The sequence below is a fragment of the Uloborus diversus genome, chromosome 6 (assembly GCF_026930045.1).
Source record: "Uloborus diversus isolate 005 chromosome 6, Udiv.v.3.1, whole genome shotgun sequence".
Classification (NCBI taxonomy): Eukaryota; Metazoa; Arthropoda; class Arachnida; order Araneae; family Uloboridae; genus Uloborus; species Uloborus diversus.
In genome coordinates this window covers 7,003,951-7,066,391 of record NC_072736.1, presented here as the reverse complement: position 1 = coordinate 7,066,391, position 62,441 = coordinate 7,003,951, and the positions used below count along the sequence as shown (strand labels likewise).

Below are 62,441 nucleotides of genomic sequence, written 5' to 3'. Positions count from 1 at the left end.
AAATAACACTGGATGGCAGTATCTGTGAGAGTTATAACATATCTTGACACAAATAATTATAATAATAATAATAATCTTTTCCTTAATATCTGCACTAGTTACCTCTAAATATTCGTTTTTTTTTTTTTTCACTTTAGACCATTTTGCCTTAGGGTAATAAACTGGTCATTTTTGTCACTTTCACATATTTGCTTCCAGGTACCTAAAGTATCTCGTTTTGTCACTTACTTCCGTTTGCTTTTTTGATGCCTCCATTTGCTTCTTGATTCCTCCATTGTACTTTTGTGTTACTTACACTCTGTTTTGTCGTGTACTTCGTGCATAACACGTGTTAAGGTATCCGATTGCTTTAAAATCGACATTTTCGATGAAATATTCGTAATTGTTTTTATGACTTCATTTTGTAGTCTGGTTCATTAGCTTTCCTAAACTGTCTTAGTTTTTACTCTACGTGAATTACAACTGGAGTTATAGCTGTATTATTACAGAGTCGAACACTAAACTCCAGACCGGAAGTTGAATTTAAACGCGTTTTCTGAAGAACGATATTTTTGAAGAAAGCTGTCTACTGTAACAATGATATCTCAAAAAGTTATTCGAGTATTGATGTGAAATTTTCTGAGATAGTTCTCTGTAATATGCTTGATTTTTTTCCTCTAAAAGCTAAGCTGAATGTCATTATTAAGTAATATTTTCATGCGGAGTAGTTTAAACAAAGGCGTTTGTTTACGAAAATGTACCAATGTACGAACTTTGTACGGCTATATTTCGGAACTTTTTTTAAAAATAATAAAACTTCTAGAGCAAAACACACATTAATGTCATACAACTGTATTACTACAAGGGTTTGTGTGTGATTAGAACCAAATTTCGTCCATTGCTGTTAGCGGAAGACACGTTTTTTTCGCTATTTTTCTTCAAATTTGTCCACTTTAAAAAAAAATAATATTTTAAAAGCTTGTTTTTCAATTTTTTTTTCATAGTTTTGAAACATATGTAGTTAAAAAATAACATTTAAAAATGGTTAGGTTTTTTTTTCCAGAAAAATGTCTTCGAATGCATTCGGATACCTTAACAGAGAAGATTTTACTGATCGCGAATTCTCGCTGATCCTATCTACTACGAAATGAAATGTTCTGTTTCCACCTCCAGTAGATCTGCCATCTTTGAGAGATGATTCTTTACTGACATTAAAACATATTCAACGAGTTCCTTGATCAGGGTAGGTTTTAGTTAGCTCTTTAACTCTTTGGTCTGAAATTTACGATGAACTTAAATACATTTTAAAGTAAAATTATTTTATCCGCTTTCATTTGCGTTTTAAAATACATTGTTATTATGTAAATGTCTAAACATTTTCCAGTTAACTATGCCTTTCATCCATGCAAGTTTTTAAGGCGCTTTATAATGGCGAAGCATTATATCGCCAAGCATATAAATAATAGTGAGAAAGGACAGCATATCAGTACCAGCGAGAAGAAATTAATATTTGTAATACTATCAGAAAAAGTTTTTCTCGATAATCATTACAATTGAGACAAATACTTAAAAAATATCATGAACTATTGCTGCGACTGATGGTTGGAATAAAAAATTCATAGCACAACTACATTTGTTGTTAGTATACTTCGAATTAACTTTTACAAATTTGCAAGTGAGCACCCAAGGAAGTAGAAGAAACAAAAAACTGTTTTTATATCAATAGAATAATTTTTGTGAAATCTCATTGAAAAATAATATTAAATAACATATCATGCATATTTAAAATAACACAGTAGATATCTAACACATTAAATTGAACAATCTTAAACCAAAAACGATTTTTTATTCGAACGTGAAATACTGGTACACTGTTGAAAATTCAGGAAACTTTTAGGGTAAATATTACTGTAAAATGGAGTGTTTACAGAATAGGAAAAAATTATAGTAAATTGTACCGAGAAAAATAAACGATTGCAGCGCCAATTGATACACCACGTAACTTACAATGTGACGCACATAAAACAGTAATTTCCCTCACTCGATGTGTCCCAACTCGTATGGTGGGCAGCGAAGCCACCTACCAATCCGAAGGTTCTAAGATCGAACCTGCAGCTCGCATTTTGCGTTTTTTAACTCTCGTATACTCTACTGTAAAATGTTACGGTAAAGTAGGATTTTCTGGTAAAAGTTACTGGCAACATGGATGCCAGTAACTTTTACCGTAAAATTTCAGGATTTTTTTTACCAGTATAGTTTATCTCAGATAATACCGGTATGACGGAATTACGAAATAGCTCAAAATATCAGTATTTGGTATACCAGTATGCAAGTTTCTTCTATCACTATTTATTGGTCGTTTTGGGGTACTTAGTGCAACAACTGAAAGCCCGTTACCGCAGAATTGCTCAAAAGATCACAGAATTAATTTTTTTCGTTTTTTGCAGAAACGATTTCCAATGCCAGTGTGACATGTCAGCGACCACGCCCACCGCCTCCCTGCAAGACCTGACCACGACCCTGACCTTGGTGGACATCGTGCTCATCACGTCCCTGACGACCATCATCCTCATCACCATCCTCGGGAACACGCTGATCATCACAGCAGTGGCCACGACGCGCCGGCTCAGGACGGTGACCAACTACTTCGTGGTCAGCCTCGCGGTCTCAGACCTGCTGGTCGGGCTGCTGGTCATGCCCTTCGCAGTGGTCAAGGAAGTCACGGACGGGCTGTGGCTGTTCGGGCACATAGCCTGCGAGCTGTGGGTTTCCATGGATGTGATGTTGTGTACAGCTTCCATTCTGAACCTGTGTTGCATTAGCTTGGACAGGTAAGTCTATTTGACTGTCAGATGTTTTCTGGCTTCAAGGGAATAAAATATTTAAACGCTAGTGGTACCCGCACGGCTTTGCCCGTAATAGAAAAATTAAAAGGTCTTTTGGTTCGCCTGTGTATTTACAAATAATGTATGGTGAATTTTCTCGCCAATTGGCTTGTACCCTTGTTACGGTTCCAAGTTGTGATAATTTTGTATCTCGCCAATTGGCTTGTACCCATGTTACGGTCCCACGTTATGATAATTTCGTAATTTACTCGTCCATCTTATGATAATTTTGTTCTTAAAATTGGAATAGAAAAAGAACCGCACCGAATTTTTGAAAAATCGCTTCCAGGTGCACACCCTCATGCCACAAACTAATTCTGTGCCAAATTTCATGAAAATCGGTCGAACGGTCTAGGCGCTATGCGCGTCACAGAGATCCTGACAGACAGAGATCCGGACAGAGAGACTTTAAGCTTTATTATTAGTAAAGATTATCATTTAAACTATGCTTCTTATGGGACGTTGATGGTAGGAGTAAACTGAAGGAAAAAAATGACACAAAAAAGCGTTCTTTCAAAGCGCATGCGCAGGGCTTTGTTTATGTTAACTCGTTTAACAATTCATCTGTAGAGAAGTTTTCGTGGTATAATTGACTAGCGCGTTCGGCAGTTAACCGAAGGATTGATGCTTTAAGACCATCCAACAGAGTGATATGCTTCTTAAGACGGTAGACTCTCGTTTTACGCGGGTTTCTTTTACGCGGTTTCGATTATACGGGGTTAAAGATTTGACACTTTTTATTTTTATTTTACGCGGATTAGTATCGGTTTTACGCGGATGCGGCAATGCAAACAGATAAAATTTTCCCCTCTTTCAAAATCCATACTCCTAAAGATTGCAGATTACGCGTAATCAATTGCATTTTGGCGTGCTAATAATCGAGCTTGGGCCACTGGAGACATTTTATGCGATTGGTTGTAGAGCTCTTTTCAGAAGTAAAGTTATTAGACTCACCCAGTTCACAACTCACTGGAAAAAGAGCTTTTAGGAGTGACACAGGAGGCCAAAACCAATGAGGATACCTACGTCGGTGAGGCACAACCAAAAACGTTCACATTGAACATTTTGAGCCATTCCTAGACAATAGAAATGATCTTCTTTGTTAGTGAAGGAAGATTCTATCATGGAAATGACGCAAGTGATCATGGATGGGTTAATGCCTTTTGAGCCAATGTGCGATAAAGGAGTTATACGTGCGAAAATGAGTTAGCTTGTTTTCTTTTGTTGTACTGTACTGTTTACACTTTGACATGTTGCTTGACTACGCATTTGCTTTTAAGCTGTTAAATTGTCAATTCAACTGGCTGTACCTTCATTCAAAGGCTGACTTAAGTTAAGATGCGTTCCCCTTCATTCTTTCGTTCGATCATTTCCTGATGAGTTCCTGAGAGACAGAAAGTGAGTTTTCTTTACTATTAAAGATATCTAAGCAAGTACTCTGTCAATGATATTAAAAGAAAAAGAGTAACTTCTAAAGCGGTAGGGTCATTCCATAGAAATGTCAACCTCTACCTCAGAATTTTTTTTTCCACAAAGTCTTAATTGTGACCTATTATTTCATTCAGCATACTTTCTAGTACATAAATCCAGTAACAGTTTTCAAAAATTTCATTTGGTGTTTTTCTTCTGGCTCTAAACGTGCGAGGTTGTGGAAAAGGCTTAGCATGTGCAAAAAACATGCGTCTACGTTTTCTTGTGTAATGAAAAAATTTTTGCAAATTTTTAAAAGAACTATGTTTATTCTAAATGATTAGATGTTGCCCCAATAAAATTGACTGTTCTTTCTGCATACATCATAAGATAAGTATTTTAATTAGTTTGGTTATTTCACTGCAAATATTTACGTTACGTTAGTCACGAAAATGTACTATTTTCTGCTTAAAAACTAAACCAGATGATTGAACCAAACAGCACTTTTTATTTTCTTACATTTGTGTCATATCTACTTTAAAAGTGCAAAATATTTATTTCAGTATTAGTAGATATAAAATAATTAGTGTGACTAACGTAACAATTGAGCTGTGACTAACGTAACATTTTCCATGTGACTAACGTAACATTTTAAAAATGACTGCTAATAGTTAAAACTTATTTAATTTAATGTACATTTTCATGAACAATTTTGAATATGTAGGCATTCTACATTGATTAAAAATATAAAGGGTGAAAAATACCATTAATATTACATTGTAGACCTTCTGTTTACTTAGAAAATACTTTTTTAAAGGTCTTCATAAAGATACTTCCAATTAAAAAAATTATTAAAATGGAAAAAAGGTGAATAAAGCAAAATGAGTACTCTGCTGAATGTGCATTCAACACAAGAATCCAAGCTTAAGAATTAAGATAATAGAAATACAGTCTTAACAAAGGATAATGTCTCCATTTTTTAGAAAATACATCTCCACCTATTATTAAAATGAACTAATGGCTGCTCGTTGGAAAACATTTGAAGATGTTACATGATACGGTGACAATAAGCGCTGCTGCCATATATTTCAGAAAATGCAAGAATGATCATTTAGAAATTCAAGTATTTGCGGTGATATCTGGAATTAAAATGCATTCTGCAAAATCGTTCGATTTTTTTTTTCAATATTACATTTTAATTCAAAAACATGAACAACACTATTCGTTCTATGAATCAGTAAACCTTAAAAAAGAATATGCCTTTGAAAAGTACTACGGAGTTTCTTATGACGATAACTAGTATTTCGGCAGAATACTAGAATTCGGTGAAACTATGAACTTGCATAAAGTTAATTTTTTAAAAGAGAGATATTTAGGATTTAATTAGCCCAAGAATGATGTGTTTCAGTTTGCAAAAGCGATTTTTTTTCTCTTTTTTTTATTTTCGCACATTCAATTTGAGTTAATTGAACTGAATCCTTCCATTCAATTTCTTACACTAATATAGAAAAAAAGTAAAGAAAGAACCATAAATGCAGCACAAAGAAGGTTCCTAAAAAGTGTAAAAGTAATATAAGAGCAAGAAATTAATTTATAAAAAGTTTTTTATATGCATTCATTGCTTGTTATTCGATGGTTACGTTAGTCACGTTACGTTAGTCACACACAGTTTTTCGTAAAAGTATCATTAAGGGCCAAAAAAGATTCATCTGTAACAAATATGTAATACATTTTTAAAAATAGATTGTTTACCTCTTACAAATATATCAGCTAATTTTAAATGCCTGCGTAAGTTTCAGAAAAATTTGCCTCGTAACATAAGCATTGTTTCTCAGGGTTGCAAAAATGTTACGTTAGTCACGATGTCTTTTTTGTTGAAAAAACACCTGCCAGCGCTTATTTTGCTTCAAATTCTTGGTAGAAATGAAAAATAGTCACCTTGTACATTTTAAATCTGCATATTAAACCAAAACACATTAATTGTTTCTCCCAGTGTAAGTGAAAAGAGTTTGAAAATCAGCTGCGAATGTTACGTTAGTCACTATGGAATGACCCTCGTATACTCTTTATAGAAGATATCTCTTATAAAAGTTCTTACATTTAGAATTTTTAACTTCAAGTAGATATTACATTATTCGAAAAATTGATTTGCTTTGGTTTTTGATTTTATTTTAACCTTACTTGGAGAAAATCTTTTTAGAAATAGAGCTGAACTTCATTTTCCTCGAACATAGTCATACATTTGTTTTCAAATATCAAAATGTAGGAAAACTATTTTTTGCTTGTACTTTAAAAAATAAGAAGATTTCATCATTGGGAGTACATTCTTTACAAGACAGAAAAGTTTATAATGAAAAATGATGAGAATTTATCTCCCTGACTTGAATAAAAGTTCTTATTTACGCCTGGAACTTTTTTTTTCCGGTTACTTTTGAGTTTCTTATTAAATTTATTGCATCTCGAGTGATATAAATAACATTTTTATTGCCTCCCCTGGCATTTTGAGGTTTTATGACCTTCCTCAAAACACATCTAGCAATATCAAATTTGCTGATGTGTGAAAGCTATAAAGATCTTTACGAGTTGAATTTTTAAAACGGCAAACACTAACACTTCAAAAAACTCTGCTTCTTAATTTTAGTATTCTGATTACATAACTTTTTTTTGGGAGGTATTTGCAACATTTTTTAAAAAATTTCATTAAGTTATGTATGATTTCTTTGCACAGGGGTAACATTTATTCAACATTTAGTATACTAAGAAAAGGTTACATTAAAACCATCAAGAGCAGACTCTTAGACCTCCGGAGGGATGAGGAGGATGACCAGGTCACAAACGACGTCGATTTTGCAAGATTTTTTTTTTTTTAAATTCCGTTAAGTTATGAATGTTTTATACATTAACATGAAAATAAAATTTAGTTTATTAACAAAATGTTACGTCAAAATCATCAAGAGTAGACTCTCAAAAATTCGGAGGAATGTGGAGGATAACCGCATCATAAACAACAGATTTTGTCGAAACAAGGAGTGCCCAAAGGTACAAAATACAGTCAATTCGCGATAATTCGAAGTCCGGTAACTCGAATATTACTATAACTCGAAGTTTTAGTCAAGTCCCGACCTTTTTGTCTTTAATTCCATGCTAATCATTCTCAATATCTCGAAGTTAACTTCCTTTAACTCGAAGTTTTTTTTTTAAAGATGACTCGAAATTTATTTTGAATGAACAAAAAGCAAAGAAAGAAAGAAACAAGTGACTATAAGAGAAAAATTAATTCACATTCACTTACAATTCCTAAAGCAAGAAGAGCACCTGTTGAGCCAATGTGCGATAAAGGAGTTATACGTGCGAAAATGAGTTAGCTTGTTTTCTTTTGTTGTACTGTACTGTTTACACTTTGACATGTTGCTTGACTACGCATTTGCTTTTAAGCTGTTAAATTGTCAATTCAACTGACTGTACCTTCATTCAAAGGCTGACTTAAGTTAAGATGCGTTCCCCTTTATTCTTTCGTTCGATCATTTCCTGATGAGTTCCTGAGAGACAGAAAGTGAGTTTTCTTTACTATTAAAGATATCTAAGCAAGTACTCTGTCAATGATATTAAAAGAAAAAGAGAAACTTCTAAAGCGGTAGAATCCATGAATCCGAATTTGAAACAAATGAAGATGTGTACTTTCCTGAAGTAGAATCAGCTCTATTCAAGTGGTTCCAGCAGTATCGAAATCAAAACCATGCTTTTGATTTTTTCCCTCAATATTTTTTATTAAACTGTGCATATTGTACTTAAAAACTTTTCAGTTCTGTAATTTTATTTATTATATGAACATAATAATTAAAATATTCGATGGTTTTTAATATCAAAATGTCGAAAACCGAAACTAGCAGCGGTAAGTCGAACTCCCGATAAGTCTATTTTTCCGTCGGTTCCTTTAGATTCGAGTTATTGCAAATTGACCGTATTACTTATCACTGGAGTTAGATATTATTACGGGTGTACCAGTGTTAGTTAAAAGTGAATTACGCGTAATCAATTGCATTTTGGCGTGCTAATAATCGAGCTTGGGCCACTGGGGACATTTTATGCGATTGGTTGTAGAGCTCTTTTCAGAAGTAAAGTTATTAGACTCACCCAGTTCACAACTCACTGGAAGAAGAGCTTTTAGGAGTGACACAGGAGGCCAAAACCAATGAGGATACCTACGTCGGTTGAGGCACAACCAAAAACGTTCACATTGAACATTTTGAGCCATTCCTAGTCAATAGAAATGATCTTTTTTGTTAGTGAAGGAAGATTCTATCATGGAAATGACGCAAGTGATCATGGATGCGTTAATGCTTTGCAAAGAACTACAGAGAAAAATTCTTAATGACTGCCAAAAGACTATCATAGCCAGCTCCTTTTTATAAACTCTCCTTTATAAGTACACATTAAACTTATTATACAATTAGTCATCACTAGAACGAAGTATTTTGTTATCTATGGAACCAAACCCCTATTTTAAGACTAGTATTAGGTCTCAATTTACGCGGTTTCGATTTATGCGGCATTTCCGTGGAACGTATTCCCCGCGTAAAACCAGGGTCTACTGTATTGTAAAAAAAGGCAGTTACGGGACTTGCCTACAGAAGCTATGCTTTTATTGAAGAACATAAGCTTATAATGTTGAAGGTATATTGAAACAACAAGAGTCGAATTCAGTTTCAGTTAATACAGTTAAGTTTAGCAATTCAATATTTTCACTTTCAGCATTATAAGCTTATGTTATTTAATAAAAGCATAGCTTCTATTGGCCAGTACCGCAACTATCTTTCTTTTTCGACAGAAGCTATCTTTTTATTGAATAACATAAGCTTATAATGCTGAAATTGATAATATTGAATTGATAAATGTATTAACTGAAACTTAATTGGACTTGTTTCAAATATACCGTCAACATTATACCCTTAAGTTATTCACTGGAAATATAGCTTACGTTGGCCAGTCCTGCGAATGCATTATTTTTTCTTTCTAATGGGGCTGCGTTAGAGACTTTACCTTTATCAAACCCAGTGAAACCCCTCAATATAGATTTAATTATTTAATGTGACCACTATCGGAGGATGCCATTTCCAAGAGAATTTTGATGTGTTGTTTGAAAGTGATTTTGCAATGAATGTTAAAAATTATCACGCCATCAAGCTTCTATAATCAACGAAAGTCTATGTGGTATACCCTGCGTTGACAACCGATGCTCAGTCTTTAATCAACACATCTTCGGTTGAAATTTTTGATTATATGCTATTACATTACGAATTGCATTAATTTAACACTGTTTCTACATTTTTTTTCTTTATTTTCAAATAACAGCTGAAAAAGTTACAGATCTCTTAACCGTATTGCACGTTGCCCAAGGCAGACCACATGGAAGTAGATCTATGTCGTGCTCCTATTTCTACAACTTATGTCCACCGTATAGCATATGTTTCCCGTTAGTACCTGTCTTGTGTTGTTTCAGATTTGCAACCTCAATTACTATTTTACTTGGATGATTTTGGTTATAGTTTCCTAAGCAAATCTCTAAATTTTTGGCGTAAAAAAACCTCTCCCAGAAGATTTTCGCTGCATTTTTGTCCCTCCTCAGCATATACTGTATGTAGTATACAGCACATGCTTATATTACATTGTAAAGCATTAATATATGAATTATTTATGCAACGTATAACCGCAATCCGCAGTAAAACATATTAGTTTCCAAAAGCGCTCGTATACTCTTTATAGAAGATGTCTCTTATAGAAGTTCTTACATTTAAAATTTTTAACTTCAAGTAGATATCACTTTATTCGAAAAATTGATTTGCTTTGGTTTTTGATTTTATTTTAACCTTACTTGGAGAAAATCTTCTTAGAAATAGAGCTGAACTTCATTTTCCTCGAACATAGTCATACACTTGTTTTCAAATATCAAAATGTAGGAAAACTATTTTTTGCTTGCACTTTAAAAAATAAGAAGATTTCATCATTGGGAGTACATTCTTTACAAGACAGAACAGTTTATAATGAAAAATGATGAGAATTTATCTCCCTGACTTGAATAAAAGTTCTTATTTACGCCTGGAACTTTTTTTTTCCGGTTACTTTTGAGTTTCTTATTAAATTTATTGCATCTCGAGTGATATAAATAACATTTTTATTGCCTCCCCTGGCATTTTGAGGTTTTATGACCTTCCTCAAAACACATCTAGCAATATCAAATTTGCTGATGTGTGAAAGCTATAAAGATCTTTACGAGTTGAATTTTTAAAACGGCAAACACTAACACTTCAAAAAACTCTGCTTCTTAATTTTAGTATTCTGATTACATAAAGATTTTTTTTTTGGGGGGGGGGGTATTTGCAACATTTTTAAAATTTCATCAAGTTATATATGATTTCTTTGCACAGGTAACATTTATACAAAATTTAGTATACTACGAAAAGGTTACATTAAATCCATCAAGAGCAGACTCTTAGACCTCCGGAGGGATGAGGAGGATGACAAGGTCATAAACGACGTCGATTTTGCAAGATTTTGTTTTTTTAATTCCGTTAAGTTATGAATGTTTTACACATTAACATGAAAATAAAATTTAGTTTATTAAGAAAATGTTACATCAAAATCATCAAGAGTAGACTCTCAAAAATTCGGAGGAATGGGGAGGATAACCGCATCATAAACTACAGATTTTGTCGAAACAAGGAGTGCCCAAAGGTACAAAATACAGTCAATTCGCGATAACTCGAAGTCTGGTAACTTAAATATTACTATAACTCAAATCTTGAATCAAGTCCCGACCCCTTTGTCTTTAATTTCATGCAAATCATTCTCAATATCTCGAAGTTAACTTCCTTTAACTCGAAGTTTTATTTTTTAAAGATGACTCGAAATTTATTTTGAAAGAACAAAAAACAAAGAAAGAAAGAAACAAGTGACTATAAGAGAAAAATTAATTCACATTCACTTACAATTCCTAATGCAAGAAGAGCCCTTGTTGAGCCAATGTGCGATAAAGGAGTTATACGTGCGAAAATGAGTTAGCTTGTTTTCTTTTGTTGTACTGTACTGTTTACACTTTGACATGTTGCTTGACTACGCTTTTGCTTTTAAGCTGTTAAATTGTCAATTCAACTGACTGTACCTTCATTCAAAGGCTGACTTAAGTTAAAATGCGTTCTCCTTCATTCTTTCGTTCGATCATTTCCTGATGAGTTCCTGAGAGACAGAGTGAGTTTTCTTTACTATAAAAGATATCTAAGCAAGTACTCTGTCAATGATATTAAAAGAAAAAGATAAACTTCTAAAGCGGTAGAATACATGAATCCGAATTTGAAACAAATGAAGATGTATACCTTTCCTGAAGTAGAATCCACTCAATTTAATTGGTTCTAGCAGTATCAAAATCAAAACCATGCTTTTGATTTTTTCCCTCAATGTTTTTTATTAAACTGTGCATGTCGATGGTTTTTAATATCAAAATGTCGAAAAGAGAAAATAGCGGTTTGTCGAACTCCTGATAAATCGAATTTATCCGTCGGTCCCTTTAGATTCGAGTTATCGCGAATTGACTGTATCACTTATCAGTGGAGTTTAAAATTAGTACGGGTGTACCCGTTATAGTTTAATGTGAATACCTCCCCCCCTCCACCAAAAAAATGCAGTGTAATGAAGGTTTAAGTTAAAAGAAAAGTATAAAGTACAAATGAATTTTATGTAAAATTTTCCTTAAACGTGAATTAAATGCTTCCGCTTAATATTTGTGCTCTATTTTGGCTAAAAATTGGTAGGTTAACTATGATTTAATATAGATCGAGGAAATGTTTAAGACTTAAAGTTTTTTTAATTTTTTTATAAACTCTTATATACATCAGCTGTGGGCGTCAATCCCGAGATGGGCTTCACCTGGAATGAGCGCTACCCCCTCCCCCCCTCCGATAATGACGCTACTGCATCTATAAAATGCAAAATAATCGCGTGAGTTTTATTGATTTTTGTTGAAAAAGTCTACTCTTCTTTAGTTCTCGTTTTTTTTTCCTCGGAGTTCGAGTTTTAACAATTAGGATTTGTCAGATTCTACTGTATTTAAAATACTGTTATGTACAAAATATAACATCGACATTTTAGAAAATACGTCAAAATATTTTTTAGCAAAAAACCCCTTTTTTTTTTGCAAAAAAAGTTTTTTTTTTTTTTTTTTTTTGAAACTTTCCGTGTCCAAATCTTCTCTAGATATCAGAAAACTATAAAAACCTCCAAACTGAAAAAAAAAATTAACTAAAACATGTTTTATAGCTAAATGTATGGAATTCTCCTCAAAAAACGAGGCCCTCGGTACCTAACTGCTTCATATAAAGGGAGTTTTTTTCTGCAATTACTTATTTAATAAAAATATTGATCCCTAAATACATATTTTAAAGAAATATCAGTACGTGAGAATTAGGCTTTTCTGGAACAAAGACATTTTTAAAAGGTCTCCGTAAAACGTTGAGAAACGTTAGATTTAATCGACGGCTAAAATATCTTACAGTATCCTCAAAAATGTGTGGGGGAAAAACTGCCCCTTGAAGTGGTAATACTCATATTCCTGAAAATGATAATTATCTCATGGATCGCATGGTGGTCATTCCATTAAGTCTCTTTTTAATACCTATTTATGATCATTATGACCGTAATGATTATTTGCTTCTACAAAGGCAATCATCAACAAAAATAACTTCATTAAACTCCAGTGTCTCTGCTCCAAACTAAAAAAAAAAAACAACCCAGATAGTTTATTTAGAGAAAAAATATTTTTATCACAGCTACTTTCTGCCGTGCTGTTTTTAGTGCTGCCAAATAAAGGCATTTTTCCAGGTCCTAATATCTTCATTTTATCGCCGTCCGTAAACCTAAGTCATCGAATTCCGGAGATGAAACTGGAGTTGGGCTTCATTTTCAAAAAGCCATTTCACCCCTCAATTCCACTTTCACCACTGTTTGAGTTAATCTCCAAAACTCCGAAATTATCCTCTAAAAATGGAAGCAATCGTTTCAGACAAAGGCAAGATTTTTCCCCTCATTTTATATTTATTTACTTATTTGTTATAAAAAGTTTATTTTTATGATATTGTTCGTGGTTGGAAGTTGTATAAAACAAAAGATTTTTTTTAGGTTCGTTTGAAGAAGAAACGTTGTGATAATAGATAACATTTCGAAGCAAAGAGCACATCAAAAATGTTGACTGCTTTTAAAAATTGTTATCACACAAGGAATGAACCTTAAAAAAAAGGGGGGAGGAAGTAGAAATTTTTTGACAAGGACGAAGTACATCTCTACATAGTATAAAATGAAGTCCCCGAAAAGCGTCTGTGTGTTTGAACTCGCAAAACTCGAGAACTACCCGGCCTATTGCGCTGAAATTTCTATAGTTTGTTCCTTAAAGTCCTGAAAAGTTTTGCAGACCAGTTCGAATAAAATTCGATGAATAGTTCTTTTTTTATTCCAATTTACGTCCAATTTTCACATTAGTTTTCAAACATGGGGGTGAAAAATTACTTGCACATATTAATATTACATATCGTTAGAAAGGGGCGAATTTTTCGCGTTCTGCGCAATTTGTTTCCATGCTCTAACTTTATTACGGCGGGAGTTATTTGCGTTTTTAGCTCGATTTTTTTTTAGGCTTAGCTGAAATTTAGGCACAACTTTCTTCATAAATAAATGAATAAATAGTGAAGGAATCGTCCCACATCTTTATTTTTGACGCCATTGGAAAAAGCGACTTTTTTTACTCCAGATCTGACTCGACCTATGGTCGAAAAAATAAGCTTTTATCTCGAAAGGAAAAAAAAGTACAAGCCTTTTTAAATTAAGGTTAAGAAATTTTGATTACATTCCAATTGTGAACGATTTTCTTTTGCATTTTAATTCCTTAAACTTATTTTATTTTGTGTTTTCATGGTTACGCATTTTAAATCCGTCTTTCTGGATTTAATTTATTAAAATTTTTAATATCTGACGTCATTGTTTGGAAGGGAAATCATAATGTTTTTTTATTTATTTTTTAAGCCTGATTGTTGAATATACGTCACTTGACACAATTTTTATTTTCAAGGTGGACCGGGCAAAGCCGGGCAACGCAGCTAGTTAAAGATAAACCGATGCAAAAATGTGACCGGCTGCAAATTGTAACTTTTCAAAATTAGTTAAGAAAGTAGTTTAATTTTGTAGCTAATTTTAATGCATATTGCATAAATAATAATGATACTTAGCCATTTAAAATAATGCATCTATTTGTGATGTGTTGCTAGTTTCCGCTCTGTTATTCTGAGGTCATCAGTAATTAGATTTTAGAGTAACAATTTGATATTACATGCGTTACAAGAAAATTCTCTGAGTTTAAACTGTGTTAAGGAATCCAAGTGCTGCTTTTTTAAACGAATTAAATGACAAGAAGTTGCAAAAAGTGCCAAATAAGAGGTTTTAAGTCAAGTAGTTTTTTTTTTTTTTTCAAAATCCTTATTTATATAGAATAGAGAAGGCTAGTTTCCATACGTCAGCAGTATTACTTTTGTTCATTCCCTGAAATTAGTTTCGAATATTTGGTCCGAAGATCTTTGGCTCCTTTTCTTGTGCTATTGAGCATATATTGTAAAAAAGTTCCGAAACGTTACTGAGTACTTCCGTGTTACGTTTCAGAATTTTAATGGTTTTTATCCACTTCCTGGAATAATCAAGCATCACTTTCAAAAAAATTCCTTAATTGCTACAAGTTTCACGAATGCAGACTTTTCACGGTTGTGAAAAATATTTTTAGCTCCCAGTTTAAAGATTAACAGAGCGTATTTATAAAGTGTATCGACTTCAGCTCACTTACGGCCCATCCATGGTAATTAAGCTACCAAAAGGAGCGAATAAGTATGTATAACAGTATCTTTGCAAGAATTGCAGGGAAGTAAAATTTTCGTTACTTACTTGCAATTCTGGCTTAGCTTTAGTCATGTTTCCGATAATGCTCTTGGAACTTCCTTGATAAATTAGGAAGATGGCAAGATATTATATTATACCTTCCTAAAAGAACTCTAAATTTCCAGAAACGACTGGCTTTTAACGGGAAGATGTGTGAATTTGTCAGAAGGCTTTCCGGTTAATGTCAGGAAGGTAACTGAATTTTAGCGGAAAACATTCTGTTACATCTCAACTCTAGAAGTAATGCGCATGTGGCGCCATCGCAGTTGTTAAAGGACTCGCACATTGTGCTTCGGCAGTCGTTACCTGAAAACTCAGGTCAGGTGCACCGAGATTGTTTACACATTATGTTTAGTTACTTAATAAAAGTGTTCTACCTACGTTTTATTGCATTTTCGGATGCATCTCAACGAGAAATTAAATGACACACAAAAGTCTGGTTGTGAAATTTCCAACGCAAGTAAATTACTGCCCCACATTCCTGCAAGATTCCTGCAGGCAGAAATTGGGCACATCAGCAGCCCATTATTTTCCAGGAAAGTTTCTGAATCGTTTTTACAGTGTATACTTATGTCCAAAATTAGTGTCACAAACATAAAATCTGCGAAAACTGAAGAACTATTTGCTGTGTTAATACGAAATTTAGCACAGTGGTGTATTACAATAGGGGAAAGAACTCATAAACATAACAACATGGAAGAGATTATAATTGGGGATTGAGAAACAGGGTGTATCAAAAAGTGATAAATACACTGTAAAAACGATTCAGAAACGTTCCTGGAATATAATGGGCAGTTCATGTGCCCAATTTCTGCCAGTTACATATCTCGCAAAAACCAGGAATGTTTTCCTCTAAAACTCAGTAACCTCCTTGAAACTATCCGAGAAATTCAGAAATCTTCCCGTTTAAAGCCAGTCGCGTCTCTAGAACTTTAAAGTAATCTTAGGCAGGGATAACATAGCAGCTTTATAAGCAGTATTGCAATCATGGCCAAAGCTAAGCCAGAATTGCAAGTAATGATTGCAATTCTTGCAAAGCTAAGTAGTCTACAGACTTTTTCGTTCCCTTTAGGAGCTTAAACAGTCCGGACAACCCGTAAATGAAACCCTAAGTCGATACACCTTATAAATACTCTCAGTTAATCTTTAAACTGGGAGCTATAAATATTTTTTACAGCAGAGAGAAGTCTGCATTCCTGCAACTTGTAGCCATTCAGGAAACGTTTTGACAATGATACTTGATATTTCCAGGAAGTGGATAAAAACCGTTGAAATCCTGAAACGTTACACGGAAATACTCAGTAACGTTTCTGAAATTTTTTACAGTGTAATAAATAAGAGATGAAGTATTTACATCGGGAAAAGTCTGTTTAATATAGAGTGTGACCACCGTGCACTGCTATACAAACTTCACAACGAACTTTCATACTATTTATGAGGGTGTTAATAAATGCTCGGGGGCAACAAAGCCCATTTTACCAAAAACGCAGATGCGCAGGCCAAACGAGCCTCCTAATACTCTATTGGAGGGCATTGGGAGGGGCTACGCTGTGCAATTGCTGTTTCTAGACCATCCCAAACGTGTTCAATAATTAGGATTGGGAACCGGACACCTCTAGCGCCAGTCCATACTTCGGATATTCTCTTCTTCAACATGTTTGTGACCTTAATTTTTGGCATGAGTGTATGGGGCAAGTTTTAAGCTTCACTTAAGGACGTTAGCGTTGGTTATGATCTTGTATAGTTAACATTAGAGTTAAAATTTATATTTAAAAAGAAAAGATTACAGAAAAAGATTCCAAAGTACTCGGAAACATATTTGATTTTTGCGGCGAGGATTCCGAAATACTCGGACACGTTTTTGAAAATGTCATGAACGGCATCTGAGCAATATATTCAGAAACGTTTTTGAAAGTTATATAAAGAAGATTTCAAAATACTCAAAAACGTTTTTGGAAATTGCAGAAAGTAGATACCGAAGTGCTCAAAAACGTTTTTGAAAATTACAGAAAGAGGAAATCCGAAATACTCGGAAATATTTTTTTAATTTTATGAACCGCTGCTGCCCCATATATTCAGAAACATTTCCGGATTTGTTTTACATTGTAGCTATTTCACCTGTATAGCTTCATTTCCTTGCATTGAAGAACTTCGTTTAACTACTAAACAAGTGTATACATTTTTATGGTAAATTTATGTCTGAAAACTTTGGATTTTAATGAAATAGATTAAATTTTCAGAATATTTCAAGCTATATTTCTTACACATTTACATATAACTCCTTCGATAAGAAGACATGACGCGTTTCTTAGCCCAAGCAGCAATCTTAGTAAAGCCTACTATAAGTGGTATTTACATACCCATGTTTATTACGTTTTTTTTTTTTTTACATTTTAAAGTAATTCTTTGTAACCGGAAAACACGAGTAAGAGACAAAATTCACAGTTCCGAGCGCCACAAAATTAATCTTTTGCATTTAATTTAAACATAAATATAAATACTTAGTTTTATAAAAACAAAAATGCCTCGTTTGTTTGCAATTTATTTATTTCAACAATCAATGCAAAAAAAAAAAAAAATCTTTAATTTTTAAACCATTTATTTTTATATTTTAAACAATAGGTCTTTCTTTATATTACTGTCTTTGTTCAATTTTATTTTCTCTTTTCTTAGGTCAAGATAATTTTCTGGACATACCCCATTTCTTTCGTTTTTAAGTTGATGTTTTGTCCTTAAGTACAGTCGCCTAGCTACATTTCTTATCACTGGAAACAAATGCTAAAAATATTTCTTTCTTGAGAAAACAAAATGTTTCTATTACCTTTTTTAATGTGCCCTAAGAGATAACGACCAGTGCCCAAGTTTTCATAACAGCAAAAGTTAATGTGAAAACAGACTCTTTTATAAGCCATTTGGGGGCGAAAGAACAACATCACACAGCATAGGCAACAAAATGAAACATGGGTATTATTGTTGCAACACCTGACGTTGTGTTGGGTGGGAAGGGACATTAAATTATTATTGTGTTCACGTCACCTTCTTTATTTTGATCACCAGCTCCTGATAGGGCGGGAAATAAAGCCAAATAAAACGTAAATCATTTTTTTAAATGAAAGACCGTTTTTCGAAGCTGTTCTCGTACGTAGTTTACAGTTTCTAAACTAGTATGAAGCTTTCTTATTATCTTAACTATTACTTTGTGAATAAAGGTAGTTAAATATCGTAATTTTTTTTTCTCCAGAAAGGTAAATTAAATTTGATTCGTTGAAATATTTCCTACTAAACCCAGGACAAATACAATAAACATTGCTCAAATTTGACTGTTTACTAATGCTTTTTATTTCGGTATTTTTCGGTTTTTTGAGCAATCACGATTGCTTATTGCTTTCATTTGACTGTTTTTGACGTTCCTTTGATTTTTCCCACCGCCACCCTCTGCACCATCACCGTGGACAGGCGGGCTCCTCACGCTGCTGCTCCTATAGCGAAAGCCGTCTCCAGGTTGCATCCATGTCCTACACACACGCGCCTACATACACAACTACACACACACACACACATACATACAGACACTTACACATATACACACACAAAACCCTACACACACACACACACAAAACTACCCACACTTTCATGCCTGCACACAGACACAAACACACATGCCTACACACACATACCCCATACACACCAACCCACATACCCCCCCCCCCCCCCACAATCGTGATTGCGAAAAACATAATTTGAATTCAAGATGTCAAAATTCAAATTAATGTTTTTTATTTAATTGTTGAGAGGGTTTATTTTTTGATTACTAATTTAGTGCTTCATTTTAGATGTAGGAATTATTCTTTTACCTTTAAAAATACGGACGGCGTATTGAGTGACGTCACTCGGCGAGAAGGCAGCTAGAAATTTCAGAATAGTCATTTGATCAATACCTGGCCATTATTTACCCTTTTCCCAAGGTCTTTTAAGTGACGTACTTGTGTTTAAAGTCGAAAGTTGTCTTTTTGACTTGTTCTTTTTTATTATTTTTCATAGAAACCACACGTGAATGTTCCAATTTTGTATGCAAACAGCATATAAAACTAACAAAATGCAATTGTGAGAGCTGCAATAACTGTTTAACAATTCCAACGAGTTGTGTTATTGACTAAATTAGCATTTATATGTATATATTAAAAAATAATAATAATATTTTGTATATTCGTGAAATTCCCAAATTAAATGTCATTATCATTTGTTACATCATTGTGATCGTATTCGTTATAATTGTGTGCGTCTGTTCTTTCAATTGCATCTTTGCTCCTTCTTCAACATTACTAGACATTGTATTAAATAGGAAAATCTTTTAAAGCACGGTTGGGGTACGGAGTACGCCACCCGTGTTCTTATGTTACTTCAAACGATCCGTGTGCTTAAAGGTTAAAATTCGGAAATCAATCTAAACTGACTAAACTGAAATTACTTTTAGATGACTAAACATGAGTGAATATAAGCAGACACACTGATTTAAAAAAAAAAATCATCTATTTCCTCGTAAAATCAAGTATATTTGCGAGAAAGTTTCCTGAATGGGGTCGTTTCCAAACTTTTAAACGTTTTTTTTTCTGAAAGAGCATCTTAAAAACATAGGATCTGACCATTTTTTAAATAATTTGTTTAAGTTTAATATTAAAAAAAAAAATTCTTAAATCGGCGCGCTTTCAATGTTTATGCTTCTGTCCGATGACATCACAAATGATGAAATGCCATTCTTTGTTGCCATTCACAAAACAAAATATTTATTTCGCATCTTTACTCACGTGTATTGGCAACGATATGGTTGATAGCAAGCGTAGAACGCAATTTTAATTCGCTTCTTGATTATGATAACGTGGAATCGCGGCAGAAAGATACGGCAAAATGCATCATTTGTGACGTCATCAAGACCGCGCCTTGTTTCAAAAATCGGACATTTGAAAAAATTAATTAAAAAATAACTGTTTGGAAAATGAAAGTATTTTCTGGGTCTATGTTATTATTATTATAATAATTATTCTTCTTATTTTTTTTTTTTTTTTTTTTTGCTTATTCTATCGATTTCAGCGACAAAAAGTACTACTTTTGACTGAAGGAAACAATCCCATTGCTACAAGTTACACTAATACAAGTTGCCTTTTTCAGTGTTGTGAAAAATATTTTTTAGCTATCAGTTTAAAGATTGGCTGAGCGTGTTAACAAGTGTATCGGCTTCAGTTCGATTACGTTCCGTCCAGACTGACTAAGCTCTCAATGAGAGCGAAAAGGTTACTGGATAGCTGCAGCTTTGCAAATCAAGAGTTGCATGCAACGGAGATGCTAGGTTCTTACTTGCAATTCTGTCTTAACTTTAGCCATGACTGCATCAGTGCTTCTGAAGCTTTCTTGGTAACTTAGGAAGGTTCTAATCAATTAAATTAGGCCGACTCAATTTCTCTTGAAGTTGCCCAAGACGTAACTGGCTTTACTCGGGGAGATTTCCGAGTTCTTCAAAGATAATTTTTGAAAGGTTACTGACATTTAGCGGGAAACGTTCTTGTTTTTCGTAAGATATGTTACTGGCAGAAATTAAGCACATCAGCAGCCCATTATTTTCCAGGAACGTTTCTGAACCGTACAAGTTTACAGTGCAAGGTAACTCAAATGCAAATAATCTAAATTGATTAAGGAGTCTAAGGATCTTTAACCTTCAAAATTTTCGATTAGAAATTTATTTTAACATCAGTTGTTTAAGCTTCTTTTTCTCGGGTGACGTTTTCTTCGGTTTTCTCGTTTTGCGCGCATGATATATCTCAGAAAGTTTCTTATATATTTCCGCAAAACTTTTCATACATATTTGTCTGGTATATATTTATGATCTGAACCTAAATTTTAACTAAAAATGAAAGTTAATATTTAAAAAAAAATATTTTTGCCCAAAATTTTGGAAATTTTTGATATTGACTTATAAAATTTCAAAACAAAAAAATAGTAAATAAATAAATAAATTAAAAATAATAAACAAATTTAGGTTCAGGTCATAAATATAAACCAGATAAACATACATTAAAAGTTTTACGGAAATATATAAGAAGCTTTCTGAGATATATGCGCGCAAAACGAGAAAACCGGCGTAACCGGTACCTGAGAAAAAGATGCTTAAACAGCTGCTGTTAACATAAATCTCTTAGGCGAGAGGTTACGCATTTTTAGGATAACTTGAAAAGTTTTTTGTGTATGGTAATAAATAAGGTATCAAATTGTTCAGAATTAAAATATGCGTAGCATATATTTTTTTCCGGAAAGTCGAAGATTTTGAAGGCTAAAAGTCCTTAGACCCTTTAAATTTAAAACGAGTTTTTACTGGACAAAACTCTTTAAAACATGAAAATACTTGAATCATGCGGGCCATCTTTGCCTCCGCAGTATTGTCCATTTTTAAAGTTTCTAAACTGTACTACTTTTCTGCCGCGGGAGGGTAAAGGGCAGTAAATGCAGATTTTTCTGTTCCTTTTGCATTTTTGTCATCTACTGTACGTTAGCTTTTTTGTACAAGCATTCTTATTTGGTTTCCGCTGAAAAAAAGGTGCGAAAAAAGTCTAATTCTAACATTTCCTTATTGTTAGCATTGAATCCAACATACATTTCTTCAAATATCTCAAAAACTGATTTCTGCAGATACTACTGCTTAATTGCCCGCAGTTTTAACACAGCATTGTTTAATGAATAAAAAAACCAAATAATATTAGCTCAAGAATTTAAAAACTATTACGATTTGTTGAAAACTCTGCTTTGATTAGGTATGTCGATTTTCTCTTTCAGTATTTCTGTACAAACGTACGTTTTTTTTTAAATTCTTAACGCATTTCCTATTCGTTTCAGGTACTTCGCCATTACTCACCCCTTGGTATACTCAGTGAAACGCAGCAGGCGATTGGCTAAAATCATGATTGCAGTTGTGTGGTCAGTAAGTGGCGCAATCACGTGTCCACCCATATTTGGATGGCACGATCGTAGCCAATCACAAAACGACACGAAATGCGTGTACATCGGCAATGTGGGATATGTCGTTTTTTCTGCATTAGGTAAGTAAAGGAACGAAGCAAAGTTTAACAAGTTACACGTTCGAAATTCTTATATTTTTAAAAAAGAATTGATACCCTAAAACCTTAAGATTTTTTTTTCAGTTTTTATATTCAAAATATTAAAATCAAGACCTTCCAAGTGACACCAAATTCATATTTCTATGTAAATGAAAAATAATTCAATTTAGATATTAATGGGGCAGAAATGCATTAAAATGTACGTAGAGTTTTACATAGTTTTACAGTCGATTTCATATTTTGTGCTCTGTTTTCCAGAAAAATACTTTTCATATTACTTTGAAATTTTCAATAAATTTTATTTCTACGTACATGATAACACTAAAGTGAATATTTTGCTTTAAGACTTTATACTAAAAAGCTGTTTTTATAATCGAAAACGGTCTTAATGTATTTTAAACGTGACTATTGATAAAAAAAAAATTATAAATTTTATGAAATAAACAAATTTGCCTTAAAATTTCACTTTGGTATGCCCTTAGATATATCGTAAAAAACAGTGTGAAAATTATGAACTTCAATCATTTAAACTTTTTGAGAGAAAGGTACACAAAGTTTGGCAATTAAACAATACACGTATTCAGGGTACCGCTTTCCCTAAATAAAAATCATTTTTGATGTTATGTTTTCTAACTGCAAAAAAAAAATCCCTTATCTTGCGTTTAATTTCCTCCTTTTATGTACAGGTTCTTTTTACATCCCTGCCATTATCATGGTGTACGTGTACTGGCGCATTTTTGCGGTGGCGCGCAAGAGACAGGCTGTTCTGATGCAACAGGGGGACGACAACAAAGAGAACCACGGCTCTGACAGCAATTCTTCCACGCTGGGGGACATGTCCATGCACAATGCTGATCACCAACGCATTCTCAAAGTGCCAGAAGACGGGGTGCAGACCGAAGAAAATGCTATGCAAATGTCACAGGTGAGCGTTTAAAGTTTTTTTTGGTTTTTAATTCCTTGGATTTCAAATGTACTACGTTTGTGGATGTTTCAAATATGTATCATTATCCTCCTTGATGGATGGTTGAAATATGTGTCATTATCCTCCTTGATGGATGGTTCAATATGTATCATTATCCACCTTGATGAATGGTTCAAATATGTATCATTATCCTCCTTGATGGATGGTTCAAATATGTATCATTATCCTCCTTGGTGGATGGTTCAAATATGTATCATTATCCTCCTTGATGGACAACTTAATGAAACACAAACCTGCCTCACTTGTAATACTAGTTGATAGTACCTTTAAAAGGTTAAAAAGGAAGCAGTGGTTTAGGTGTTGAGTATAAATGCTGTAAAACAAACTTCTAATTTCTATAATACACAGGATAAATGGTTTTTACCACCTACTTTTTAAAGCAACAAATAATATTGGCCTTTGTAAGCGGTATTGATTAAAAGCAAAATATCATGATTACGCAAAAAAAGCAATATATGTGTTTTCATCTATAAGCTAATTTTTTGGTCTAAAAGGACCTTTACCCAATCCTGAATCGGCAATTAATGGTATTGGCGTAATCTAAATGTTGGTACCTTGTCTATAATTTAAAGCAATGTATTGACTGTTATATAAATTACAGGTACTATATAAATTCTGTCAGGTCTTATGATCCCGATTATACAGTAGTACACATCACTGTTTCGGTGTTACATTGATGCATTTGTGAAAAAGTGTAATTTTAGAGGAGAACTAAATGTACAAAATTATTTTTATTTTATTCCTTTCCTCATACAAGGAAACATAATTGAGTTGCTGCCCAGGTAGCAAAAAATTGAAAAACAAATCTGTCATTGTTCCTCCAAATGAGGTAACCACGTTTGGAGCCAGTGACGACAATAACTCATTTTCAATTAATTTTTAAGTTACGTCAATGTTCCACCTGAACAGCAATATGTGTATGTATTTTAATTCCAATACATAAACCTACAGTTGAGTGTAGTACTCATAGTATTTTATCATAACATTTTTTCTAACTTCAAATTTTTATTTCTATTCAATTGATCCCTAATCTGATTTTACATAATCAAGTCGCGATCTTCTATTATTTGTTATTTCATGCAACCAAAATTGCAGTATTTTTTTACATTTCAAAAGCACAAACAATTGACCTTTCTGCAAATTTCTAAAGCTTTTGTTATGATTTCCGCCTCAAAAAGGACTCCTAGGAGACTTAAAATAGTTGTTTACGTGATTGTTTTGCGTTTTATAGGCAGTTTGCTTAATACCTGAGCGTAAGGATGTTTTTTTTTAACTGATTTTTATTTTTATAATTTTCGAACTTGAAGTTTGAATTCCGTTTTTATTTGAAGCACGGTACTTCCTTTTTAAAATGAGGTATAACGAAACTGCATTCGCTAACTTTTAAACAGAATTTGTCATGATAATTAGCGGTTGTTAAAAGGGCACACGGTAAAAATAGTTCTCATTAGACTCCCTCTTTAAGCGCAGTCGTACTTCGAGTTTCATCATTTGAGTAAAGAATACACTCCGACGATCTGGTATCACTTAAACGTTTAAGCCATTGAAACATTTTACTATATCTCACAAATCCTGGCTATGATTTTAATACATTACTTGGAAATTTAACAGTCAATCCATTCACATTTATTTACACAGTTATTGACACATTTTTAAATAATATTATACTACTAATCTCTGAAATATATCGCCAGCTCAGTCATTTCCAGCCGAGTACTGCAGTTTCGTGCTTATTAGCACTCATCAGCCCGGCATAGGAAAGTGACTGAGCTGGAGATGGAAAACCATTCTTGTATTTCTGCTTTAGCCCTGGCTAATGGGCGGTAATTTACTGAATATACTAATCTCTGTACAAACATATATAGAATCAACATTAAGTGAAAAATGTCTATTTGTTCATTACTTTTGTTGAAGTACATCAGTAAAATATCAAATACCGAAGAAAACGCCAGCTTTGCACTTATTGCATGACATTACACAGCAGAAATTTCTGCCGTAACACAATCATAAATTAGATGTTATTGGGAAAAGAACATATATTCAGATGCGTTCTATTGTTATGTTAATGCTTTTTTCCCCTCATTTTGATGCAATTTAAAATGTAATTACTTTATATATGTATTTATTTTTGTAGACACCTTTATTTGTTGTTGTTGAAGTAAATTGAATGTATTTAAAGGCGTTCAATGAGATAATTCTGCATTCTAAAACGTAAATATATTTAAACATCGATCGCTGAAACTCTAGGTGCAATGTCTAATTCTACGTAATTTGATTCTCGGGCGAGAAAAATGTTTTGTAGGTTACGTGTACCCACATATTTCAGGTTCGTTATAGCTGCAATTTTGGGCAATGTCGAGCGTTTATGAGGGTGATAAAACACAATATCCATTGTATTTGCGCTTAGCAGTTTTGTTTAAGCAATGCTACAGGTTCATTAACTTCCTTGTCGTCAATTTATTGCTAGACGATTTTGTCTGATGGGCTTTTGGTGTTAGATCTCTCTCTCTCTCTCTCAAATCCTTCACAAAAATAGTTTAAAATAGTAAATGTTGAAAATACAAGCGTAACGTATACTTCTATGTAGTTGGGGTTTTGTCTTTCTTGTGAGAAGATCTTTTGTAGGTCACCCAGTGCACATATCTTCTGTATCTATAAAGCTGCAATTATGTGCAATGTCGAACGTTCACAAGAATGGTATAAGATGACAAGGCACTGCATTTTCTCTCATTAGTTTTGTTCACGCAATACTTTATATATATATATATATATATATATAGGTACATACTATATTAACGTACTTGTACACCACTTTCTTTTTTTATGATTTTGAAAGCTGAACATGGCTTTAATTATTTTTTAAGTTACCATCCATAGGCTCGTTTACTTTAAGGACAATGTTGATTTTTTCAGGAGCATGTATAAAAATAGAGGAGGATGAAAAGTTATTTTTAAGCATTAAAAAATTATTTGATCGTTACAATAAATTTTTGGAGCCTCAAATTGAAATAATATTAAACTTAAGGGGAGTCGGTATCCCCTATACCGTCAATGTTAATTTGCACAGGTTCATGTACCTTTTTCTGAAAATCAAGATCAGAGATGACATTTATTTTGATATGTTTAAAAACTTCGTTATCTACGACAACGAAAGCCATGCGATTGTAGTTAGAAGAAAAATACAATGTATTTTTATATCGCTCAACATCGTGAAACTATATCCTTAACCAACATTTCCCTAACAGATATTATGGTCGCTGTATTCCAATCCCGCATTCTCTTCAGGTTTAATTCTTTTGTAAATTTTCATATGCAGTTACAAGGGCATAGTACAACAGGCCATACGTTGCATTTATGCTTAGTTCCATTCATGCAAGAATGTGCACAAATACTTTTTTTTTTTTTTTTTTGCTGTGACGAATATAAATTAGAAGTTGTCATTACTATATTCTTTTTCAAAAAGAACTTCTGAAAGGATTTTCAATTAAATGTGTTTTAAAGATTCTCTAACTAAACCATCAAAAGTCATGTCCTACGTTAATATTCAAAATGAAAGTTTTACGAACAGACTACAGTGGATTCTCCACTGTCTGAACTCTCTAATGTGAACACCCCGATATTCTGAACACATTTTGATGGCCGCCGGGAGTACATCTGCATTGATTCCGACTCCCTGTCTAATAAACACCCCCATATTCTGAAGACTTATGTTCAGTCCCATGAGTGTTCAGAACAGAGAGTCTACTGTAGTCATTCTGATTTTGTCTCACATTTTTTACCATAGCATAAGTAAGTAAATAACTGATGCTGCTACTGTCTTTTCACTTTAAATACGGTATGTTGTTTTGATTGCATAACTGTGTGTGTGTGAGTCTGTATGTGTGTGTGTGTGCGTGTGTGTGCGTGCGCATTAACTTCATCTTCTCTGGAAGAAAAGGAGACCAAATAATGCTTTATTTAGGGTATTTGCACAGCATACCACTTATTTTTAGTAAGAACGTATTAACAGTAAAGCAAAACTTTTATAAATTAATGCCGACTTAACTGCAACTACAGTGATGGGAAACATAATTGTAATGTAAATTCATCGCAGTGGTTACATACATTTTCTTTTATGTCATCTATGTTTTTACTAATAATAAAGCTGAAAGTCTGTACGTCTAGATCTCTGTCTGATACGTGCAGAGCGCCTAGACCGTTGGGCAGATTTTCAAGATATTTGGCCCAAAACTAGTTCGTAGCATAGTGGTGAGCACCTCAAAGCGATTTTTCGAAAATTCAATTTTGTTCTTTTTCTATTCCAATTTTAAGAATATTTTACCGAACGAATTACCATAACATTTACGAGTAAATTACCATAACATAGACGAGCGAATTACCATAACATAGACGAGCGAATTATCATAACATAGACGAGCAAATCAACATAATATCTGCGAAAAATTCATCATCCATTATTTGTAAAAATTCATGCGAACCAAATGACCTTTTAATTTTCTACTACGGGAAAAGCCGTGCGGGTACCACTAGTAGTTCTATAAAAAGGTTCTGTTAAGCATATTTTAATTTCAATGTCTGTACCTTTTTCTACATACAGTTCCTTAACGTGCTATCTTAATCCTTGCAATGCTCTACTTAAAGATTCCAATTATGATATTTCCATTTCTTTCAAAGTTAGTTCTTTCCTTCGCCTCAGTAGTCATTTTCACTGCATTTTTACTGCCATCTTATTCCTACTTCTTATATTGCCGCAGTGTTTATTCTCGTCTACAATCTTTTTTCAAACTGTTCTTTTCTTGTCCCTCGGCATTTCCTTTTTTCGAATTCTTTTCCGATATTGCGTTTTTTTCTTTTTTCTTTCTTTGCTTAATTCTCTTATTGCCTCACATGTGCTTTTTTATTATTGTTTACCAGTTCAGTTACATTTATGTTTTGTTGCCTTCTTACCGCAGTTGTTTTTTGGGTTTTGTAGTTCCCTCCCCCACCCCCTTCTTCGCCGTGTCTTTTGAGTAACATTGAGTTAATTACCTTTCTAGGTATTTCCAATGTTCACGGAGTAAATGGGCTGTGGTTTGCTATATTTTTATTCCTCTTCATGTACGTTTCCTTCTAATACAAAAGTTTTCGTTTAACTATTATTTATGTTATTTCAGTTCAGTTTTGATGCAGAAATGTTTTTTGCAATGATGTTTTTTACCTCCATTAAGATTTTCTGATTTAACTTTTAAAATCAAAATGAAAAGGAATTCTAAAAGCAATACAAATGCATAGAGCAACATGGACTTCAACTGTTTTGCACGTTCTTAAACTATCGCGTAGGGTGCCTACCTAAGGGGAGGGGGGTCATGGCGCAGACTGCGACATTGAAATTTTTAATAGGGGTTGTTTTGAGGGGTATTATTCTCTTTTTGTTTGACTATTGCTCTTTGGGGGGGGGGAGTCGAAATATTTAGGGGAGGGATGCGTCCTTGCTCTTGGGGAGGTGGGCACTCCTGACGTAGCAGTTATTACATATTCAATGTGATCTAAAAATAACCGAACATTTTAGTGATAGAATAAAATAAGAGTAGTAATATCTCCTAATATTAAAAAAAAGTCAGGTTTCAAAGAAATTCTGGAAGGAAGTCTGTGGTGGGCCTGCTTCCAGGAGACCCCATACCACCTAGAGCCATGAAATTTTGTACAAAATTACTATGACCCCGGTGGTTTGCACGGGGGGTTTATTTTTAGATTTCGAATTAGTTTTTTTTTTTTTTTGTAATTATTTTTTAAGCTAAATTTCGCGTAGATTGCCTACTAAAGGAGTGAAAAATTACTTGCACATATTAATATTATATATCGTTGGAAAGGGTAGAATTTTTCGCATTCTACGTAATTTCTTTCAATGCTCTAACGTAAGTACGGCGGGAGTTATTTGCGTTTTTAGCTCGTTTTTTTTAAGGCTTAGCTGAAATGTAGGCACTACTTTCTTCATTAAATCTATCAGTAAAAAGTGAAGGAATTGTCCTACAGTTTTCTTTTTGACACGACTGGAAAGAGAGGCTTTTTTACTCCAGATCTAATTGACCTGTGGTTGGAAAAATAAGCTTCTTTTTCCAAAGGAAAATAAAATTACAATCTTTTTTAATCAAATTCGGAAGATCTCATCTTCATTCAAATTACTGATGTTTTATTTGGCGTTGCCATAGTTACGTCTTTTAGATTCGTTTAATTCTTCTTTCTTATTCACAAATTTTAAGGGTTTCGATTTTAACGGAAAATCTTAGGCTCAACTCAATTCAAGCCCCGAGCTAAAAAGCAAAATATATTACTAGAGACCACGAATATGAAAGCGACAATCTGTTTCTTTCTAATTGACGATTTAAATCTTTGGGTATCAAATAAGATTGCAATGCAAAATAAGATTGCAATGCAATCTTCGGGGGTTGGTGAGTGGCAGCGAGCACGGGGCGGAGCCCCGTACTGTTTTAAAAACTAGTATTAATTCAAAATGGGATCTATTTAACTCAATGCAATGTTTTTAATGGTCGACCAGTTTTTCCATAGTTTTTTTTTTTTAATTCGGTTTTTGAGGATGTCGTCTTGTGACCTGTGTCACGCTGCTTGAATGGGTGGAACATCATCGTAAAAAGCTCCTTTCAATGCAATTTTCAGTTTGGTGAGAGAGAATAGATTTATTTCCTCGATCACTCTCCGTATTTGACTGAAATATCACTGTGTGACTGTTTTCTGTTCCTAAAACTGAAACAGTAATGAAAGGACATTAATACGACGATGTTCCACCCATTCGAGCATCTGATTGTTTTATTTATTTTTCACCTGTTTTTGTTCTTAGCGACATTTTTGGGATGCTCAGGATTTTTTCTTTTGTTTGACTTATAGTTAGGGCGCATAAGCGCGGCTCATTTGATAAAATTAAATGTAGATTTGTCATTAATTATGAAATATTCTACGCTGCAAATTGGGATCAATCAACACAAAGGATTTAACAACACATTTTACTCTAATAAGTTAAAATAGTTACAATTCAATGGAATTCAAATATTTAAATAAACGGCTCACCTGTAAAACAAAATGTTAACAACGAAAACTTAACAAAGATAAAAGTTAACTCATCTAGAAGGACAATCTCTATATCAGAAAGATTTAAATGTACCAGCGTGTAAAGATGTATTCTTTAAAATGTTACTCTAAACTCTAATTCAGATATTAGATAAAAATCCTTATACATATAATGGGGTCGTTTCCAAAATTTTAAAAGTATTTTTTTCTGAAAGGGCATGCTTAAAAATATAGGATATGACCATTTTTTAAATAATTTCTTTAAGTTTAATATTTTTAAAAAATTACTTAAATGGGTGCGCTTTCATTGTTTGCACTTCTGTCGTGTGACATCACAAATGATGAAATGCCATTCAATGTTGCCATTCACAGAACAAAATATTTAATTCACATCTTTACGCACGTGTATTGGGAACGATATGGTTGCGCAAGCGTAGAGCGCAATTTTAATTCGCTGCTTGATTATCATAACGTGGAAACGCGGTGCAAAGATGCGGCAAAGTGCATCATTTGTGACGTCATCAGGACCACGCCTCGTTTGAAAAATCGGACATTTTAAAAAATTAATTAAAAAAAACTGTTGGGAAAATGAAAATATTTTCTGGCTCTATGTTTTTTTTTTTTTTTTTTTTGCTCATTCTATCCATTTCAATGACTAAAAGTAGTACTTTTGACTGAAAGAAACCACTCAATTGCGAATGATCGAGTAATGCTGCCGTCATCAACAAAGAAACTTGCACCACGGCATGATAATTCGATAATATTTTTTTAATAATATTTGACACGCAAGGAAATGCTTTATTTTGACAGGGCTGAACTGGATCCGGAAAGTTCACTGTTTTTCTGGTAAGTCTTATTTTACGATAATAAAGAAACGTAAAAATTGTCAACAATGAGCGCTATCAACTGGATTTAAGGGTTAATAAAATGGAGTTAGGGTTAAAATTTCAACTATCAAACTATCACCAAACAGGCAATGGCTTTTTTAAAATATTCAACCGTCTATCCTTGACGGGCGATTTTCGAGTCAGTTGTAATAATAACTAGTCCTATTACTAAGTGACGGTAATTTTTAAAAATTGAGATGGAGTTTTAATGGAAAGCAAAAGAGAGATTTCAGTGCACAGGAAAAAAAAATCCCTTATTCGACTTTTAACTTGATGATGCCTCACTTCTGAAGTCGAGGAGAAAATAGTTTTCGCCAAATCAATTTCCTTCCTAATTCAATAATATAGCATTTAGGGTGAGTCTTTAGCCTGAAGCAACAGTACTGGCTCTCATATTTCTGATGCTTTAATAATATTTCAATTTTTCCTTGAATTTCTTCACTAATAGAACTATAATAAACAACGCATACCATGCGTAAGAACTATGATATATATATATATATATTTAATAGTACTATAAAATTTGAACAAGAAAAAACTTAAAATTGAATACAAATCCCAAAACATTTAACTTATTGCAACGTTTTTAATGGTCAACCAATTTATTCAAATTTTTAAAACTGTTTGTAACTAATATGAATAAATTTATTAATTTAAATTATTTGAATTGTCCAGGTTTAAAATGCAGTTTAAGTTTATATATATATATATATATATATATATATATATATATATATACATACTAGCTGTACCCGACGCGCGTTGCTACGCCAACAAAAAAAATACATCATTATACTGATTTTCATGACAATCGGTTGAACGGGGCAGAAGTTGCTACTCTGCAGTGCCACCTGGTGGCGAGTGGCTTCAATGAGCATATTATGCACCTTCTCCGTGGAAAAATACATATATATAGCAATTTTCATAATAATCGGTCCAGGTATCAAGTGAAGCCGTGACTATCCTCAAATTTTGTACTCGCGCAGTTTGCAAGATCAATCAATCGCTAAAAATATCAAATAGAAAAAGTTTTAAATCCCCCCGTTGCATGAAAAGCCATAAAACAATAAAGAAGGAATTTATTTGTTCAAACTCAAGAAAAATGGCAACAGCTAACTTCTTATCAATGAGATCTTTCACGCGAATTAATTTCTGCAGCCGATAATTTTATTCGTATTTATCCAATGGATTGTGACTTAAATTGGAATAAAAAAGGAACTATCGATCGGATTTTTTTCGAGCTGGTCTATAAACATTCCCAGTACTAAAAATAACAAACGGTGAAAGTTTTAGCCAAATCTGCCGGGTAGTTTTTGAGTTCATGGATGACATACAGACAAACATTCATATATATATATATATATATATATATATATATATATATATATATATATATATATATATATATATATATATATATATATATATATATATATATATATATATATATATATATTTAAAAATGGGAAGTATTATCGTTTTCTCAACAGTAAGTGAAATAAATTTATGTTAACAAGTTTCAACTTTTTTTAATCAATAATGTTAAACAAACGCTAAAAGCAATCACTTTGCTTAAATGTATGTACCCCTCAAAGTACTGTAGATTCCATTGTTTCTCATCATGGAAGCTGTGGGTAGCGTGTTCGGTGCAATAAAACATTTGTAATTAATTTTTGATTTAATTTCACTTGAATTTTAGAAGAAACTTAAGCTTATAATTTGACAAAAAGTCATGAATGCTAAATTATACTTCTCCAATCTGTTAAATACTGATCATCAAAAACGACTTACATTTCGATGTCAGCTTAAGTAAAAACATGCAAGTTGTGTCGAAAAGCTTTATATCTTTCTAATGTTAGAAAAGTCGAAATATTTTATTTGATACAAAAATCGTTGATTTTATCTTAAAAGAAGTGCATTTGTTTCACTATGCTAAGTCAAGTATGTGCTTTGTCACCTTAAAAACTACTTAATTTTGTAGCTTTCGTGCTTAAAAGTAAATAAGTTACTTACGTATTATTTAAAACCATTTTAGTCGCGATTGCAGTGCTTATAAAAAAAACAATCAATCCACTAACCTGAAAATTATATTTTTTTCTGCTTCTCTAAATCAGCGGTTCCTAACCTTTGTTGCCTTGCGAACCTCTTCCAAAATCTGTACAAGTTTAGTGAACCCCTGTAAACTAAGTACTAACTGACAAGCACGGGCCCCTTCTACCCCCCCCCCCCCCCATCCGCAGTAATTCTTTTTTATTTTATTTTATTTTATTTATTTATTTATTTGAAAAACAAAAGATAATAATCACAAAATATAGGAGTACAAACATTACTACAAGCTTAAAATGATAGCTAAAATATTGTTACGAAACAAATACAACGAAACAAACAGAGTGATAAATTCTATGAGGTTCAGCTCACTTTGAAAAAATCCTTAATGGAATGGTGTGGACGAAAGAATTTCAAAGTTTGACTCAAATGTCTCATCTGACAGTTTCAGTCTTACATTAGGTTCAGCATTAAACTTCCTTCTGCATTTATTTCTATATGCTGACAGCAGGGGTGACCCCCCAAGGGTAAAGGCACAACCCCCCTCAATACCCTGGAGATCTCCCCAAAAGCAATAGCCCAACCCAAAAAAGAGAAAAATACCACTCTAAACACCCCCCTCCCTAAAAATTTCAATGGTGCAGTCTGCGCCATGACCCCCTCCCCCAAGTGGGCACCATTGTATGCTGAGATTCATTTTTCCCACGGAAAATTTGTCAAAAGGGGTAATAAAATTTAAAATGTATTTTTCTATCACAACAGTACATTTATTCGTAACGCTTAATTAGTCAATCAAAAAAAATGATCTGAAAAATATCTTTTAGAGAAAATGTCTCAGATTAACAAAATGATCGTTTTTCTTCCAGTAAAATCTAGTTGTTTGATAAGGATACAATGTGTACATTAATTGTTTTAGTGCTGAAGAAATTTCTTTTCCTTATGCTAAAATGCGGAATAAAATGCATGGTTATTTTTTTATTTTATTTTTGAAAAATAGTAGAAACGTCTGCAATTAACTCTAATTATTATATAAACGGTAAATTTTACCAACAAAAATATTTTTATGCTCACTTATTACAAGAGAGTTTTTCTGCGCAAATTTCGTTAGTATTTTTTTTTTTTTTACATGGAGTGCAAATGTTCATATTTCAATTTCGTAAATTTTTTTACGACGCGACGTAATCACTGTAGCAACTGACAGCAGCGCCATTGCACTTTTTGTGTCAATCGCAATTCAGGCGAAGCACAAGAGAAGCGCGATAACTCTTAGTCGTACTCAAATGGTAAAGAAACTAAACATAGTAAAATTAGGAAAAATACTTCAAACGCTCGCTTATGCTCCATTTAATGTTTCCATTGAGTTCGATCTTACTCTCCACTCAAACGAAGAAAACTAAAGCATTCGTTTGCTTTCATCTAAATACATTGCGTTTAAAAGTTGAATTTTTTCGGCACGGGCTCAATAATATCATGCTCAACGAAAACAACAAAAACCTGTTCCTTGAAATGACAAACTTAGTTCTTTAAATTTACAGAATAGAATGTCAGAAAGTGTTAATATTCGTATCCAAAATGTATCGAATATGCAAGAGACAAATGAATAAATGACGAACAAAAAACGCTTGAAATTGAGACTTCATCTCGAACAAACATGTTAAATTTCCGCCGTGACAAAATAATTTTCGCGAACCCTCTTCGTACCTCTCGTGAACCCCCAGGGGTTCGCGAACCACCGGTTGGGAAACGATGCTCTAAATGAAAATTTAAGTACTCACGTGTGAAAAGCAAAATGAAATCCAAAGATATACTTATCTATTGTAACTACTTGCACATTGAATGAGACAAAAATAGATTTCATAGATTTATAAATAAAAGCATCGATTAATGTGTTGATAAGTAACTCAGGTATTAACTCAAAGCAACTTCGCTTGCTATGAATCGAAATTATTCTTACAAATTACCCGAATGCTCATTGTTTCTAACGCTCAGCATAAAATTTGCGTACACACGTGTTTCCCTGTTAGCAAGGAACCATTTTGTCATTGAGCAATGTTGGAAGTTTTGAAGCATTATAATTATTACACTTCAAACCTCACAATATATTGCATCGATTAAATGGTTCTTCAATAAATCCATAACATGTTTTTTCAATTTTACCGCTATTATCTCTGATTGCGTTGTTTCATATTTGCTATTTTGGTATAAAAATAGCATTTTGATTTAAGGTTTATTATCTTTCTCGAACTGTACATTTAAAAGGTGTGTAAAGCATTTTCATAATAATGTGATTAAAAGGAAGTCAATAAAGCACAGAACTTGAAAATTACTGCACACACATATTTTAAGATTACAAGGAATTACTTTTTTCAATGCAAAAGACGTGAGCTCATGGATGGAAGAACATAAAAGTGTGATAGACCAATAAGCGAGACGAAAATGCTGTTCTTGAATGATCGTCCATTCAAAATTTATTGTATTTTGATTTGAAAAAGGACTTCCTTGAAAATATGAAACCCGTGTGTGCTATTGTGAGCAGATTTCATGTTTTATTAACCTCATTTTAATTAATTTATTTTAAGCACAACAGTTTGTTTCATATTTATGAAGGTACACTGTTAAAAATTCAGGAAGATGTTCTGGTAACTTTTACTGTAAAATGGTGGACTTAGAGAATCGCTGATTTTTACGGTAATTTATACCGGCGAAATAAGCGTTCCCAGCTCCAATCGGTTGCTGTGGCTTACCGAGGAAACCGCAAAATGTTACTGTAACATTTGATTTTTACGGTAATAGTTACTGGCAACATGGATGCCAGTAACAATTACCGTTAATTTTCCGGAAAATTTTTAACAGTGTAAATAGGATATTGTGAACGTAAATCAGAAATGAGACAGTGAGACGCAAAGGAATGTCAGTGATAGAATCAAAAATTTGGAACTAAACAGTACAAAAGGTAGGTAAACCTCTTTTTCTGTTTTGGGGCAAAAGATAGTACTAGTTGTCCTAGTAGGTGCTGCTATACTACATGATTTTGAAAAACTTTTAAGTGAATGTGTACCTAGAACTGGAATTTAAGCGCATTTTACTCAAAACTTGAAAATGTCCACTTACATCCCTTTGCTTCTCACTGCCTCAAATATTTTCATAAATGGCTGGAAAAGTTCTGCATGCATTACATTAGTCCCGTAGAGATTAAACTGTAATCTTTCAACTAACACTTCTTTTTACTAACACCCTGCTTTTAACCCATTTACTAACAAAGGTCCGGACGAGCAGCACCAGGAGTCACAGTGGCCGAAGAAAGAGCTCCTTCTCCCTCATCCGCTCGGCGCCTTTCTTCCTCAGCCGCCAAAACACCTACAACCCGAACATCACGACGAAGCTCTACCACCAGCAGAACCACCAGCACCACCACCACAACCACCAGCAAGAGACGGGCCGCGAAGAGTGGCAACAGAGCCCGGATGACACGGTAGCTGCTACCACCTCGAGAAAACCACACACGGACTCTCCCGTTGCCGAATCTCCAACAGGTGGTGGCCAGTACTGCCAGTACTGCCAGCCCAAGAAGGAGAGTGGGGGGAGCCACAAGACGACTCGCCTGACCATCAGGAAGAAGGATGGCTACGAGAGGGCCGCGTTCCAGAGGGAGAGGCGGGTTGCCAAATCCCTCAGTGTCGTCGTAGGTGGCTTCATCGTCTGCTGGCTGCCTTTCTTCACCGTGTACTTAATCGAACCTTTCTGCGATACGTGTTTCTTCCACCCCACACTCAGCGCTTGCCTGGTGTGGCTGGGCTGGGTTAACTCAGCAATAAACCCATTCATATACGCACTCAACAACCAGGACTTCAAAAAAGCCTTCCTTAGGCTGACCATTGACAAGTGTAGGTGTTGTAGGAAAAATAGGAAAGGACATGATCCCCAGCAGTTTATCTAAACTAAGATTTATTTCAAGAAGACTACTGCAAAGACAAATGGCACACAATTGCTCTCTTGTAGGCAATTTTTAAGGGAAAACAGGAGTGCCCTGGAAGTGATACTGAGATTTGATTAACTGCCTTTAATGAATTACGAGGGTTGTACTAACTATTTTAACCAACACTAATGCTACTGAAAACCGAAACTTCGACGGTAAAATGACAGCAACGTTTTTCATTGATTCCAAACAATATCAGATGATCTGAAAATTTTTACCAAACTTTCCAGACGATAGTGGTTGATTACTAAGTTCTTGCATTGCGTTAAGAATACAAAAAAAAAAAAAAAAAAAAAAAAGATTTTGAGAAAATTAATCCAATTTAAAGAATTGGGTGAATTGCAGCGGTAATAGAAGGACAGTTTGAACAAAAAAATCGATGTATTTCTGTCTATAATCATATTAAAATATATATTTTTTTCAAAACCTGATGCATAGGCTTTTATACATCATCATAGTAAGTTGCTAAAAAAGCCAAAGCCACGAATTTATTGCCAGTAACTTTTTTTAAAATGAAATTTAAAAAGCGGTAACGGAAGAAAATTTTTGCGACATGATTTTCACGCAATCATGTTCTCCCCAAAAGTTCAGCCAAACTATAAAAGGGAAAACTATAAAAACTAGAGCACATACGGGAGTGTTCAATCATTACAATTTCATCTCTTGTTTTAAAAAACTATTATTTTAAGCATATAAATTATGTATTTTTTAAGGGTAACGGAAGGACAGTAACGGAGGGACAAGAAGTCGAAAACAATTTAACTTGGTAAATTCTACTTACAAACATTTATTCAGCTAATACAGCAGTCTGAAACAATGACGTCTAATAGCTGAGCCATCTGTTAAATTTAAGAATTCTTAAAATACTCAAAAATATTATCAGAATTCATAGAACATTTATCTTCTTTGTCAGGGAATACAAAGATCCTTCCCACGTCATTATGCATTCTCAAACAAGATATTTTTGCTCCTTCATCTTCTATATGAAGTACTTGTCCAACATTGCCCTTTGTTAATTTGTTTCCCTTGCATTCAACTAACAAAACTTGTCCAAATGTTATGAATCCTTTCACATATTCTCATTATTTGGTGCTTTTGATTCAGCTGTATCTTCTCTCTCCTTCGGTGAAGTGAAGTCTCCTTCGATTTGTTAAAATACTGACTTTATTCAATAACATAACTTGTTACAGGGTTCAAATAGTGCATATTTTGTGTGTCAGAATAAGATTGGATATTACTCCATCTTTTTGAAAAATGATCTTTGAATTCACGGATCTCTTCGCAGTATGTTTAACGGTTGAACTAATGCTCTCAACAGTCCTTTCCTGTGACTTGTGTTAACGAATCTGAAAGCAGTTCCAATATTGTATTGATCCAATATCAATATCAAGTTTGCAAGCAATTGTTTCTGCTCAAATTGGAGTGTCATCTCACAAACGTGTCATACCAAAATGATTTTCACTTGCTTAGGAACTTTTAAGTGTAGTTTTAATGATTTTTATCACGTACAATAGAATAAATAAAATCACAAAACATTCTTAAAAAATTAAATAAAAGTTTTTTTTTTTTTAAATCAAAGCACACTTTAAACAATAGTTTGTTTGCCACTAGCATTCTAAAATTTTACCATGCGTCAGCTTATAAATAAATGTCCTTCCGTTACTATATTTTTTGTCCTTCTGTTACCATTAAAAACATGTAAATTAAATCTATATTAAAATTCTAACTGAGCCTCTTTGACAAGGAACACAATTCTGCTTTGCATAAAAAAACGTTAGCTTCTATATCCAATAGGTTCTTGGTGAACTAACTGAGAAGTAGTATTTTGGTAACGGAAGGACAGCAAACTGTCACCTTAGTAATAGACCTATTTCACGGTTGAAAAAAGAGAAAATTTAAATTACTTACCGAAAAGTTGAACTAGACATTCAAAAGATAAAAGTTAACCTAAATATTACATGCTGATAAAAAATATATTGAAATTACAGTATCTAACAAAAAAGAGATTTTTTTCTGTGTAAAAACACTTGGAGAAAACTTGATTTTGCACTTGATTTTCTGAAAGTCAACAAACTATTGGGGAAAAAAACAGGCTAAGACTCAAAAAATTCATTTATTTCTGAAGAGAATGGTATATGGCAAGGGAGAGAATATTAATTTTTAAAATTCAAGTGTCATGTCTCCTTTTTCCTGGAATTAACCAATTGATAAAAATACATTTCCTCGCATTTTCAAACTGAAAATATTAATTTAGTGATTTAGCTGTTTCTTCCTTCGAAATATTAGTGCTATTTTGTTGAGTTGGCGTTCCCTTTTGTAATAAAACGGCGAAGTTAACTATATTAAATTTGTTAAAATTACCTATTTAATTTGTTTTTAAGAGAAAAGATCTGAAGAACTAGCGATATTCGGGTTTTATCAAGATTAATTATGATTCTTTTAAATTAAACATAAGGTTAATACTTAACTCTGGCACATTAAATTACATTACAAACATTGCGCAAACCTCTGAGGCTACATCTTTCGCGCTTGCGCAGTGAAAAATTAATTGCTTTAAACGTTCATATTTCAATAAATTTTCATTATTTTAACTTCAAATTTTACTGTTATGTTTCTGTAATATGCTGACAAATATTCTGAAAGTTTAGTTACTTTTGACGAAAAACTCTGCGTGATATAAGCCGAAAACCTTCAAAAAAAAATTTTGCATTTTTGAAAGAAATGCTTATATCTTCTTGGGTATAAGAGATACTGTCACGAAAATATAAAAATAAATTTGAGATAGGTTTTTAACTTAGTTTTGAAGTTTATAGCTTGTTCCCAGATATTTACAATAAAAAATGATCAAAAACCTTTTTTTGTTTCCTCAATTTGTTGCTCGTCTCCTAAATGAATAATAGACTTAATTTTTGTTGGAAAATGGCAACTGGAGTATACCTTTTATGTGAAAAAAATTACGGAGCAGTTGGTCTTTTATTTCTGAAAACAAATCCGTAAAAATGTTAATTTTTGAAAGTGTCATAATACTTTTGGTCATATAGTGCATATATATATATATATATATATATATATATATATATATATATATATATATATATATATATATATATATATATATATATATATATATATATATATATATATATATATATATATATATATATATGCATTTCTTTAACTAGCTAAGAATTAAAAATAACTTAATTGTTTTTAAGTGAAAAAAGTAGGAAAACGCATTTTTGAATTATAACCATGCAATGAGAACTTAAACTTATTTTGCAAAATTGCGTTCGTTGGTAGTGCTAATGATTTTTAGAACTACTTTTGTTTGATCATTAAAAACATGCTCTGTTTTTTTTACATAATATTATTATTTTTAAGAAGCTAGTTCTTCATTTCTGCAGTTCCTGATTACATTTCGATTAGAAACATTTTTTTTAAATTTATTTTTAAAACATTTTATTGGCTACTTTTTTCACTTCATGGTGTTTTTGTTTTCTTCTCTAAAGTTGATTTTTCTCCTTGATATTTAAGTAAGTTTTTATTTTACAAAATTGTAGTGGCTTCTAAAATCTCTTACAAACAAAAATCACTGCTCAGTTTTTCTGCTACCTTTTTCGGTCTTTTAAATCGCATCCAGAAAACGACTTAGTTATAACATATTCGACTTGGGACTCTAGAAAATTTTGCAGTTCTTTATTTGGTTATTTGTGTTTTTCTCTGGTACCATCAATAAGAATGGATTTTCTACACAACATACTCCTTTTTTTTCTTCTCCCAGATGACATTGCCAGATAAAAGCACGTTTAGAGGTGTTTTGAATATTCTGTAGCCTAAAGATTAACGTTACAAAAAAGCCTGTCACAAACAAAAGCGAAAGACATCGTCGAAAGTCTTTACCAAAATTAATGTCAAAAGATTTTTTTTTAACATTTATAACAAATTTTGAGTTATATATTACTTTTTAAATTTTAAAATGTTCGTAATTAAAAAATTAGAAAGATAAAAAAATGTATGAAGTTTGTATTGCCTTTGAAATGAATTTTCTTTCGTTTTCGTTTTATTTCTCCTTTTCTCGCAGTATTGCCTTCAGAAAGAAATAAAAAATAATTTGTTTTTTAGTCCAAACAAATTCATTGCTTTTTAACTGCAAAGGGACCCATCTAAACTACATTTTATTCATAGTAGTCTATATCATAGATAAACAAACAAAATAACGTTTTTATCGCTTGCATTAATTCAAACTCCTAATCAATTGTTTATTTAGTGATATGTTTTCATTTGGTGTGAACGCCCATTCGTGTAAGAATTGTTTTTTTTTTTTTTTTTAATTTCTCAAATGTTTTTTTTAAAATTCGTTGAACTTATTGCTTTTAAGTAAAAATGATAATTTTAAATTATTTTGTTTTTCATAGGTGCTTTTATTTAAAATGAAACATAGTATTTTTACTGCCTCCTGTTACATGAATTCCACAACAGATTCACTGCAGGATGAAACCAAGAATGTTTGCCCTTTTAAACGCTCAATTATTTTTTTCAGCTAAACCTGTTGATGTGAGGTTATTTTTGAATGTCAAAGTTCGTGGTTTTCAAAGCAAGCGAATTGTTTTGCATAGTCATATATTTGTGCATCATCTTTATAATGTCTTTTTATTTATGCATGTCTATTGCAGAGATTATATCTTGATACATTCTTTATTTATTCTGGAATTAATCTTCAAAATGAGCTTTCCTATTTAAGTACTGATGTGAATTAAATAGTTAGAGCTTAAGCATTTTCGGGTAAAAGCCAGCTAATGTTAATGGACGTAAGTTAAATCTCAATACATCTCTTAGCCTTCAAAATAATAATAATAATTTTTCCACCGCAGAGGCGTGCAGTTCTGGGGTACATTATTCGTTTATTTACGAGGCGGATTTTATACCGATTCGAAAATGGAATTTGTTTTATTCCTAGAGCTCAAATGTATTAATTCCTTTTTGACTTATTTCCAGAACCAAAAAAAAAAAAGTGAAAAATCCGCAGATAAACACAAATACTAACTTTATTAACGCTCACAATCTAACAAAATGCGCAAAAATGTAAATTTATTGTTTTCGAATATTGTAACAGAGCAGATAAAAGAGTAATGGATGATTTTGTGATATATAATTATGAAATTACAGAACTTCGTTTTTACATTTTAGCTCGTTATATACATAAACATAATACACATATTTCTTTATACTGCCCCTCATAAAAGTGAAAGAGAACTTACATAGAAAAATCTTGTATTCGTCAAAATTTAAGCGAGGAAACTACGCTTTAGAGTAAAAAAGAAAAAAAAAATCCGAGTTAGTATAAGGCAAAGAAAGCAAAGAAAACTTGAATTCTTACGATTTGTTTTTCTTTTTTGCCCGCAACAAGTCTTCTTGTGACATCAATTTGTAAAATCTACTCATTTAGACAGAAAAAAAAAATAAATAAAATCATGATTTTGGCTGAAGTCCCTCAGAATTTGCGTTACGCAAAAAAAAATCTTTGAACTGATTTCCAGATTATACTAATGTCATAACTTCTTAGTAAGTTCGATACTTTTGGTATTCTTTTTTATTTTGGAAAAGTATATGGATAATTTTTTTTTCATGATCATTTTTTTTCTACAAGTATTAACAGAAAAATTATTTCTTTTAAACAAAAATTTTATAATAAGTACCAAATGATAACATTTCTCCGCAAAAATGTGACTTGCAAAAGAGAAACTTAAATGTAATTTAAAACGTGCGTAAAAACTTATATTTTCATTTACGCGATCTACTTATGCAGTTAGCCAGACAGTTTTTGAGGAGCCCCTGACATAACTATGTATGAACATAACGCGTTAATGGCGACATCTGGAGACTAATAGCCTAGCTATTTAGGTCTCCATCATGTATACGTAAAATATTTTGAGCACTATATAGTACAAATGAAAGAATCTATAATTCAGTATAAAACAAAACTGTTTGATTGAAATGTATTTTTTTCCTTCTCTGTATGAAGCTTTTTCTTACATGAATGCTTCAAAATGGGGAGGGGGAATGATATGTATAAAAATACTTGCATGGTATACATAATTATATACGTATTCCTTTACAAATTCCTTTGAAAGGAAGACACATTTTGCGGTTATGACTTTAAAGTTCCTTATTTTCTGGTTCCTTTAATTTACACTTCAAAACGTTTAAAAATGTTTCAACTGCATTGCAGAAACATTCATTTTTTTCCAACGCTATTTTTATAAGTATTGTGCATAAAATAAATGCTTAAAATAAAGGCTGGAAATAGAAGGTCTGATTGAAACCAATCCCATAAAATTATTAATGCAGTTTTTCTGCTAAATTCAGAAGACATGAATTTCAAAAGTTTTTATGGCTTTTTAAATCAACTTCGCAATGCAAGAATGTGCCGCTATAAAAGCCACAACACCAACTGAAATTCATAAAAGATTTTCAAAGTCATACTGCAAAATATTAGTATACTTATTAGAAATCCTTTATATCAGGAACGTTATTTAATGTGCAATGCTTAGCTGCAAAATAAACTGCCATTTCTAATATAGTTATTTTAGTTTCCTCATACCTTGATAATTTTTAAAATTTATGTTACAATCGTACTAACAAAAGTTAAATTGTACATACTTTGAAAACTCTGGACAGTTTATCTGTCTTTTGATATAAAAGTCACAGAAATATAATTATTATCTTCAAAAGAAATTTTCACTTTTTTTATGTGGCCAACTGTAAATCTGTACTTGGAAATCAACCATGACTATCGCCTGGACTTTTTCATGGAGTGTAAGACTTTAATGACTATTATGGCAAAGAAAATTACTAGTCATTAATAACACGATGAGGATTATGCACGTCTAGTCATGAAATTAGTGCGTAGAGATTTTTTAAGATACAGACTGTGATATACAAACGATGTGTTGAGTGTCTTGTTAAAAATAACAAAAACTTCATACTATACTGGTTACTGCTTTTGATGTATTTATTTCATCATTTTCACCTAGTTGCGGTGAAGTTTAACTTTGCTGCTAAGGGAACGTATTATTAAAAACATTATTATAAAGTATGCATAATATTTCAACAAGAGCATCAAGTACTGATTTCTGCTTAGTTTGGTTATGCGTTTTTGAGAAAAATGTAAGCAAAAGGGGAAGAAAAAATTGCAGGATAAATCTGAAGATAGCGGACCAAACTTTCAGAAGTGATGCCACACCAGTGACATCTAGAAGACGATTCGGAATCACATAGCATTGCAGGGTTGGTAATGTTTTAGTTGGAAAGACAGCGTACTGGGGGGGGGGGGGCGGAAGTTTAAAAGAAAAAAATTCTTTTTCCTTTTTGTTAATGAATGCATAAACTCAGCTTGTCCTACTAAAGTAGAATGACAAAAGTCCGAACGCAATTCCATGTTCAAAAATCATGAATTTTATTTATGTTAATGCGATGCATTTTTCAGAAGCTCATCTAATTTTCTTTGTTTGATTACTGTATAACAGTTCATCACAGAGTACACTGTTAAAATTCAGGAAGATTTTCTGGTAATTTTTACTGTAAAATGGCAGACCTACAGCATCGCTGATTTTTACGGTATTTATACCGGAGAAATATGCGATCCCAGCTCGAATTGATTGCTGTGAAACCATAAAATTTTATAGTAACAGTTGATTTTTACGGTAATAGTTACTGGCAACATGGATGCCAGTAACAATTACCTCAAATTTTCCAGAAAATGTTTACTAGTGTACGTACCGTGCAATAAATTCATTTCATTTATCGTTTATGTTCAGTAAAATATAGGAATTAATTTTTGTTAAAAAATGTTAGTACGTATTGCAGCTTTATGTACTAATATCACTTAATTACAATGGTTATCTTTATTAGTACCTTGGACATAAAATCCATGTTCCTCTGATCTCTAATCCTAACCACTAGTCTCTCCAGTAGCGTATTTAATGCACAAATTGGTAGCAGCAAAGTTTAAACCGATCTATTTACTATTCACATTTCGTGTGCATTAGCAATTATAGTTTTGTTTTACATGCTTCTAGTACCCATATTTCTCTCAAATGTTTGTATGCTTTTTTTGTTTTGTTTAGTTTTTATTTTATGTGTATTCTATTGTTTGTAGTACAGACTAGAGCCGCTATATAGGTAGGCCGACGCATCAGCTTACGTTTAGCCATTTTGGATCGGATTTTTCATCGTGGCACTGCTAGGGTTACCACAGCAAGTTTCGGATTTCGCCAGATTTGCCGAAAATAATATTTTATTTAATAAACAATTCACGTGTGCCGGTAATAATTGCTCACAGTGAACAATCACCAAACGCGATAACTCGCCAGAAAAGACAACCACTCAAACACGCGCTCCGATCCAAAATGGCTGATCTTAAGCTGATGCGTCGGCTCGTATATATAGGGGCCTTAGTACAGACCACATAAAATGCTACTACGCGTATAAGGTATCTCAGCAGAGCATTAAATGTTTGATTGGGTTCATTTGATTGGTGGGTTAGTTTTACGCATATTCCCTCTTAGTGTCAGTTGCTGAAAGCAGTGGTCAGAACAGGAATAAACGTTTATTGCTGCGTGTTTTTTCAGCCGAAATATCCAAAGTAAAAGTTTATGAAGATATTGAACGTACAGAAAAGTTCATTTGACCTGTGTTTTAGTTTTGGCAAACCATTCTTTTTATTCTATTATGGAATATTTTTAACAAGGGACTAAACAATGCTTATTTTCGTTCTGCCACAAATAATTTCAAGTTTGTCTTACTCTAAACTGTAATACATTAAACCAAAGGAGTAAGCTTTGAAAAAAAGAATATGATCGGCCTTGACCCCGAGGTACTTTTTACTTCCTTTTACAAAAAAGGAAGTATTGTATTCGCGAAAAAATTTTCACTCAAAATGCGGCCTTAATTTCCATTTTGCTCACCCCCGAATTAATGTTGAGTTTTTTTTTCAACCCGACCACACGTGGATAAGTAAGTGCCTAAGAAAGTATAAGCACCCGAAATATCCATTTTGACATTCCCCGAGTCAATTGCAACGAATTTTCTCATGACGTTCGTATGTACGTATGTATGTGCATATGTGCGGATGTATGTCGCATAACTCAAGAACGGTATGTCCTAGAAAGTTGAAATTTGATACGTTCATACTTAGTGGGGTCTAGTTGTGCACCTCCTCTTTTGGTTGCATTTGGGTGTTTCCAAGGGGGTCTTTTGTCCCTTTTGGGGAGGGGGGAAATCATTGTTTATTTCGATGGATACTCAAGTGGTGTTATAATTTGGCGGACGCTTTTCGATATATCACCAGTCTTTTGATCGCCAAGTTTTGTCGCCAACTTGGCGACAAATTGTGTAATTTATTTTTTATTTTTTATTTTTTTTAAATCTGGTTTCAATTTGGCCACTGGTGGTGATATTTAGAGAGTAAACTTTTGAATCACATTAAAATTGCCAATAATGAGAAAATGACATTAAATTGGAGTAAAAGGAAGTCATGTGATGCACACATCAGCTCGTTTACGTTGTGTTACGATTAAAGAGACATGTTGGGAGGTAGAGTCTTGTTTCAGGTTAAATGTTGAGCCTGTACCTTTTTAATGAACAAGAGGCAAATGCAATTTTCATTGCAGCTTTTGAAAGAACATTAAAAATATAAGTCGAATCTCAACTGGACCATAAGAAGAAACTTTGTCATTTCCAGTTTTAATTTCTCCAGTTCGTTTTTCGAAAGAGTAAAGTTAAAAGAAACGCAGTAGCATTTTATGTGGTCTTTTGAAACTAGGGTCATAAAAAACGTACCTTTTGAAATGATTTCGAGAATTTGTATATACCTGCATAAAACGAAATCATACGGAGAAACTCATTCCAATGTCGTTTATTGTTCCTGTATAATCTATCACTTGCTGGTAAAGAGTTAGTACTTTAACTTTGTTGTCCCATTGTTGTTTCTTGATAATAACTGCTCTATAATATAGACCTTTAAAACAGTGTATAAACTTACAGACATTTTAAAATCTGTCTCTCTTTCAACTAGCCAACAGTTTCAAGGATTCCATTTTTTTCATGGTTGTTTCTCATCGAAGCTGAAGCCGTGATTGTGATTTCATACAATTCTTATTATTTATAGTCTGTTTGAGAGTTTTTTAAGGCTCGGATCATAGATGTAGTATATCTAGATGCATAACTCCGTAGCGAAAGCCACTGACCGCCACTGAACGCACGAAACTTCAGATAGACGGGGAAGGGCAGATGCAAACATTGTTAGCATCCATCAGACTATGGCAAAAATAATAACGTGCATGCGCTTTTCAAATATTTGCCCATCTATACTAAGACAGCTCATTGCCTATGGAACCGGTTTCTCCTTGTGCGTCTAGTGTATACTACATCTATGGCTCTGACTAATAAGTTGAGCGTGTGATTTTTAACACTTCCACAAGTTAGTTTAGTCTGGTTGAGAGTTTTGTTTAATGGTTTCTGCAATATTGTATGAAATGTAGATTAGCCGTCAAGCTGATGAATGGTTAACAATTCCATTTTGAACTCAATTCAGTAGCAATCGAAGAAATTGAAAGCATTCTACACTGTAAAAACGATTCAGAAACGTTCCTGGAAAATAATAGGCAGCTGATGTGCCCAATTTCAGTCAGTAACATATCTTACAAAAACCAGGAACGTTTTCTGATAAAAGTCAGTAACCTTTCTGAAATATTAAGAAATCTCCCCTATTAAAGCCAGTCGTGAACCTTCTTGAAAAACTAAATAGATTTAAATTATTTGATTAGAACCTTCCTGATTTACCAAGAAAGCTCCAGAAGTATTAGAGCAACCACGGCCACGCTACGCGAAAATTGCAAGGAAGAACCAAGCGTATTTCTTGCCTGCAATTCCTGCCTCGCAAAGTTGTAGCTATCCAGTGACTTATTTGCTCCCATTGGAAGCTTAGTCAATCCGGACGGGCCATAAACAATCTAATGCCGATACACTTAATAAACACGCTCCGTCAATATTTAAACTGGTAGCAAAAAATATTTTTCACACCAGTGCAAGGTCTGCATTCGTCCATCTTTTAGGAATTCAGGAAACTTTTTTGCGAAGATACTTGATTTTTTTTGGGGAAATAGGTGAAAACCTCTGAAATCACGAAACGTTCCACGGAAATAACCAGTAACGTTTCGGAATTTTTTTACAGTGTAATATGTAAGTAAACATAGATTGCTAGTTTACAAACAGCAGAACTAAATACGTCATAGTAGCATAAAATAATAATATTACAAACCGATTCAGTGCTTAAAAAATCAAACCTGAATCCCCGAAGTTAATAAAATGCAAATCAACGCGCACTCCTATCGGTGAAAAAAATGCTCCTCATAACCACATCATATTGACTTCTGGTAAGTTCATTTGTATAAAACTTATTTATTTATTTATTAAAAGCATTTCACACTACAGAAATAATCCAATTACAGTGGCAACAATATAGAAAAAGCAATTAAAACAAACTATACATTTAAAATATTAAAACATAAAGATTTAAAGTTGTAAAATGACAAGTTAAAAATATCTAAATCATGACAATGAATGTTAAAACGTTTGTAAAATTTAAAAAGACAAAAATTGTCAGCATAGTTCCGTCTGGTAAAAATATTTTTAAAAAAATATGACTCCTAAGAGTCCTACTTGGGACAGCAAGTTGTATCGAATTGATGATATCTGAGCACACAAAAGCTCACGGCGTGATTTAAGAGTTGTTATAATGAAGCAGAAGTATAATCTGCTGATAGAAACTCAAGTGCACACTGTACACACGTACAGTGTTACGTTAAAACAAGTAAAATATTTGAAACCACCGAAATTAACAATCATGAGACACTATGAAACATTGTTGGACACTCTGATTATTTTATTTCCTCATAGTAATCTGTGAGAAATATCGGTGAAACTGAAATAATTTTGGGTTAGGTATATCTTCCAAGATGTGTATCCTTGAGTTTTACTGTAGCATGGCTGTGATAAGTTGACCCATGACCTTGACAATGTTTACCGTTTTTTGGGTAATGGGGAAGGGTCATTGGCGCTGAATTAAGTTGGGTTACTTTTGAATTAGTTTATGAAAGGTATTTCATCTCATACCCGTGCCAATAACACGAGCCTTTTAACTGAACTCCCCAAAAAGAGTTTATATTGTCAATGTCATAGTCAAACTCAACAAAACCTCACTACAGTCACTATTTTTACGGATGTTGACTTTCTTGAATAATTTTCATCATACAGAAACACGAACCTTGACAATTAATCATGAATAACGTACAATATAAAATACAGTATGACTTCAAATTAACGATTCCCGATTTAACGATTTCCTCAGTTTCAGGATACATTTCACTGTTTCAGATTTGACTGCATTGAATGTCTATATGCTCCTTGATTTTACAATATCCTTGATTTAAAGATAACTTTTTTCGGTCCAGTGACAATCGTTAAATTGAGGTTATACTGTACTAACTGTAGTAGTATTCTGCCATAGGAAGGTAAAGCGAAGTATCTGTAAAAGTGAAGTTTTGATATATTTGTATATTCGTGTTTTGCATTCCATTCCTACAATAGGGACCTGCAGGAATATGACATTTTTTTCGTACTTTATTTTCAGCGGAAACCAAACTAACAAGCCTGTACAATACAGCTAGTGTGCAACAGATGACAGAAATGAAAAAAAAAATATATATTTTAATTCAGAAATTTTTAACTTAAATTTTGTTTTTCGCAATCACGAGTTGCGACAGAACCCTACTCATTGGTTACAACCTTACTCACTTGTTTCTAAAAACGGCTTCTGTACCCCCAAGCCAGCCCCTCCTTTTGAGCGGTTACGTGTGTAAAGGGTATATGTGTAGGCTTGTGTGTGTGTGTAGACGTGTTTGTATGCACGTTGGCATGTGTGTAGTGTATGTGTGTAAATGCGTGTATGTATATGGGCGTGCGTGTGTGTAGGATATGGACGCCACCGACCAGGAGAAGCGGATTGCTCAGCACCGAAGGAGCCGCACCTGCAGAGGATGGTGGGGGTTGAAAAAGGAACCAAACATCAAGAACGGTCAAATAAAAACAATTAGCAATCGTGATTGCTCAAAAATGAAAAATGAAATGTTTGCAGATACTGCGCATTACCTTCCCACGGCAAAACTTAAGGGTTTATTTTTATTTAAAAAACAGCTTCAATTTTTATATTCAAAAAAGAAACTCATGTTTTTGCGTCATGTTTCACCGCTGTTTTATGTATTTTTTAGGTCAAAAGCTAATAATCCGTTGCAAGATTCATAACAACGCTGTAAATAACGTCTCGTTCATTTTCACGAAAATGTCTATCGTATCATTTTAGTGTGGTGCTAATTACTAATTTAGTTTAACTGCTTTTTAGCATGAATGTACATTAGAAAGTTTGAGTGTAAAAAATCCAATTAAATACATTTGCTCTTACATTTTGTGACTACATGTGTGTGAAAGATAGCTTGTTTTAAAACTCATTCGTGTTTCACAACTTTTCATGCAATTTTGACTGTACTGTTGCCTGACTGTAAAAAACTAAATATTAATAAAATTAATTTTTCAAGTAAACATGGCTGCTTTCTCACAACGTTGGGAACAAGTTGGAATTAAAAAATCATTAAGCTGCTTCACCTTTATAGTCTGATTGGTAATGTCTATCTGGTCAATAGTAGTACTTTGCAGTTCTGCCTTAGCCCTAAGCCCGGGTTAAGACAGAAATACTTTAAATACACCACCAGCTCAGTTATTCCATCCGAGGACTGCAGTTTCGTGGTTTTTAGCATTCATCAGCCCGGAATAGGAATCACATGAGCTGGAGGCGAAAAATCTCTTAAGGGAGCCAAGTGAGCCAACAAACTAGAGCTAATGAAGAATTAGCACACCAGATGAGTGAGCGCAGCAATGGTGCGGTTCAACTCAAAGATTGGCTTAGGGCGGTAACTTACTACAAATTACCATGCTTTGCCATCTATCTTTGATCTCTTGGCTCCCTTAAGAGATTTTTCGCCTCCACCTCATGTGATTCCTATTCCGAGCTGATGAGTGCTAAAAAGCACGAAACTGCATTCCTTGGATGGAATAATTGAGCTGGTGGTGTATTTTAAGCAACAGTAGTAATGTTCGATACTGGACGTAGAAGGGAAGCGATTCACCGCGGCACATTAGTTTGAAAGGATCTTAAACAATGGCAATAATATACCTGTTTGATAAAAAATAATAATAATAAGGAACACACCTATGCACCAATAAAACTGAAATCTGACAACGAAAATAAAAATAAAAGCAACGTTTGGTCCTTCGGAAATAAATCCTGCAAAAACTTAAATGCAAAGCTAATTCACTATTAGTGATTAAGAAGTGTTATCATGACGAATCACACTGTAGATAGACCCTTATGCTTGTGAAGAAAAAAAGAGGGTGGTTTGAATGTTCTCGAAAGATGCCATCTTGAGAACTTACTGTTGGTGTTCCAGAAAATTGATAAACCTGCACATTACTGGTTTGCTGCCTGAAATGAGTCCTTTGCCTACTCAACCTCTCTGAATGATCAACTAGTACAAGCCCTAACCACAGTTCAGTTCCGTCCAGGCATTAAATAACATGTTTCCGTTTGTCAATCCCAACAGCAGTAATATAATCCCGCAGTTGTAGGCAGTTAGAAGCAAAGGGATAAAGGTAAACTTTTTAAAGTTTTGAGTAAAATGCCTTTAAAGTTTAGATCCTATGTAGGCTTTCATTAAATTTTTTTTCTAAATAATACTGTATTTCAGCACCTACCAGGACTATTAGTACTATGTCTTGCTCTAAAGCAGAGGAGAGGTTGCCCTATCATTTGTACTGGTTATATCTAAAATTTTAATTTTGACCCTTACAGCCCTTTGCTCCTCACTACCTCATATGGTTTAGTGATCAGGTGCAGCGTTTTCATATGTGTGCTGGAATTCACGCACAATGGTTGTCATTGAAGATCACTTTGTATATTGGTCATTCTCACAAAATGTTAGACCGTCCTTCGAATGCAATATAATTCAGATGTTTTCTTTCATTTGGGTGATCACAATACACTCATTTATTTTCTAACCATATCGCACTCTGTAAAAAAGAAAAATGACACAACTCAAAAAAAAAAAACATCTTTGGAGAAAATCAAGGTTTCATGCAATAGTAGTTTTAAGCGATTTAATTTCAAATGTTACAATAAGCACAACAAAATATGATGCGATGTTAGTTGGTTAATTTTTGCTGTCTAAATCAATAATACATACTAATAATTCGAAAAATTTCTTTCTAAAATGTGAAATTTTAATTACGTGTCTTTATTGGTTACTAGCAGTACCCGCAGAGTGATGCCCGTGCTAAATATTGTAATGGAAGTCCGTTGAATAAAAAAAAATTGACGCCCCCTCCCCCTTTGATGTGAAATGATTATTTTTCTTTGTATAAAATGCACACACCTTTTTAAAAAAATCTATTCAAGTTTCTTTCGTCAAATCATTAAATTAGATTTACAGTTGCTTTAAAACTTTATTTAGCGAGTGAAGCGGTCTTTATTGCAATTTAAAATATTTCGCCAAAGAAACAAAAAAAAAAAACATCAAATAATATCTTTCAAATGTGAAAATGGTTCGGCAACTCTACTGTTATCGCCAAACTCGCCCAGCAACCATGCTATCATAATCCATCCGTCTAACAACAACAAAAAAAAAAAAAAACATCCAGTGGAACATTCAAAAATCATCGCCAGGAAAAAAGAAAATGTCGCACATTTCACTCGGATAAAAACAAATCAAAAGTTTTTTTTTCTTTCAAAACAAATCACCAAAACAATTAATTACATTTACGGTTGCTTTAAAACAATAATCCTAGATTGAACTGCTCAGTGCCTAACTCGCCAAGCGACCACACTACCGGAACCCAGCCCTTTTGCGAGTGAAGCGGATGTTTTTTCTTTGGCAATAAAGAATGTTTCGCCAAACAAACAAAAAAGTATAAGATCACATTAACAGTAGCTTTCAAATTTTTATGTATTAAGAGCTGTGTTTCCCGGCTTATCCCGGTCTACCTTGAGAATAAAAATTGCGTCAAGTGACATATATTCAACTATCAGGCTTAAATATAGGAAAAAAACACCATGCAAAATTACCTTTCCAAACAATGACGACAGATATTAAAATATTTTTCAGAAATTAAAATGCGAAAGATGGAATTTAAAAGCGTAACCACACTGTAAAAAAAAACTGTAAATTTTGAAGAAGTTATCCGTATTTTTTACAGAAAAAAACTGTTCGTAATAAAATACAGGATTTCTCTGTTTTTTTGAATCTGTAACCGGTTATACTTTGTTTTTCTTCGAATCTTCGCCCGCGTGTTTGGATTTTGGTTCTCGTGCTCGAGTTTTTGATCTTATATTTATTTAAAGCGAGTAAGTCTTAAATCGTTTGCAACTTCCATTTCATTGCATCCTAATCAATATTTCATTATTATGTTTTTTTGTCATCTGTTACAGAGGCATATTCGGAAATTTACCTTTGTATACATGTATTTCGTAGTAGTATAATAAATATTGAAATGGATTTATGAAAGTATAGTTTCCTTTTTTAATCTTCATAAAATAATAAATCAGCTTGAACAAATAATAAAAATACGGAAGATTTCTGTAAAATAAACGGAAGAAAACTGGCGTCCTGGCTGACAGTTTTTTTCTGTAAATTTTACAGATTTTTTTTACAGTGCATGGAAACACGAAATAAAATAAGTTTAAAAAATTAAATGCAAAATGAGAAAGGAAACAATGGATTCAAAAAGCGCAACCATGGAAGCGCGAAAATAAAATGGTTGACAACCTGAATCAAAATGACATTTTTTGAATTTGATTTATAAATGAAGATAGTAGTTAAGTTTTTCGACCAAAGGTCAAGAGAGATCTGGAGTAGAAAATGTCAATTTTTTCAATGTTGGCAAAAAGAAAACTGTGGGACAATTTCTTCACTTTTAATTGATAGATTTAATGAAGAAAGTAGTGCCTAAATTTCAGCTAAGCCTAAAAAAGTTCTAGCTAAAAACGCAAATTACTCCCGCCGTAATTAAGTTAGAGCATTGAAACATATTGTTTAAAACGCGAAAAATTCTACCCTTTTCAACGATACATAATATTAATATGTGCGAGTAATTTTTCACTCAAATTCCGGAATTTATGTGAAATTTGGGCCTAAATTGGTATAAATTAAGCACTTTTTATCGGATTTTTTTGAATAATAGCCTGTGTCACTCAGTAAGAAAGAACCTTTCATAAAGTGAAGGAATTTTTTAAGTAGGTGCAGCGGTTCCGGATATTACCTCGAACATATAAACACACAAAAATCCGCCCTCTCTCTTTATAATATTAGTACAGGTCCCGTTTTACGCCACCACGCACCAGTTATGTAAGCTAAACTTTGACAGCTTTGTGGTGAGAAAGAGCATTAAATTTGAGATTAAATGACTTGCTAGTACGTTTTTCCCAAATTTTGAGTTGTGTCATATTATCAGTTGAGGTGTGCGATATCATTAAGATATGACCTTATTAAATTTAAAATCTGAAAGCATAAAAATAACCAAAACGAGCTGATGTGTGCATCACATGACTTCCTTTCACTCCAATTTTAATGTCATTTTCCCATTATCGGCAATTTTAATGTGATTCAATAGTTTACTCTCTAAATATCACCACCAGTGGCCAAATTGAAACCAGATTTAAAAAACAAACAAACAATCGCCAAATTTGTCGCCAAGTAGGCGACAAGACTTGGCAACCAAAGACTGGCGATATATCGCCAAATGTCCGCCAAATTATAACACCACTTAAGTATACATCGAAATTAACAATGTTTTCCCCCCAAAAAGGGGCAAAAGACCTCTAATAAAACACCAGAATGCAACCAAAAGGGGAGATGCACAACTAAACCCCGCTAAGAGTCTACGTACAAAATTTCAACTTTCTAGGACATACCGCTCTTGAGTTATGCGACATACATCCGCATATCCGCACATACATACATACGTACATACGGACGTCCCGAGAAAAGTCATTGTAATTAACTCGGGGAATGTCAAAATGGATATTTCGGGTGTCTGTACGTTCTTATTCATGTATCCACGTGTGGATGGGTTGAAATATTAACTCAACATTCATTCGGGGGTGAGCAAAATGGAAATTAAGGCCGAATTTTGAGTAAAATTTTCTTCGCGAATACAATACTTCCCTTTTTGTAAAAGGAAGTAAAAACATATCAAACTTGAATATATATATGGAAACTTGATTTTTTTTTTTAAAGTAAAATTTAAATTTAAAGGAAGTTTTACTTGTGTTTTTCATACTATAACTTTATCTCAAATATACGAAGAAAAAAATTAAATAGAAAAAAAGTATGCACAAAATTTTTGATGTTTTGAAGTTAATGTTTGCATTTATCATTTAAACGCATGCATTATCTATCAAAAATATTATACGAAAGAAATTTAATTTCATCAACTAAGGAAACTGAAAATTACTTTTTTGAGGTAACAGACACAAAACAAAATCCGCGCTTTATTGATCGGATAGCTTTTATAAAGCTTTTTGATAAACAAAAAATATTCAAAACAGAATTTCCGTGAACTACGATTATATAAGGTTAAATTTTCTAAGTGCGCTTCTGAACCAGGCGTTGAAAAACAAAATTTCAATTCAACGCTATGGGTTCTATTAACATTTCTTTACCCTGCCGCTGCATAGGTAACTTAATTTTCTTTGCATTAAAATTTGCGAAAAGTGTGGAAGCGCAAAGTAACGTCGTTAACTGAAGGCATACGGCTATTTCGGCGGCTCTTGGTCATAATCATATTTTTGGAGCCTTAATAAGGCGTATCGCTTCTTTATGGGAAGTTTATTTTCATCTTAAGAAGCTGTGAAAATTTTCTTGCGGGGGGGGGGGGGGAACTGGAACAGCTGCATGGATAAACATGTAGTTTTAAGGCAGTGGTGCCCGACCTTTCTTTACCCGGGGGTCGCATCTCACGCTAAGTTGAATCTCACGGGCAAAAACATTTTTAAAGTTTAAAGGTATTTATTTATTTCTTTTTTTTTCTGAATAACATAAAGTAAAGGGAAAGAACGGAAAGTGAAAGAAAACTACTCAACCAAGATAATCTTGCTATCGCCAATGGATGTTTATTTCATAGGCTGGGGCGCGGGAACTTCCTTTTTTGAAAATGAAATAAAAAATTTTACACTCCTAAAAGTACTTTATTATTATCTTTTTCCTATCACACATTATGAGAGATTATGCTTTACACAGCTTTGAAAAAAATACCTTGTAAGTGTTGCCCTCGATTGTCAATACACTGATTCAGTCGGAAGTTTTGGTCAACTCTTTGTAGCATGCGAACCGAAATATTGCCAGTTTCGGCTCGGATCCTGTTCTTCAGGTCACCAGGGTCCGTGAACGATCTTTATAAACCCGCAACTGCAGGAAATAGTCACAGGGAGCTAAATCAGGCGAGCGTGCGAGCCAGTTCAAGTTCCTATTCCGATCTACGCGATGCTGTCTCGACCAAAGCATGATGGCAACTGAAAGAATGAGGTAACAAAACTTCCCATTCAGATCTTTCCATTGAACTTCTCCCCACCACTCTGCTCCGAACTTTTTGCGTGCCAAATTCAAAAATGGAAGTTTCCTCGAGGCCACCCAGTATTAACACAAAGATTTCAACAGAAAGTTTTATTGTTGTTAATTAAAGTTGAATTGTCTTTAAAAACAAGTTTTTAAAGGCAAGTTCTGTTTTTCTTTTTTTCTTTTGGGCTCCAAACTTGCAACAGTCAGTATTAATACTGAATGAAGATCGGTTGTTTTGGTTATTTCCAGACCATTGTTTTCATTGACCATAACAACGGGCCATATTGCGGCCTACATGTGGCCCACGACCAGGGGCTTGCAACGGGGGGGGGGAGAGTAGGGACACCTGTTGGCCCAAACGCGAGCCTGAAGAATGCCTGAGAATTGGTCCGTACGTTGTACACCACTGTTCTAAGGCAATAGTCTACCTCTTTATCATTATTCTCTTGAAAATACAAGCTTTACCAGATTCAAAATACCTCTTAACCATGAACTCAAGCTAGGTTCATCTTCAAATATATGTTTTTCAGTTTTAAAATACCTAATCTAAGTATAAAGTAAAATCCCGTTGCAGCAAACTTAGAGGGATTGCAAATTTTTATTCGTTGCATTGGGAGTTTAGTTGTAATGAATTTCAAGCTGTGTAATGGAAGTACTGAGCAAACTAACTGGGACAAATATATTGTTTCAGAAAATTATTCTCCTCTCAGGAGATTCGCTACCTCAAACCAGTTCTAACTGCATTTTCTGAGAACGCGTGACTGCCCTTGACTAATCTAAACTGATTTGACTACATGATCAGACATGTCGAAAATTTTTCCTTCAGTTGCTGTAAGAAGTAGTCGATTGTGGGATTTGTCTGCTTCTGACGTGAATTTAAAAACGGATGTCACTACAAGGAAAAGAACTAGAATTGTTACCCTTGGTCAGCACATAGAGTAGACCCTCGTTTTGCGCGGATTTATTTTACGCGGTTTAGATTATACGCGGTTTAAGGTTTGACACCTTTATTTTATTTTGCGCGGATGAGTTTCGGTTTTACGCGGATGCGGCAATGGAAGCAGATAAAATATTTCCTTCTTTCAAACTCCAAACTCCTAATTGCAGATTACACGTAATAAACTGCATTTTGGCGTGCTGATAATCGAGCTTGGGCCACTGGAGACATTCTATGCGATTGGTTCCAGAGCAGAAGTAAAGTGTGAGTGAATAGCTTTTCCAGAAGTAAAGCTTTTTAACTCACGCAGTTCAGAACTCACCGGAAGAAGAGCTTTTAGGAGAGACAAAAGAGGACAAAACCGACGAGGATACCGACATCGATGACATGCAACCAAAAAGTTCACGTTTAAAATTTTGAGCCAAACCTTGACAATAGCAATGATCTTTCTGATTTGTTAGTGAAGATTCTATTATGGAAGTGACGTAAGTGATCATGGATGCGTTAATGCTCTGCAAAGAACTACAGAGAAATGTTCTTAATGCATGCCAAGAGACTATCACAGCCAGTTCTTTTTTTATAAACAGAACACTCAATTAATTTATTTTTTCTTTATGCATGTTATGTATTGAAACAGATTTAAGTACACATTAAACTTATTATACAATTGGTCATCAATAATTTTTTTTGATCTACGGAATCGAACCCCTATTTTAATACTAATATTAAGTCTTAATTAACGTGGTTTTGATTTACGCGGCATTTCCGTGAAACGTAACCCCCACGTAAAATGAGGGTCTACTGTACTGCTATGACTTTGAGGGATATTGTTGCAGCAGTTGGAGTTGGAATATCTAGTATTTCTAGGATTATTAATCAGCAAAATAATTTTGGCACCGTGTTTCCAAACCAGGAAGGCAAATTTTCTCGAAAACGTAAGACGAGACCTCTCTAAATGACTAATTTCTTGAACGAAATAGTAAAACGTGTCCTTGGAAAATAAGGAAATATCTTCAGAGGGAATTACTAGCTACTGGTGTAAGCATGAGTTCATCGAAAGTTCTCCTATTCTTTTCGAATATGGGAGATGTGCAGAACACAAATAAAAAACAGTTTTTAACGCCTGTGATGAAGAAAAAACTTTTTGACTTTGCCAGGAAATATCCCCCTTGGACTGCACAAGACAAGAGGAATGTTATATTCAGTGACGAAACGTATTTTATTGTTCTAGGGTTTCCACCAAAATTTGTACAGCTAAGTGATGGAGAACTCATCAAGGAAAAACGTGTTATACGAACAGTCAAGCACCCTCAGGAAGAAAAGCTTGAGGTTATTCTACTGACTCATGTACTCGTTAGAAGTTATTTTTCGGTGACTCATAACTATGTTATTATAGTTCAATTTTAGTGAAATTTTGCTAACCTAAGAGTTCAATTTCAATATTGAATTGAAATGATACGCTGAACGTACTATACCTTGGAACTATACTTTCTAACCAGTTCCCATCGAGCCATTCACAGAGTTTAAGTCAAGCAAAAAGTTTACTTAGCTGATATAAGATATCACAAAAGAAACCTTAAAAATAATTTACTTTGAATATACATAAATACTAGTAGAAATATTTCAAGAGATTGACCCAGTGCTATTCTCCATTGGCAAAGTTATGTATGACATCAATTATTGTTTTACTTTAAATTTTACAAAATACGTTTGCAACTCTAAACACAGCCGTGTTGTTTGAAGACTTGTATTTTAATCTCAAGCATAATTTTTCAAAAAATGGCCTGTTTTTAATTTATCAAACTGAGAATAAAAAAGTTCTCAGAGAAATTAAATAGTTATAATTTACTTATTTTTATCTTACACTGTTGATTTTAAGATTTATTAACCATAAAATATTTCTATCTATTATATGCTTATCAAGATAAATATGTAATTATTAGTTTAGTGCTTACGCCTTGTTTTATGGGTGAAAATTATGGGCATAGCTCGCATGGGAAAATAAACGATGTTTTTGTTTGATTGCTGATAATTGGTTGAGACATTAAAAACCTGGTTTTATGATCCATGAAATTGAATTCAGAATTTGAACTTGATATCCTGTCCCTAACTTAATGCCCTTAACGTTGCTTACGTGAGGCAAAAAAAGTAATAACCATAAATAAATTTAAATATTGTTTCAATTATGAAATAACCATTTTTTGAAGTAATGCAGTTAAAATGTTCATTCAATCTAGCGAATGAAGTGAAATCTAGTAAAAGTAATGTGGACAGATTAGAATGATCGTAGTGTAACTCAAAAGTTTTACGAAACTAAGAAACGTATGGATTTCGCCTCCTAGCTAGTTCCACTACTGAGTGCACCAATTACGCATAAAATACAAAAATATATTGCATACTAGGAGCACATGAAAATTGTCCACTAGCCGAAATTGATGTTTAGATGAGAATGACAGGTTTGTAAATCAGTTTTCATGCCAATAATTGAGCCAAATGCAAGAAGTTTTGGCTATATTTTTGTGTATAAGTTCTTGCATGCATTTGGCTGTCTTTCAATAAACTATGACACTTACAGTTTAAGTAAATTAATTATTAGTACTACAATATCTTTACAAAGAACATTTTTACTTCCTTCTACAAAAAGGAAGTATTGTATTCGCGAAAAAATTTTCACTCAAAAAGCGGTCTTAATTTCCATTTTGCTTTCCCCCGAATGAATGTTGAGTTTTTTTTTCAACCCGCGCACACGTGGATATGTGCCTAGGAACGTATAGACACCCGAAATATCCATTTTGACGATCCCCGAGTTAATTACAACGAGTTTTGTCGTGACATCCGTATGTACGTATGTATCTCTCATAACTCAAAAACGGTATGTCCTAGAAAGTTGAAATTTGGTACGTAGAGTCCTAGTAAGGTCTAGTTGTGCACCATCCCTTTTGGTTGCATTTGGATGTTCCTAAAGGGGGCTTTTAAACATTTTTGGGGGGAAATCATTGTTAATTTCAATACTAATTCAAGTGGTGTTATAATTTGTCAAACACTTGGCGATATATCGCCAAGCTTTTGGCCGCCAAGTTTTTTCGCCAACTTGACGAAAAATTTGGCGGTTTTTTTTTTTTTTTTTTTCCAAATCTGGTTTAAATTTGTCCAATGTTGGTGATATTTAAAGAGTTAACCAGTGAATCATATTAAAATTACCAATAATGGGAAAATACTTCTGTGTAAAACGATTTTTTGTTTCGGTTCGCAAGAAACTAGGGGTAAAAATTATTTAGTGTTTCCTTGCTTACTCCAAGGTGCTATTATCAATTAATTGGCGTAAAACGAAGTCACGTGATGCACACATCAGCTCGTTTATTAAGACAATTCAAAAAATTTATTTTTGACTGGACTTCCAAAACTACCAACCAACCTAATCTTATCTTGCAGATATATTTTTTGTTGGCTAGCAAAATGTTTTGGAAATGGAAATTGGTTAGGATTTTTTACGATATTTCTGGAGATCATAACTTAATGTAGAGGATTTAGATTTATTTAAGCTTGTTTATTGAGTCGATTGCCAATTGTATACATTTCAACTGAGAGAAAATTAAAAAATTAGACGAAAAAACATCCTCCAATTTTTAAAAAAAATATGTATCTACAAAGTACAAAACTCCCGATTTGCGGGAAAAAATATAGTAGTACTCTAAAACAAAAACTTAATGAAACATTTTACAAAACTCGCTGTTTTTTAAACTATTATGCTTTTTAAAAAAAATAACATTAGAAAGACTGACATTTTATGCAGACCTAAAAAGACTGAAGGGCCAGTGTGGCTCCTACCCCTTTTTGAGGCGAATTTTTCGAAAAATTCTTTCTGTGTGACTCCACATGCCCGATGTACCTTCTTTTATAACTAAATAAAAACATAGTAAGTAATTATTTTTAGTTTTTATGTCTTTACTTGTAAGACATTAGAAGATAGAATTACAGTCGAACCCGCTTAATGGAATAGCCAATTTGCCATGAAAATATATTCTAATAAGCGGCATATTCCATTAATCGGGATTAAAATGACGAGTTTCAGCGATTTGATGTTTTGAAAGTTCATTGCATTAAGCGGGATAGTCCGTTAACCGATATTCCAATAAGAGGGCTCGACTGTAGTTTATCTTTCCAAGAGCAATGGCTACCATTTGGCTGGTAAGCAATTGGTACTTTTTATAGCGTTTGGATATCCAACCGGCTGCATGAAAATGAAGTTACAGGTTAATCTAGAGTGAATATCTTTTTATTTATGACTAGTGGTACCCGCACGGCTTTGCGCGTAATAGAAAAAGTAAAAGGTCTTTTGGTTCGCCTGTATATTTACAAATAATGTATGGTGAATTTTCTCGCCAATTGGCTTGTACCCATGTTACGGTTCCACGTTATGATAATTTCGTATCTCGCCAATGGGCTTGTGCCCATGTTACGGTTCCACGTTATGATAATTTAGTA

At 33.4% G+C, this 62,441-nt stretch overlaps 1 protein-coding gene across 1 annotated transcript; it reads left to right on the top strand.

Annotated features, from left to right (window-relative positions):
* Positions 1-2,451: 2,451 nt before the first annotated feature.
* On the top strand, positions 2,452-38,233 carry LOC129223924 (probable G-protein coupled receptor No18). The gene is made up of 4 exons (XM_054858304.1): positions 2,452-2,810; positions 22,122-22,324; positions 23,029-23,267; positions 36,585-38,233. Exons 1-4 carry the CDS (start codon positions 2,452-2,454, stop codon positions 37,257-37,259), a joined length of 1,476 nt encoding a protein of 491 aa, XP_054714279.1. The 3' UTR covers positions 37,260-38,233.
* The last annotated feature ends 24,208 nt before the right edge of the window (positions 38,234-62,441 follow it).

What these genes read in the sequence shown, in the direction of transcription:
- LOC129223924 (XM_054858304.1), top strand. Translation starts at nt 2,452, where the DNA reads ATGTCAGCGACCACGCCCACCGCCTCCCTGCAAGACCTGACCACGACC. An exon ending in TGTTGCATTAGCTTGGACAG is followed by an intron (nt 2,811 to 22,121) that starts GTAAGTCTATTT and finishes TATTCGTTTCAG; the next exon opens with GTACTTCGCCATTACTCACC. An exon ending in TGTCGTTTTTTCTGCATTAG is followed by an intron (nt 22,325 to 23,028) that starts GTAAGTAAAGGA and finishes TTTTATGTACAG; the next exon opens with GTTCTTTTTACATCCCTGCC.